This window comes from Mus caroli, unplaced genomic scaffold (genome assembly GCF_978045245.1).
Source record: "Mus caroli unplaced genomic scaffold, Mus_caroli_1 scaffold_7, whole genome shotgun sequence".
Lineage (NCBI taxonomy): Eukaryota > Metazoa > Chordata > Mammalia > Rodentia > Muridae > Mus > Mus caroli.
The window spans coordinates 67,460,759-67,532,847 of record NW_028227262.1 but is presented as its reverse complement, the minus strand read 5'-3'; the positions used below and the strand labels follow the sequence as shown (position 1 = coordinate 67,532,847).

General features: G+C 42.6%; 2 pseudogenes; one reads left to right on the top strand and one right to left on the bottom strand.

The window, feature by feature from the left end:
- Positions 1 to 35,845: 35,845 nt before the first annotated feature.
- Positions 35,846 to 35,963, top strand: LOC115031420 (small nucleolar RNA SNORA17; annotated as a pseudogene).
- Positions 35,964 to 71,483: 35,520 nt separating this feature from the next.
- The window catches only part of LOC110295668 (high mobility group protein B2 pseudogene), a 612-nt pseudogene continuing 6 nt past the window's right edge, over positions 71,484 to 72,089 (bottom strand).

Below are 72,089 nucleotides of genomic sequence, written 5' to 3'. Positions count from 1 at the left end.
TCAAAGCAATTCTAAAGTGCAAATATCACACATTTATAGCCATGTGCTCTGATAAAACTTCATGGGTATTTCAAACATTAGCACATTTTTCTGTCTCTGTAGCTAGAAGCAATGTCTGCATGTCCACTGTATAAGGTAAGAATTCTATATATTCAGCAGTATAGAAGTAACACATATATGAGAAAGTCTGGAATTTACAAACTGTTTCAAAGATAGAATTTATAATTATTTTCTTTGAAACAAGATTTTCATTGTTCTGTATATTAACTTTTCTGATATTGTGGTCAAATAGTATGGCCAAGGCAACTCATAGTAGGAAGAGTTTATCTGGGCTTATGATTCAGAGAGATAAGATTCTGTCATAGTAGAGAGGCAAGCTGAAGGAGCAGGCATGACAGCAGGAGCAGGAAGATGATGAGTCATGTCTTTAAGGAAAGCACAAAACAAAGAGAGGGAGAGGGAAATGGATGTAGGGTAAGGCTGTATACTCTCAAAGCCCACTCCCATGACATACTTCCTGGCATGAGGCCACACCCCTTAAATTACCTCCCCAACTGTTGTCACCAACTGGGAACCAGGTCTTCAAATCCCTCAGCCTGTGGGGGAACATTTCTCACTGAAACACCACAGTATCTCATAATATGCACTCAACTTTCAAGAAACCAAAAACAGGTTGGAGGGATGGCTGAGTAGTTAAGACCACTTGCTGCACTCTCAGAGGAGCCAGGTTCAGTTCCCAGCATCCTCATGGTGCTAAAGCCCTTCCTGGCCTCCTTGGAACCTACACGCACACGGTACATGGACACGCATGTAAACAAAACACTTATAACCCCAAAACTAAAACTAAACAATCACAACAAAAAGCTTCCCAAAATACTAACTCAGCTCATTGCTGTGACCAAATGCCTAACGAAAGTAAGCTAAGGGAGGAGGGATGCTTTTTATGCTCATGATTCCAGAAGTCTTAGTTTCTGCTTGCTGGGTTGGCCCCAGGCAAAGAACATCCCTGCTGCAGGAGCAGGTTGGGGGTGGGGGATGTTTCCTCATCTCAGAATGAACAGGGAGAGCCAGGACAAGACAGGCTGGGCAATGACACACCCACATTGGCCTGCTTTCTCCAGCTAAGTCCAGCCCCCAACGTTTCCAACACCGTTCAAAACAGTACCATGCATTTACAAGCAAGCCTTCAACATGTGAGTCAGTGGAGGACATCATGTTCAAAGCATCCCAGTTGCCCCTTGGGGACAAGCTGCTGCAGATGAAAACTACAAACCCAACATTTGGCGCTCTTGGGGAACTCTGCCTAGACACAACAGATTCTGTCATTCTTTCTGCAGGCTCCAATTAATAAGCTGGTGTTTTCCTATGCGTGATCTCTAATTATACCCTTTCACAAATCTAACTCAAACTGATTTCTCCTATATTAAGTACAAAATAGCTGCATTTTACTCTGCATTGCCATCAAAGCAAAGTCGAATCTATTTCCCAGATAAACCAAAGCTAAAGTTTATGGGACTGAGCTGACCAAGCGCACTTCTCCATGGCTCGAGGTGGAAAGGAGAAAAGACTATGCTCTCCTTGGGGCACATTTGAAAGCAAGAAGGAATACTTTCTGAAATATCAATGAGAAAATGTCCTAGGCAGAGAGTTAGGGACCAGGTGTCCAACAAGAAAAAGGAATTATTTAGTTACTGGAAATGGAGTGAGTGTGTGTGTGTGTGTGTGTGTGTGTGTGTGTGTGTGTGTATGTGTGTGTATGTGTGTGTGTATGTGTGTGTGTATGTGTGTGTGTATGTGTGTGTATGTGTGTGTATGTGTGTGTACATGTGTGTGTATGTGTGTATGTGTATGTGTGTGTATGTGTGTGTATGTGTATGTATGTGTGTGTTTGTATGTGTGTGTGTCGTGTATGTGTATGTGTGTATGTGTGTGTATGTGTGTGTGTGTGTATGTGTGTGTATGTGTGTGTATGTGTGTGTATATGTGTGTGTATGTGTGTGTATATGTGTGTGTATGTGTGTGTTTGTATGTATGTGTGTGTATGTGTGTGTGTGTATGTGTGTGTATGTGTGTGTATGTATGTATGTGTGTGTATGTGTGTGTCACAAGGACAAAAAAACAGTATAACCTGAGGTAGCCATTTTTTCTTGCCACACCCTTGAACTGTGTTCTGTCAGTTGGCCAGTGGCCTGAAAGCAATGGGGCAGACTGATCTCCGAGAAAATCTCTGAAGTGTAAGCCAAAACAATTTTCCTCCCTTCATCTGACTTTCTGTCATGGTGACAGAAAGTGAAGACTTCCATGCTCATTATGCAGGGAGTGCTCGCTAAGTGCTCCTAACTGTAAGTGCTCACAAGTGCTGAGTGTTCCTAAGAGGGAGCCAGTCTGGTTGTTGACATAAAATTAATGATCTACTGACCACAGAGAGGGCCATCTTCACCTCTGTAACCTCTGCCTGAATCCCCAAGCCTCCACTCTTGAGCCAGTGGGAAACATCAGTTTTCGTTGTAAATTTTTAAGTTTTACTATGACTTTTAAGAGGATTTATTTTTAGTCACATGTACATTTGTGTTTGCATATTGCACATATATGGGAGCTCCCATAGAGGCCAGGATGGCAGATCCGCTGGAGCTGGGATTGCAGGCAGTTGTGAGCTGCCCCATTTGTGTTATAGGAACCAAACTCAGATCTTCTGGGAGACCTGAGAGTGCTCTTAAAGCAGTGAGACATCTCTCCAGTCCCAATTCACTACTGCTTTAAAGACAGTTCTTCTCATAGCTCATCTTTAGCTTATTCTACTAACATTTATTAGATACCCGATAACATGGCCAGCACAGTATTAGACATAGGATATAATTTTACTACCCATAGGGAATACATCACCTCATGGAGGATAGAAGAAAACTTATAAGAACAGTTATACAAATTCATTCTGTGAAGAACATGGGTAAGTTGCAATGATGTGGAAAATAATGGAGAGCTGAAAAGGCTGGTTAGGCAAGCTGGGTGTTTAGGGAAGGACCTTAGTCCTCTAGTTTAAGATTGATCCTGCTATAACAGAGAAACTACATGATATCAGTGGCATAACACAATTAGAACAATTTCTCACTCACAAGGGTCCAAGTTATCCATCAGGTAGACAGCCTGCCACAGTGTGATGCAGGAGCTCAGGTTCCTTCTGCCTTGTGATTCACTCAGATCCTAGAACCTCAAAGTTGTTTGTCGTTGGCCAATGGAAAGAAGCAGGAAGGTCATGTGACAGCCCTCTTTCTCCCAAAGCCCCAGAACAAAGATAGTTGGGAAAAAACTATGTTTGACAGGCGTCCTCCCTCCTCCTGACAGTGATTTCACAGCCAAACAAGAGTGCAAACATTGGTGGAGATTTTGCCATGTCTACCACTGATTCTCTCTGAAAGATAAAAGTCAGATTGTGTGAGAAGCTATGCTAGAGGAGATGTCTAACCAAGAGGAACTGGACACAGGATAACTAACCTAAGACCAAGAGGAAACTGAAATGTCAGAAGCACAGAAAGAAGAAACTATAGTGGAAAAAAAGATTTGATGATAATGGAGAGATTGGAAGAAAACAAATTTGAGAATTATTGTAAAAATCACTAATGAGTTTGGGTATTGTTTGTTTTTTTTTTTTTATTACATATTTTCCTCAATTACATTTCCAATACTATCCCAAAAGTCCCCCATAGCGCCCCCCACTTCCCTACCCACCCATTCCCATTCTTTTGGCCCTGGCATTCCCCTATATTGGGGCATATAAAGTTTGCAAGTCCAATGGGCCTCTCTTTCCATTGATGGCCGACTAGGCCATCTTTCGATACATATGCAGCTAGAGACAAGAGCTCCAGGGTTCTGGTTAGTACATCATGTTGTTCCAACAATAGGGTTGCAGATCCCTTTAGCTCCTTGGGTACTTTCTCTAGCTTCTCCATTGGGAGCCCTGTGATACATCCAATAGCTGACTGTGAACATCCACTCCTGTGTTAGCTAGGCCCCGGCATCGTCTCACAAGAGACAGCTATATTTGGGTCCTTTCAGCAAAATCTTGCTAGTGTATGCAATGGTGTCAGCGTTTAGAAGCTGATTATGGGACGGATCCCTGGATACAGCAGTCTCTAAATGGTCCATCCTTTCATCACAGCTACGAACTTTGTCTCTGTAACTCCTTCCCTGGGTGTTTTGTTCCCAATTCTAAGAAGGTGCACAGTGTCCACACTTTGGTCTTCATTCTTCTTGAGTTTCATGCGTTTATCAAATTGTATCTTATATCTTGGGTATCCTAAGTTTTGGGCTAATATCCACTTATCAATGAATACATATTGTGTGAGTTCTTTTGTGATTGTGTTACTTCACTCAAGATGATGCCCTCCAGGTCCATCCATTTGGCTAGGAATTTCATAAATTCATTCTTTTTAATAGCTGAGTAGTACTCCATTGTGTAAATGTACCATAATTTCTGTATCCATTCCTCTGTTGAGGGACATCTGGGTTCTTTCCAGCTTCTGGCTATTATAAATAGGGCTGCTATGAACATAGTGGAGCATGTGTCCTTCTTACCGGTTGGGACATCTTCTGGATATATGCCCAGGAGAGGTATTGCTGGATCCTCCGGTAGTACTATGCCCAATTTTCTGAGGAACCGCCAGACTGATTTCCAGAGTGGTTGTACAAGCTTGCAATCCCACCAACAATGGAGGAGTGTTCCTCTTTCTCCACATCCTCGCCAGCATCTGCTGTCACCTGAATTTTTGATCTTAGCCATTCTGACTGGTGTGAGGTGGAATCTCAGGGTTGTTTTGATTTGCATTTCCCTGATGATTAAGGATGTTGAACATTTTTTCAGGTGCTTCTCTGCCATTCGGTATTCCTCAGGTGAGAATTCTTTGTTCAGTTCTGAGCCCCATTTTTTAATGGGGTTATTTGACTTTCTGGAGTCCACCTTCTTGAGTTCTTTATATATATTGGATATTAGTCCCTTATCTGATTTAGGATAGGTGAAGATCCTTTCCCAATCTGTTGGTGGTTTTTTAGTCTTATTGATGGTGTCTTTAGCCTTGCAGAAGCTTTGTAGTTTCATGAGGTCCCACTTGTCAATTCTCGATCTTACAGCACAAGCCATTACTGTTCTATTCAGGAATTTTTCCCCTGTGCCCATATCTTCAAGGCTTTTCCCCACTTTCTCCTCTATAAGTTTCAGTGTCTCTGGTTTTATGTGAAGTTCCTTGATCCACTTAGACTTGACCTTAGTACAAGGAGATAGGAATGGATCGATTCGCATTCTTCTACATGTTAACAACCAGTTGTGCCAGCACCATTTGTTGAAAATGCTGTCTTTCTTCCACTGGATGTTTTTAGCTCCCTTGTCGAAGATCAAGTGACCGTAGGTGTGTGGGTTCATTTCTGGGTCTTCAATTCTATTCCATTGGTCTATTTGTCTGTCACTATACCAGTACCATGCAGTTTTTATCACAATTGCTCTGTAGTAGAGCTTTAGGTCCGGCATGGTGATTCCACCAGAGGTTCTTTTATCCTTGAGAAGAGTTTTTGCTATCCTAGGTTTTTTGTTATTCCAGATGAATTTGCAGATTGCACTTTCTAATTCGTTGAAGAATTGATTTGGAATTTTGATGGGGATTGCATTGAATCTGTAGATTGCTTTTGGCAAGATAGCCATTTTTACAATGTTGATCCTGCCAATCCATGAGCATGGGAGATCTTTCCATCTTCTGAGATCTTCTATAATTTCTTTCTTCAGAGACTTGAAGTTTTTATTATACAGATCTTTCACTTCCTTAGTTAGAGTCACGCCAAGATATTTTATATTATTTGTGACTATTGAGAAGGGTGTTGTTTCCCAAATTTCTTTCTCAGCCTGTTTATTCTTTGTGTAGAGAAAGGCCATTGATTTGTTTGAGTTAATTTTATATCCAGCTACTTCACCGAAGCTGTTTATCAGGCTTAGGAGTTCTCTGGTGGAATTTTTAGGGTCACTTATATATACTATCATATCATCTGCAAAAAGTGATATTTTGACTTCATCTTTTCCAATTTGTATCCCTTTGATCTCCTTTTGTTGTCGAATTGCTCTGGCTAGGACTTCAAGTACAATGTTGAATAGGTATGGAGAAAGTGGACAGCCTTGTCTAGTCCCTGATTTTAGAGGGATTGCTTCAAGCTTCTGACCATTTACTTTGATGTTGGCTACTGGTTTGCTGTAGATTGCTTTTATCATGTTTAGGTATGGGCCTTGAATTCCTGATCTTTCCAAGACTTTTATCATGAATGGGTGTTGGATCTTGTCAAATGCTTTTTCCGCATCTAACGAGATGACCATGTGGTTTTTGTCTTTGAGTTTGTTTATATACTGGATTACGTTGATGGATTTCCGTATATTGAACCATCCCTGCATCCCTGGGATGAAACCTACTTGGTCAGGATGGATGATTGTTTTGATGTGTTCTTGGATTCGGTTAGCAAGAACTTTATTGAGGATTTTTGCATCAATATTCATAAGGGATATTGGTCTGAAGTTTTCTATCTTTGTTGGGTCTTTTTGTGGTTTAGGTATCAGAGTAATTGTGGCTTCATAGAATGAGTTGGGTAGAGTACCTTCTGTTTCTATTTTGTGGAATAGTTTGTGAAGAACTGGGATTAGATCTTCTTTGAAGGTCTGATAGAACTCTGCACTAAACCCATCTGGTCCTGGGCTTTTTTTAGTTGGGAGACTATAAATGACTGCTTCTATTTCTTTGGGGGATATAGGGCTGTTTAGATCATTAACCTGATCTTGATTCAACTTTGGTACCTGGTATCTGTCTAGGAACTTCTCCATTTCATCCAGGTTCTCCAGTTTTGTTGAGTATAGCCTTTGGTAGAAGGATCTGATGGTGTTTTGGATGTCTTCAGGATCTGTTGTTATGTCTCCTTTTTCATTTCTGATTTTGTTAATTAGGATGCTTTCCCTGTGCCCTCTAGTGAGTCTGGCTAAGGGTTTATCTATCTTGTTGATTTTCTCAAAGAACCAGCTCCTTGATTGGTTGATTCTTTGAATAGTTTTTCTTGTTTCCACTTGGTTGATTTCACCCCTGAGTTTGATTATTTCCTGCCATCTACTCCTCTTGGGTGAATTTGCTTCCTTTTGTTCTAGTGCTTTTAGGTGTGTTGTCAAGCTGCTAATGTGTGCTCTCTCTAGTTTCCTTTTGGAGGCACTCAGAGCTATGAGTTTTCCTCTTAGAAATGCTTTCATTGCGTCCCATAAGTTTGGGTATGTTGTGGCTTCATTTTCATTGAACTCTAAAAAGTCCTTAATTTCTTTCTTTATTCCTTCCTTGACCAAGGTATCATTGAGAAGAGTGTTGTTCAGTTTCCACGTGAAGGTTGGCTTTCTATTATTTATTTTGTTATTGAAGATCAGCCTTAGGCCATGGTGATCTGATAGGATGCATGGGACAATTTCAATATTTTTATATCTGTTGAGGCCTGCTTTGTGACCAATTATGTGGTCAATTTTGGAGAAGGTACCATGAGGTGCTGAGAAGAAGGTATATCCTTTTGTTTTAGGATAGAATGTTCTGTAGATATCTGCCAGATCCATTTGATTCATAATTTCTCTTAGTTTCACTGTGTCCCTGTTTAGTTTCTGTTTCCATGATCTGTCCATTGGTGAAAGTGGTGTGTTGAAGTCTCCCACTATTATTGTATGAGGTGCAATGTGTGCTTTGAGCTTTACTAAAGTTTCTTTAATGAATGTGGCTGCCTTTGTATTTGGAGCATAGATATTCAGGATTGATAGTTCCTCTTGGAGGATTTTACCTTTGATGAGTATGAAGTGTCCCTCCCTGTCTTTTTTAATGACTTTGGGTTGGAAGTCAATCTTATCAGATATTAGAATGGCTACTCCAGCTTGTTTCTTCATGCCATTTGCTTGGAAAATTGTTTTCCAGCCTTTCATTCTGAGGTAGTGTCTATCCTTTTCTCTGAGATGAGTTTCCTGTAAGCAGCAAAATGTTGGGTCTTGTTTGTGTAGCCAGTTTGTTAGTCTATGTCTTTTTATCGGGGAGTTGAGTCCATTGATATTAAGAGATATTAAGGAAAAGTAATTGTTGTTTCCTGTTATTTTTGTTGTTAAAGTTTGCATTTTGTTCTTGTGGCTGTCTTCTTTTAGGTTTGTTGAGGGATTACCTTCTTGTTGTTTCTAGGGCGTGGTTCCTGTCCTTGTATTGGTTTTTTTCTGTTATTATCCTTTGAAGGGCTGGATTCGTGGAGAGATAATGTGTGAATTTGGTTTTGTTGTGGAATACTTTGGTTTCTCCATCTATGTTAATTGAGAGTTTGGCTGGGTATAGTAGCCTGGGCTGGAATTTGTGTTCTTTTAGTGTCTGTATAACATCCGTCCAGGATCTTCTGGCTTTCATAGTCTCTGGTGAAAAATCTGGTGTAATTCTGATAGGCTTGCCTTTATATGTTACTTGGCCTTTTTCTCTTACTGCTTTTAGTATTCTATCTTTATTTAGAGCATTTGTTGCTCTGATTATTATGTGTCGGGAGGTATTTCTTTTCTGGTCCAGTCTATTTGGAGTTCTGTAGGCTTCTTGTATGTTCATGGGCATCTCTTTCTTTAGATTTGGGAAGTTTTCTTCTATAATTTTGTTGAAGATGTTTGCTGGTCCTTTGAGTTGAAAATCTTCATTCTCATCCACTCCTATTATCCGTAGGTTTGGTCTTCTCATTGCGTCCTGTATTTCTTGGATGTTTTGAGTTAGGATCTTTTTGCATTTTACATTTTCCTTGATTGTTGTGCCGATGTTCTCTATGGAATCTTCTGCACCTGAGATTCTCTCTTCCATCTCTTGTATTCTGTTGCTGATGCTCGTATCTATGGTTCCAGATTTCTTTCCTAGGGTTTCTATCTCCAGTGTTGCCTCATTTTGGGTTTTCTTTATTGTGTCTACTTCCCTTTTTAGGTCTAGTATGGTTTTGTTCATTTCCATCATCTGTTTGGATGTGTTTTCCTGTTTTTCTGTAAGGACTTCTACCTGTTTGATTATGTTATCGTGTTTTTCTTTAAGGATTTGTAACTCTTTAGCAGTGTTCTCCTGCAATTCTTTAAGGGATTTTTGTGCTTTCTCTTTATTGTCTTCTGCCTGTTTAGCAGTGTTCTCCTGCATTTCTTTAAGTGTGTTATTAAAGTCCTTCTTGAAGTTCTCTATCATCATCAGGAGATATGCTTTTAAATCCGTGTCTAGCTTTTCCGGTGTGTTGGGGTGCCCTGGACTGGGCGAAGTGGGGGTGCTGGGTTCTGATGATGGTGAGTGGTCTTGGTTTCTGTTAGTAAGATTATTACGTTTACCTTTCGCCATCTGGTAATCTCTGGGGTTAGTTGTTATCGTTGTCACTGTTTAAAGATTGGAGCAGAAGCTGTGTTCCACTCACCAGCAGTCTCTAAATCCTGCAGCGGGGGTCGTGGGTAGCTGATGGTACCCTGGTGCTGGTCCAGCCGGAAGAGGCCTGTGGTCCTACACAGGCCGTTTTTCTGCTTCCCTAACTAATGCAGTCTCTGGTCCCGCGTGCAATTGGATTGGAGCAGAAGCTGTGTTCCACTCTCCAGAAGTCTTAAGATCCTGTGGTGGGTGTTGTGGGTAGCTGGTGAGTGTCAGCCGACCCTGCGCCCCAGCTGCCCCGGTGCTTTTCTGACCGGAAGAGGGTTGTGGCCCTATGTAGGCCGGATTTCTCTCTCCCCAACCAGAGCAGTCTCAGGTCCCGCGTGATTGGACTGGAACAGAAGCTGTGTTCCACTCACCAGCAGTCCCAAAATCCTGCGGCGGGGGTCGTGGGTAGCTGGCGGGTGTCAGGCAACCCTGCGCTCCCGCTACCCCTGCGCTGATCCGGCCGGATGAGGCCTGTGGCCCTACTCAGGCCGGTTTCTGCTTCCCTAACTAATGCAGTCTCAGGTCCCGCGCAATTGGATTGGAGCAGAAGCTGTGTTCCACTCACCAGCAGTCCCAAAATCCTGCGGCGGGGGTCGTGGGTAGCTGGCGGGTGTCAGGCAACCCTGCGCTCCCGCTACCCTGGTGCTGATCCGGCTGGATGTGGCCTGTGGCCCTACTCAGGCCGGTTTCTGCTTCCCTAACTAATGCAGTCTCAGGTCCCGCGCAATTGGATTGGAGCAGAAGCTGTGTTCCACTCACCAGAAGTCTTAAGATCCTGTGGCGGGGGTCGTGGGTAGCTGTCGGGTGTCAGGCAACCCTGCGCTCCTGCTACCCCGGCGCTGATCCGGCCGGATGTGGCCTGTGGCCCTACTCAGGCCGGTTTCTGCTTCCCTAACTAATGCAGTCTCAGGTCCCGCGCAATTGGATTGGAGCAGAAGCTGTGTTCCACTCACCAGCAGTCCCAAAATCCTGCGGCGGGGTCGTGGGTAGCTGGCGGGTGTCAGGCAACCCTGCGCTCCCGCTACCCCGGCGCTGATCCGGCCGGATGAGGCCTGTGGCCCTACTCAGGCCGGTTTCTGCTTCCCTAACTAATGCAGTCTCAGGTCCCGCGCGAGTTTGGGTATTGTTATATTTATTTCCAAAAGCTTTGACAACTTAATAATATGGTCAAATTTGTGGGTAATATTACTATACATTTATATATAACATACATCTATGTATATTTCTAAATAGTTATTTAAATACATGGGAATCTAACTTTTTGACACTGTGATGTAACTTTATCTACAAATGTGTCAGAGCTGCTGCAATCACAGCTATTTTAGAACATGTGTGGCCCATGGGCCACAGATTGGACATTGCTATTTAGAAGTCATGAGAAGATTAGCAAGAGGTAAGAGACCAAAATTCAGAGAAAAAATGGGATGCTAATTTATTTTCTAAGCCAAAGGCTATTTTGTACTGAAGACTGAGATATCAGAGGAAACGGACTGAGCAGAGCCTGGAGACCCTAAGAAGCACCTGGTCATTTGCTGACCGATATATAGATATATATAAGATACTTATACATCATATATATATATATATATATATATATATATATATATATATATACATACACAGGAAACCCTGCTTGTGGGATGTAAGGTGGCAGGGCATGTCCTGAAGAGTTAGGATTCCAGTGACTAAAAAAAGTGGCTGTAAAGCAATTTGAAATTTATGAAAATGTTGAAAGGGTAAATAGTAACCTGGTGCCCATTTTAGGGAGGGGTCCTAGATGACTGGGGTTCCAAATGTTAATGTTAATAATGTATAGTGAGAAAGCAGACCTGAGATGCCTTCCATGGCTGTAGATAGGATGCAGATATCCAGAGCAGCCTTATTAAACCTTTCTATTGGGCTCAAGCTATAGAAAGCCTTCTCTTCATCCAGGCTGCTAGAATACTGCTATGGGCAAAAATTTAGGATGCCTTTTGGTCAAGAGACATATAGTTCTTTGGGGTTTAAGAGTTGGGTTTTGAAAAATTAAAATGCTAGGATTCTACAATCGAACCACCAAAAGAGAGAAAATGTTTTTGATGTGTAAGTGCACACGTGTCTAGTGGTTTACATGAAAAGTATGTGTGCGTGCATGTGGAGGTCAGAGGTCAAGGTCAACACTGAGTGCCTTCTTCAGATGCTCCTCACCTTATTTTTTTAAGACAGCATCTCTCACTGAACATAGAACTTGCTAGTTAGAACCCACCCATCTCTACCTGCCAGCACTGGGATTACAGATGTGCACAGTCTCTCCCAGATTTCTGTATGGGAGCTGGGTATGCAAACTCAGGTCTCATGCTTGTAGTGCAGGAACATTGCCAACTAAGCTAGCTCCCTGGCCCTGTAGTCCCAAATTTTAAGGGCTCCATGGATGAATTCAGTGTGTGGGACTCACAAATTACCTGAAGGATTATTACAGTTTTAGTGACCTCTTGTAGGGAAAAAAAAGGCCTCTAGTACATTCCAGAAGCCCACAGATAAGCATTCTTTAGTGTTCCCAGACATTTCTGATGTTTTAAATAAGCCAAGATTCCACGTGCTGAGTGCGTGCTGTTTTGCAAGACCCTGGAAGATTTAGTTCTACCTTAAAGGGAAAAGATAGAGACACCATGTCAAAGGCCTGCTTACCTGTGGTCAGGTGTGTGGCCATGGTGGGATCAAAAGATAACAGAGCTTCACCCAAGGAGGCAGCTGGCTGTGTAACATAGGAGCAATTCCACACACAGCACTGAGTATAATGACAGAAAAGGAGCCCAATGTAAAGATTTAGTCGTGCAGAAAGAAACATAATCATGATTTACAAAAGTATGGTTCACCAAGAAGTAAGAGCGGATAAGCTCTCTGTGGACATCCTGTTAGACTGGCTCACTGACATAGTATTAATGACGTGAGCACTTAAAGGAATTCCCTGGTAATTTTCATTAGCGCTTTTGAAGAGGATCAAAGCCATCCTTGTATGGACATGAGCACCCTCTGATTAAAAAGAATGTTAAATCTGCTTTTATTTCCCCCAGCTTTTTGGCTTACAAGGGCTTCAGTCTTTTTTTTTTTTTTTTTTTTTTTTTTTTTTTTTTTTTTTTGCAAGAACCTTTGTTGAGCTGTTTTGGGAACAGACTGGCTTGCCAAGTACAATTAGCAACTGTGGAGGGCTGTAAAACACACATTCCTCCTTGCAGTTTCCAAACTCCAAGCATAAAGCAACCACACTTACCAAAGAGAAGCGAAGACAGCCTCCTCCTCTGCCTTTCTGCATTCTAGACCTTTGCCCAGGAATTAGATGCAGCTGTGCTGTGAATGTCCCCTCCAAAAGTCACATAGAAATGGAACCATCTTCCTGGCAGTGATCAGAGATGGGTAATGCCGACCTGCGTGCGGGCTCTGCTCTCCTGAATCAGTCAATAACATTATCTTGAGAGTAGACCATTTACCATAGAATTGAACTAGTGAAATCCTGCACTGTGATAACTTGAGCCTGATTTTCTCTATGTGTCTATGGGTGGTCTTTTTGCCATGTTACGTACAGCATGTTGTGTTATCGTTTCCTGGAAAGATGTGAAGAAATACATCCTCACCTCCTCCACATAAAGTACTGACAACAGAGCAAAGGAATGCCTTGGTGAACCAAGGAGATTGGTAGATTACTTATGTGAGCATGGGTGAAGGGTTACTTACTTACAGGATACAGCTCCATTGCCCCAATGTGGATGAGGATCCCCCCATAGCTACTTAGATGGAGTGTTCCCTTCTACCCTCGGTGCTGTAGTGCTTCCCTAGACAATGTGTAGTTGAGTGGGATTTCATCCATCTGGGAAAGAATGGCTACAACTCTAGACAAGGTTCTAATGACCCACCCTAGCCTATTGTTAAAGCAGCAATAAAAGACCCTGTTAAGGGAAAACTCCTGGTCAAGAGAATAGAACCTCCAGCCTTAATGGATACCCAACATTTCAGATAGACAAGTTCAATGGCTTGGCTAAAGAACCACCCACTTAGGAAGGTAGGACCACCCCTAAAAGTGTAGGACTACTGTTAGCCAAGTTAAGGAGATATACAGGCAGAATAATTCATCCTTTAATGAGCTATTGCCCTTCCCAGAACTGCCCCACAATGCAGTCCCTACAAGTCTAGCTACCTTGAGATTGGCAGTGCCACCTTAGCAGAGTCTGCCTACTGTTCGGAGGCATGAGTCTGAGAAGCCCAGCTTTTCCTTTCCATAGTTCCTGCAAGAACCTAAGTATGGCTTTTCTGATATTTTTGGCTTCTTCACTCTTTCTCTGAAGCCCCCAGCATATGGCCCCATGCCCTCCATGCCAGACTCACTTAAGTAACATGGCCTCTTTACCTCCACTCCTCCGTTCTCTTCCTCTGGACAGTGGCTGAGAATCCCAGCTGGCCTGCTCTGGTGTGGTTCTCCTATAAATTCTAATAAAATTGTCCCAATGCATCTGTTTGAGTTGGCTCTTATTTTTTTATTTCTGAGACTAAGAATCCCAAGGGGGGATCTTGAGTTCCCCACTTTCTTCTAGGTCCCGATTGGCCTGAGCTTGTTAAAGGTCTGCTGTGGGTCATCCCAGCCACTCTGATTACAATGGCAATGGCTGCTACACTCAGGGGACAGCATTCCACAACCTGCAGCCACACAGAGGCCTTCACTAGATGCCAGTGCCATCCCCTTGGACTCACCAGAATTGCAAAACTAAAAATTGTTTTTCTTTACAAATTAACTCTATATGTGGTAGCTGTTACAGCAACAACAAACAGACAACCAGCACATTCTACATCCTTGCTGTGGTCCTGCCAGCACGCAGCAGGCCAGCGATGCTGGCAGGACACTAACTCCTCTGAGCTGCGCTATCCCTAGGCCAAAGGGAGGCGTTGAAACAGATGACCTCCACGCTGATCCTGTTCTAAGGATAAGCCTCCTGGACACAGTAATTGATTGGAAAACCTCATGTTGAGCAGACATAGCAACAGAAATCACTGTTTAGGATGTCCTTTGAAGACCCTAGCAGGATTGGAGGTTTCCTCTGTGTTTTGCCAGTGGCAGAGCCACAAGGCAAGCTTTGAGTTTCAACTCCAAGCCTCCACCTGCCGACTGACGCTATCAAATATTCAGAGTTCCAACCAACATTAGTGGAACCGTGTGCTCACATCAATGAGAGGAGCAATCACTGGGCTTCAGAGCCCTCCAGTGTGAGGTCAAAAGAGAGACTTGGTCTGTAAGTTAAAACTTACCTTTTGAGCAAGCAAAATTTGATTTAGGAATGAATTTTTTAAACCCCCAATTGTATTGTCTCCCCAGAGATACCGATGCTTTGTTTTAGAGAGAAAAATAAGATTATGAACATCCTTGCTTTAAGTAATCTCTCAAAATGATGATCTTGAAGAGTGTAAGACTGTCATTGTTTCTCTTCTCACTGTGTGGCCTGTGTTATCGGGAGATAATAAGTAGGGATTTGATGCAAGAAAAGAAAATGCAGAAACATTCTCAGGAATCATTTTTTTTTCCTTCCTGTCACCAAAGAGCATTTGTGACATTAGTCACACCCTAGCATGTGGCTTTCAATTGTCACTCCTGAAATTCATTGGCCTTGTCAGTTTCTAGTATAAATTAGTTTGATAATCAGCAAGATACCATCAATGCACAAAATGGCCCCAGTGGGACTCCTCTAGAGGAGTCCAGGAGATGGTTCAGAAGAGATTGCTGTACATGCATAAAGACCCAAGTTCAAATCCTCAGTAGCCACATCAAAAGCTGGCCAACTTCACATACCTGTAACCCCAATATGGGAGTGTGAAAGTGAATATAGGAGGACCATGGGTCATGCTAACCGATAGTCTAGTTCCAGGTTCAGTGAGAGGCCTTGTCTCAAGGGAATAAGGTAGAAACAACAAAGCAGGATGCTTGATGTCTTGCTCTGGCCTCTGCACACAAGCATGGACAGATATACCCATATGTATAAGCGACATATGCACGTACTCCAAACACATACAATACACACACAACAATAATAAAACTGCAGAGTACACCAAATGTCATATGAAAACCTGAGGCATGCAGAACATTCCTAAAGACACTAAATGATATCCCTAGTTTATCTGATTCTCCAAAAGAGAATATACTCAATCTCTGGCTTTTAAAGTATCTTGATGTCTCCCTTTGGGTACAGGAGCCATGGCAACTATCATTTACAAAGAGCATCTCCATTTAGGATAAATTTTAAATATCTTATTTGTTCAGCAAATGGTTATTGAGCACTGATGTCTTGCCTGGCACAGTGTGAGATACACAGCATAGCGTGTTAAAAGCCCACACCACCTATACCCTCAGGGACTCTATGTGCTAGCAGGGGAGTCTGATAGTGAATAAACAAACTCATATGATGTCATTGCCAACTGTGAACAGCATGATTTTTTTTTAAATGTTAAGAAGATCTGAAAAAATAAAATTAGAGGAGTCTCTGATGAGAAACACTCCTGAGAAAGCGTCCTCTAAGGCAAGACCTCTGAGTTTTCTATCACACAGTGTATGTGAGGGAGAGCATCACAGCGAGGCAGAAAGGCCAGGTGGGATTTCCCTCACTCTCAACCAGAAGGAATAAGCTGAAGCTAAGATTAACTCAGCCCGAGGAAGTGCAGCTGATCACTGCTCCATTAGTTACTATTTCCTTCATGGTGACCACCTCGCTGACAAGAAGCAACTTAAGGAAGGATACAGTCCATCACAGCAGGGAGCCACGCCAGTGAAGGCACGAGGCTGCCTCCTTGCCAGGGTCCAGAGAGTACCTGGGGAAGGTTGGAGCTGGGCTATAGCCTTCAAGACTCACTTCCTCCATCCAGGCCACCTCCTCCCAAAGGATCACCTTCCTCCCAAAACAGAACCAGCAGCTAGAGACCATGTCTCCCACTCCTATTCCAAGCTGTCTCTCAAAGGCAGCTGCAGCTCCAGGGCTCCAGTGAGAAAGAAGCCCATGGAAGCCACAGGACAGTCATCCTCAGTTATTTCACTGGGGACTCTATCACACTGCGTGCTTCGCCTCTGAAGGTGTTGTGATTTGAACGTGGAGTGTCCTGCTTTGTCTTGAATGTTTGAGCACTTGGTCCCCTGACAATGCTGTTTGGGGACCTTGTGGAACCTTTAGAAGATAGAGTCTCGTTGGAAGAAGAGAGTCCCTGGGGGATCAGCCTTGAAGATTTATATCATGGTCCTACTTGCTATTGACTCTCTGAGTCATGAGAGATGTACTGGATCAGCCAGTCTCCTGTGTCTGCCACCATGCCACCCCTGCCCACTGCTCTGTCTTCCCCACAATGATGCAATCCTATGAAACTGTAAGCCGAAATTACCCCTTAAGGTACTCTTGCCAGGGCGCAAATAACTAAGGCAGGAGAGATCAGGAAAAGAAAGAAAGAAAGAAAGAAAGAAAAGGGGAAGGGAAGGAAAGGAAAGGAAAAGGAAGGAAGAAAATCTCTCTCACATCAAGTAGAGCATCTCACAATGCCCGGGAAAACCATTGTTGCCATTATTCTGATGACTTGGCTCCCTCCAAACCTGCAGGCTTTGGAGCATGGCCAGTGGCAGGACACACGAGGTTCACTGCGCCAGGAGAATCGTATCGTAAATCTCGGTGCCATTTTGAGAACACTAAAAAGCAAACAACCCATAACATTATAGAGCAAGAAGATGAACAAATATCACCTTCCTCCTGGATATGAGGATAAAGTGCATTAGGTAAATAAAAGGCTGACCATCAAACATAAAGGACGCTGAGAAGTACTGATAGAAAGCCAGGGAGGAAAATTAAATCCACTCTTGACTGGGTAAACCAGGTTATGCGGTAATGATGAGGTTTCAGGCATACTAACCTCAAATATGCACCCTGTCATATTGAATATTTTAAGAGGAAGGAATTTGAGAGTCAGCATGTGTGGGAAGGTTTCTCTGACCTTCCCAGGTCCGAAGCTGGTCATCAAAGCCTCGTGTGAGAGGTGCCATCCTATATCCAAGAAAAGGACTATCTTTATCTCTAAGAAAAAGTGTTGTCAAAGGATCCTGAGAAAACAAGTATTGCTTTACTTACAGTGAGCACATGTATGTGTGCTTCTACATGTGTATATATGTGTGTGGTCAGGTGCACACATGTGGAGACCAGAGATCAATCCCTTAGGGCACAGAGAGCTTCTCATGTTTATTCTATCTTCCCCCACCATACACACACACACACACACACACACACACACACACACACACCGTATTTCCTTAGTAAGACAAAGGTTGGCCACCTTCCTGAAACATTTCTTCAACCCTTGGTTATGACTCTGTTCACTGTAGAATAAGACACTTACAGAGCTGTACCACTTCTGAGTACAGCCCAAGGGAATCTTAGTCACATTATCACAGAGATACTTGAACATTCATCTTTATTACTGTACTAGTCACAACAGCCAACTGTGGAATTAGTCTAGAAGCCCGACAGCAGATGAATGCCAGAGGCAGAAGTGGGTATGGGGATGGAAATTTGGTTTAGCAGTTAAGAACACACTTCCCTTGCAGAAGATGAGAAGTCAGTACCCGGAACCCATGTCAGGCAGCTCTCATAACCACCAGTAACTCTGTAGCCCAGAGGACCTGACTGCCTCTTCTGGCCTTTTCAGACACATGCATACATATGCTCACATGCACATACTCACCCTCCAGCACACATCCATACTCGTATTTAAAAATAAAATAAATATTTGAAGGGAGGTACATATATACCATGAAGTCTTAGTCAACCTTAGAAAAGAATGAAATTACAGCATTTGCAGGAAATGGATGGTACCCAGGATCTTGTTAAATGAAATAAGCTAAATCCAGAAAGACAAACATCAGATTTTCTCTATCTTAGATTTAAATGTAGATGTGAGGGGTGTAAGGAGTGTGGGGGTATGGGGGTGTGGGGTAGGTTTTTTGGGGGGTGAGGTGAACTATGAAAGAAAAGGAAGAGGTCTAAATGGAGAAGAGGCAGTAAGAGAGAGTAATGGAAGAGAATGAGAAAATATCCCATGATCGCTCAATGTGCAGAATCTAGATTTAACTATAACATTAGCCATTTAACAAGATTTGACTATGAAAATAGTGGAGCATGTGTCCTTCTTACCGGTTGGAACATCTTCTGGATATATACCCAGGAGAGGTATTGCGGGATCCTCCGGTAGTACTATATCCAATTTTTTGAAGAACCACCAAACTGATTTCCAGAGTGGTTGTACAAGTTTGCAATCCCACCAACAATGGAGGAGTGTTCCTCTTTCTCCACATCCTCGCCAGCATCTGCTGTCACCTGAATTTTTGATCTTAGCCATTCTGACTGGTGTGAGGTGGAATCTCAGGGTTGTTTTGATTTGCATTTCTCTGATGATTAAGGATGCTGAATATTTTTTCAGGACACATGCTCCACTATGTTCATAGCAGCCTTATTTATAATAGCCAGAAGCTAGAAAGAACCCAGATGCCCCTCAACAGAGAAATAGATACAGAAAATGTGGTACATTTACACAATGGAGTACTACTCAGCTATTAAAAAGAATGAATTTATGAAATTCCTAGCCAAATGGATGGACCTGGAGGGCATCATCCTGAGTGAGGTAACTCAATCACAAAAGAACTCACATGATATGTACTCACTGATAAGTGGATATTAGCCCAGAAACTTAGAATACCCAAGATTTAAGATACAATTTCCGAAACACATGAAGCTCAGGAAGAACGAAGACCAAGGTGTGGATACTTTGCCCCTTCTTGGAATTGGGAGCAAGGCACCCATGGAAGGAACTACAGAGACAAAGTTTGGAGCTGAGATGAAAGGATGCACCATCTAGAGACTGCCATACCCGAGGATCCATCCCATAATCAGCCTCCAAACACTGACACCATTGCATACACTAGCAAGATTTTGCTGAAAGGACCCTGATATATCTGTCTCTTGTGAGACTATGCTGGGGCCTAGCAAACACAGAAGTGGATGCTCACAGTCAGCTCTTGGATGGATCACAGGGCCCCCAATTGAGGAGCTGGAGGAAGTACCCAGGGAGCTGGGCGGATCTGCAACCCTATAGGTGGAACAACAATATAAACTAACCAGTACACCCACCCCCAAGAGCTCATGTCTCTAGCTGCATATGTATCAGAAGATGGCCTGGTCGGCCATCAGCGGAAAGAGAGACCCATAGGTTGTGCAGACTTTATATGCCTCAGTACAGGGCCATGCCAGGGCCAAGAGGTGGGAATGGGTGGTTGGGGGAGTGGGTGTGGGAGGGTGTGGGGGACTTTTGGGATAGCATTGGAAATGTAAATGAAATAAATACCTAATAATAATAACAATATTTGACTATATATGTGCATGTGACATGCTACAGAAGAGGGATTATTGAGGGAAATAAGAAACCAGTGAGGGGGGAAGAAGGATGTGGGAAAGTTGTGGGGGTAATATGAACAAGGTATCATGACATATTTGTATCCAACATCCATTATTTTGTGTACTAATTAAAATCCTCAACGTAGAAAAGAAGCTGATGTAGCCACAAGGTGAACTGAAGCACTGGAAGGCAACATTAAAACGCTTCTGAGGTAGATGGCCCAGGCCTGTCTCATGAGCTCATCAACTCTCAACCTCTGGATGTAGGTGGATGAGGTCAAATCCCAGACCTGTCTGGACTCTTAGTCAAGTTCTTTACACTCTTCATGTTTTGTAAAGCAGAGACAGCAGGAAAATCGCCTTCTCTTCTCTCACAGCTATGGCATACGGATAAGATGAGACAGCACACAGCATCTCTGAAACTATTTGCTGGCATAAACACAGGCTTGCCAGGTCTCCTATTACAGGAAACTCAGTTGACTGTTAGTCCCAACTATGAGCCCTCTGGAACCTCCCCTTGGTTTGTCCTGGGTCACGTTGTTGGTGGCATTGCATTCCGTGGACACCAGTACCATCCTTTAGGGGATGTTTCACCCTTGAGGCCTCCATTCCCCTACCGCTCTCTCAGCATTGCCCTGTAGCCTGGGATTCTTCCTTCCTGGTCCTCCATTATCCTGTGCCTGCTTCTCCCTCTTTGGGTGTTTCCCTAATAGATCTCTTTCTGACATCTACTTCCTGGAAGAGCTTAACTGGTACAGTCAAGTATGACTCTCCAAGTTAGTTGGCCATGGAATCATGGAATCTTTTATTCAGAAGTATTTTGTGAGACCACATTCCACTCTGGGAAATTTAAGAACATAGCCATTGCTTAGTATACCTAGAGGTCCAGGATTTTTTTTAACATGTCTATTTATTCTTTTATTTAACATTTGTGTTTATGTGTGCGCACGTGTGTATACAGCCCCATTTTTAAAATATTTGTTACAGGGAGAAGAAATGAAAACAGAAAGTTTTCAGGTTAATCCAAAATCAAATTACACACTAACCATCAAGCATAGCACATAAACTGGCTGTCTCTGAGACAGTAAATACAGTTCACTGGCATTTGGAGACATGGAGTAATCTATGAGGCTCTAAACTGTCTTTCTAACATAAGACAGTGACTTTTGTCCAGGACACTATCTGGAAGTCTGCCTGGCTCCCTTAAAGGGACATCCCCAATCAATTTCTTCTGGATGTTTTATGTTTTCGATTCCATGTTTTGCTGTCTATCTGTCTGTCTACCTGTCTTGCTATTTACTCTTTTACTTTGGCTTGCTATATAATTAAGAGACACTCTCATTCAAAGACAAAACATTAAGAAAGACTGAATTCATACCAGCTGAGAACCTGAACTGCCTTGCAGAGCCTGAGAAGAAAGTGGGGTGTGGGGAAGGCATGGATTGTGGGATGTCACTCCAGGCATCCAGTCATCCACTGGTCCATTGCCCCATCCCCTCACCAGTAAATAAAGACGGCACTCTTGCTCTGCACTGCCTTAGTTTTCTAGGTGCTAAGGAGAAAGCAATAAGAGTTAGGCATGGAATAGCCTCAGTGGTATGATAAAAGGCTGTAAGAGAGAAGCAGATGCTAAAGCAGCATTAAGGGGAAGAAAGCCCAGTTCTGCCCAACACAAGAGACTTTCAGAAGGACAGTAAAGCAGGGTACATCCCAGGCAGAGAGCACCTTGTGTGTCCAATGATTAGGAGTGGGAAGGAAAGCGCTGGCAGTGGCCGTAACAAAAAGAAATTGGTGTTAATGATGGACAGACTTTATAGATGGGTACAAGCATGGGACAGAACACTGGGACTACAGGTCAGCCAGCCGGGTGCTTGCCACACATATGTGAGCACCTGATTTTGATCCAAAGCAACAAATACAAAAGCCAGGTGTGGTAACACATGCTTGTTTCCCCATGACACTGGGAAAGTAGAGACAGGAGGACCACTGGGACTCCCTGGCTAGCCAATGTAGTCAGCTTGGAGAATTCCAGGCCACTGAGAGAACCTGTTACAGAAACCAAGGTGGACTGTGAGGGTGATATACTACCACAATACAATATGTACAGGTATGATAATGTCATAATGAAATCTATTGCTCTGCATATTATGTATATTGTTATTAATATATGCTAATAAATAATATGTGCTAATCTAAATGGTGACTGAGGAATGACACCAAAGGTTGCTTCTGACCTCTAAATGAGTGTGCACACATGTATACACACACACACACACACAGCTATGTGAGAGTCCTGTTTGGGCTGAGCCCCACCTCTGCATTAGGAGCACCACCGGAGGTCTCTGAACAGCAGGATTAGCCCAAACTAGTAGTTGCAAAGCCCTGATGGTTGCAGATAATGATGCAATCAATCAGCAGATATCTGCTACATGAGCCTGTTCACAGCAATATATGTGTGATATTGTTTTTCCCCTGGAATAAAATAACCCCATTGCATTAAAAATTATCACTATGACCCGCTTTGAAGCACATATGAGTAGTGGAAATACACATTTTCTTTTGTGACTTTATAATAAATAATAATAAAAAAGTACAACTTCAAAGAGAGCAAATAGTTCAGGGTAGGGGAGTTCTGAAATTTTCTCGCCAAGTCCCCAAGCTAAGTTTCTTTCTCTGAAAGAAGTGCAAACTCCAAATCTAAAGACTTAAGAACTTCAGGGCTCGTGTGTCATGTGACTGTTCCTCGCCCCCTTATTTTACTCCGCGCACGATATTCTTTAAGTCCTCATTTTTTAAGGACCCATGCATATTTTATGAATTGAGCCTAAATGTCTCATCATCACACATCCCAGAGACTCTCTGCCCAGGAACTGATCATTAGCGAATTCATTTTGTATGCTAGTGGTTGTCAAAGGCCGTTCTGAAGGTGTTACGTTGAGTTTTGACATTAATTGATGAACACTTAAGCTCGTCATAACTCTGCTGAGATTCGGAGCAGCAGAAATTAGAAAGATGAATCTCGGGAGATGAAAAGGAAATGTGACTCCGCAGTCATTACTGCTCAATGCCTGGGACTTCGTGACAGCCACACAGAATGCAGTAAAGGCTCCCAGCTGGTGTCACGCTGAAGGCTCCTGCGGGAGAAAAAAAAAAGAGTTATTCTCCCCCTTAGAGAGGAGCTGTTCACAGATAACAGTTGGTGGGGAGGGAGAGAGATTTTGTTCAGTGACATAGCCACTCACTGGTAAGGAGTATAGCTTCCAGCAAATAGTCCCTTACTCATGCTCCCTTAAAGAACCCCCACCAAACTCATTGGGTCACTAAAACAGGCTGGCATCAAAACAGGAGGTAGCCGGTCCAGAAGAGGAAGGAGAGAAGTAGAAATGGAGGAGACAAGAGAGGATAGTGAGAAGGAATGTGACCAAACTCCTTTACGCACACGTATCAAGAATGCACAGTGAGATGCTAGAGAAACGGGGGAGAGGTTCAGAGCACTTTTAGCTCTTGCAGAGGACCCAAGTTCAATTCCAGTGACTCCAAACTGCCTGTAACTCCAGCTCCAGGGAGATTTGACATATTTTCCTGGCCTCCATAGACACCTGCATTCACTTCACATGCCCCAACACAGACACACATGTGTACACATAATTAAAAATTAAGTAAAAAGATTATTTAAGAGAAAACAGAAAAAAAAAGTCAGATGAAATCCATTACCAAAAGCTATTAAATATACATCTTTGATATTCTGTGTATGTCAAGCAGAGCTGGCAAGATCATCAATCCAGTGTCACTGTCCTACATTCTGACACACATGAGAACTAAGCTTACCTTCTTCTGTTAACTGCTTAAAGATGCGCATCTCCAAGACAGGGAAAAACAATTTAGGTGGAAACCGTAGAGAGTTCTTATTTCTATTACTTCCAGAGGATTTGTAGAAATGGGAAGTGTCACTCTGAAGCCAAACAGACTGGAGTCGGGGTCGTCGTAGACTGCCATCAACTTTGACAAGCAAGTAGTAAGTGAAGACGCAGAACAGAGGAAGAAATAACACAGCTTTCTCTGGCAGCGATGGCACCAAAAATGCTACGGAGTTTTGCTCAACTATTTGTATTTGAAAGACTTTTCTGGGTGCTCTGGAAAGCTCCAGATTTTATAGAACATTCTAAAAAACAGGGGAAATTGTAAAAATAATAACTAAATAGGTTGGAGGTCCATTCGTATTTTAAAACTACATCTGAAAAAAAATGTCAACTCAGGTCCAAATTTCTCTGGAGTCATATGACATCCCTGGAATCAAATTCAGCCAACCCTGCTGTCTGCCTCTCTCCTTTTCTTTATGATTCAGAATCTCAACAGAGACTATTAAGATGGCTTGTGCGGCTTCCTTTAACCTACAGAGTTTACAACTGCTCAGAAGGTTTAAAGAAACATGGGGTGTTTGTGAAGACCTATCTCAGGGAAAGCAAGAAAGCAATTAGCTAAGCTTTTTGCAAACTGACTTCATTAAAATAATTAACAGCTACACCACCACGGGGCCTGACACGGTATTGGCCTCTATATACTTTCCTTTCTCATGACTATGGCAAACGGAAACGATATCATTATCTCTAATTTACAAATGAATACGCTTGGGGCTTGAAAATGTCCTTTGAATTTTCAAAGTCATTTAGCTCGTAAATCGTGTGCATGGGTTCGCATCTCAGGAAACGGGAACACAAGTGCCCAGTGTGCTATCTTCTTCCAGCTGGCTTACTCACCAAGGATGTGGGGAGAGCCCTTCCAGCTGAAGGCAGAAAGTAATTGTTCCCTTGCAGGTCAGTGGTTGGAATGTGCGTGATCCCTCTTGGCGCACATGTTTGAACACTTGGTCTCCAGCTGGTGACACAGTAAAGCTTGCCTGGGGGAAGAGGGTGCAAGAGTCAGACTGAAGTTTTGTGCTTTGCTCCTACTTCTTTTTCTTTAGTGTAGATGTAGTTCGGTTTTGGTTTTGATTTCTCATTGTTTTCTATGCAGGTTACATTTACCTAACTGAGGATCATATCCTCTCAGTAGGGATATCACTTTTCAAACTGTGTGCGATTCTAAACCTACATCTAGACCACAGTTCTTTTTAAACATTTTAGTGTTGGTGGCAGTAGAGATAGAACCCAGCCAAACTAGGCACATGTATTAATTATCACTGATCTATATCCAGCCCTATAAAATATCCACATTCTAAAGAATCTCCTCCAATATTTTTAGCGTTCCCATTGGTTGATGTCGTTGTCATTCAGTACAGGGCCAATCCTGTGTCTCTAGGTCATGTCACGCCCGTGTTCCTCACTGGACGTTCTCAACCCTCCCCGCACTTCCAGTGAGCTATTTGAATAACACAGCTGAGGTTTTCCTCCTCGTACACCCGTGCTGAACTCACGTTTTAAGTTTTTCTTCATCAGGAAGGAACCTGAGTGAGCCTGCATCTCTGACTGCGGGATCTCTCCACTGCACCCATAATGAATGAACAAGAAATTACCTTTCACATGAATGCCTTTGATATCCGTCGGTTTTGTTACTTCAGCACAACCCACCCCCTATCTACTGATTCATAAACGTGCAACTGCTCCTCTCAGAATTTGTGCTTTAATCTTTTTAATATCTCCTTGCATATTTTACTTTTTTCATTTATTTATTTATTTATTCATTTATTCGTTTTACATCCCGATCACAGCCCCCCCTCTCCTGCCAGTCCCCCCTCACACAGCCCCTCCTCATGCCCCCTGCCCTTCTCTGAGAAGGGGAAACCCCTCCACATCAACAGCCCCGGCTCCAGTTGTTAGGAGACCCAAATGAAGACCAAGCTGCACATCTGCTACATAGATGCAGGAGGCCTAGGTTCAGCCCATGCTTGCTCTTTGGTTGGTGGTTCATATATTTATAACAGACATAATTATTCTCTTTGGGGTTTTAAGACTGTCTCCGGTAACCTCCACCAAGTGCTGTGCCTTGGGTTTCTGATCCTCCCGCTATATTGTCCCAACTGTAGGGACTGAAGGTGAGTGTCCCCGTCAGCTGCTGTGTATTCTTTATAAGGACAATCCCGAAGTGGTCCAAAGAGTATGCATTTCTTCTCTAAGCAGTTAAATATTTTTACTAAATAGAAATAAGATTTTTAAAACAATGTGTTTCTCTTTGGTTATTTTTTACTTTTGGTTTTACATTTAAGTCTTTTTTCAAGCAGCATTTTCTCCAATTTTTTTCTGGGTCATGATAATTCCATTCTACATAGTCAAAGAAAAATAAAATTTCCTCTCACTCTTGGACTTCTCAAATATCCCAGACTGGCTTCAACTGGATGGTCTTCCTGCATCTACTTCCCAAGTGCTGAAATTGCAAGTGTGCTCCACTACAGGTGGCCAAAGCAAATCAAAAAGTAAGCCTTGAAAAAAAGAAACAGATATAGTAGATAACATATAAAGATATTGTGATCCCATTCAATGTTAACAAGTACTAAAATTTAATCCTAAGTGTATCAGTCAGTACTTTTCTCGTATAGAAATAATTTAAGTGAATGGACATTTTGTATAATATGTTTAAACTCATTTACCTCAAAAAATTATGAGTGTTTGTCTTAAATTTGTTTTGTGTTTTATCATGTGAATACACTAAATAAGAATAATTCTTGCTTTACTAATTTAAAGACTTAAAGTTGGTTCCATCATTTGGCTACTAAAAGTAACAGTGTAATTGGCCTTTTTCCTCTCACAGCTCTGAAAACATCAATAAATATCTCCAAAGGCCAGTTTCAAACGCTGTGCATATTATTTTCTCAGATATTACATTTTCCTCCAGAAATGCTGAGTCAACTTACATATTCCAGAACCCATCTTATGACATTCTTTCCAATTCTGATTTTTAATTACTATTTCACTTTATGTGTGTGGGTGTTTTACCTGCATGTATGTGTGTATACCACCAAAGTGCCCACAAGGCCAGACGATGGCTTCAGATGATCTCCTGAAATTAGAGTTACTGACAGTTGTAAGCCACAATGTGGGTACCGGGAGTCAAATCTGGGTCCTTAGTGAAAACAGTCAGTGCTCTTAACCACTGAGCCATCTCTCCAGTCTCTAGATGTTCTAGTTTTAATCTTAAAGACAGCAGGGCCTGGTTATAAGTTTATCCATCTTCCATAACATATTTGTTGAGAGTCATGCTTTATAAACCACCAATTTGTTCATTCTATCATATTTTGTTTGGTTGGTTTTTTCAAGACAGGGTTTCTCTGTATAGCCCTGGCTGTCCTGGAACTCACTTGTAGACCAGGCTGGCCTCGAACTCAGAAATCTGCCTGCCTCTGCCTCCCAAGTGCTGGGATTAAAGGCGTGTGCCACCACTGTCCGGCTTCATTCTATCATTTTTAATCCAAATGTTTCTTCATTGTGAGTGAGCCCTGCCCTTTGAAACCATGTCCATCCCGGGCATCAAAGTCACCTCCTCATTTAATCATTTCTCTTCTAGCTTTTTGTTTTAAAAACACACACACACAAATTATGTGGTCATGTTTGTTACTCTCTTTGTCTAACTAGTTTATTTTACCACTACTCCTCCCCCATCTTTACGTTCTTCTGCTATTTCCCTTTGCCTGAAGAAGAGCAGAATAACAGCTGCCACTCCTCTGACTTCTCCTGTCTCAACATCAGCCTGACATCTTGGTCCTACCCTCTTGTTTCTAGAATCGCCACAAAGAACCCAGAACTAACATAAGAGCTAAGTGGGTGGCTCATGCTACGGGATGAAACTAAGAATCACGGTTGCTATGGAGAAGATCCATCTTTTTCTTGGTTTACTGAAAACCATGAAGCTGATTTTCTGTAGTCCCTCACTAAGTAGATGAGAAGAAATTTCTTCTCTCTGCCACCTCCAGACTTGTGGTATTCAGGTCCTGGAGAAGGTTTGTAGAACTATCATGTCACTGGAGAGCCAGGGCTCACTGCAGGGTAGGTGGGATGGAGTACTGAGCAAACTACATCAGTTTTGGGTGAGCATCAGGTGGTCTGCAGCCCAAGTTCTTATTGATTGGTTGGTCCTCAGCAGACGGTGAAAAGGACATAACTTGATTATTGATGGTTTTTTTAAAGCCTTCTTGGCCTCCAAAATGCATGCTCATCTGACTCTGATTCTTCCTTGTGGTGGTTAATATTGACCGCCAACTTAACGTCCTGCCATGTAGGTGTGGGGGGTTCTAAATCAGGTTGACTCAATTAGGAAGGTCCATCGTAATGGTGGACCACTCTTATGGGCTGACTTCGTGACTCAACCAAAAAGAGAAAAGAAGCTGGAAGCCAGCATTCATCTCCCTCTGCCTCCTGCTCCTGGATCCAATATGGTCAGCTGCCTTCCATCTATCTATGCTGTCTTGAACGCCCTGCCATCGTGTACTGTACCCTTGGTCAATGAGACACAATGACCTCTTTAAGCTGCCTGTGTAAAGAATTTTGTCATGGCAATGAAAACCATAATGAGTGCACACCCTTTGTCTCCTTTCCCTGTCTGAAGTATCTTTCCCCTAGTGTGGGTATAAGAAAAGCAAAGGTTTAAATACTTCATGATATACAATAAACCAACCCTATCTCGCACAATCCACAGACAGCCAACACATGCAGAGGGTTGACTGTACTTTCCAAGAGATTACTTCAATGAATGCAAAACCCATAAAGCAGGGGCCTCTTAACTTTTGATGAACCTGGTTCTATTAACAAAACGTTTGAGTACATACCACTAGTACTTCTTTAAAATTGCTAAATTATATGTTTCTCTACACAGTAATTGTTTTGATTTGCTTGATTTTATGAGTAGGGAGTGTTCTTTGGTTTGAACATTGGCATGTTAGGAGCAGGGAGAAAAGGACAAGGAAAGAGGAAGGAAAAAGGCAAAGAAGGCAAAGTAGGTCAGAGGGAAAGAAGATGTGTAATGGTGTGTCAACAACTGAATCCTGAGTAGTAGAGGCATGACAGTGGTGAGTAATATGGCAGATGTCTACTTACAACCTAAATGCGCAAAATATGTAAGCATTTCTTTAGTGTTGCCTAAACCATGTTTTGGCCAAATTTGACATAATATCCCATGAAACATTTCTTCAAACTCAGGAACTGTTACAAGTATCTTGAAAGTCAAATGAGGGCTTTGACAGCTTTCTCTCATTGATACCTCCTATCATGGTCCCCTAGCATCCCACGTGTTCAAGGCCTGGACACTGGTATGTATCCCTGTTCCAAAGCATTAAGAGGTGGAGCCAGAGGCTGAAGAGACAGCTCAATGGTCAAAAGTACATATTCCCTTGCAGACGAGCTGAGTTCAGGTCCCAGCTCCCATATTGGATGACCCATAACTGTTTGTAACTCTAGATTGAGGAGGATCTGATCACTCTAGCCTCTACACTGACAGGTACACACACAGAGCCACAAACACAGAAACACAAGATAATAATAAATAATGAGGAGGAGAAGAGGAGGAGGAGGGGAAGGAGGGGGAGGGGGAGGAAGGAGAAGTATGACCAAGAGAAGAAGAGGAAGGTAAATCATGAAGGTGTGCCCATAAGGAGGGTAGTAGAACCCCAGCCCTTCCTCTTCTCCCTTCCAGCTGCCACAAGGTGAGTAGTGTCACATATCTCACTCTCTGTCATGGTGGACAACTTTACTACAGACTTAAAAATGACAGAACCCACTGAGCATGGACCAAAATCTCTGAGCTTTAAGTCAAAGCAAACTTCTTTTATATTATTTCGGGTACAATGTCTGGTGTGGCTTCTGTGTGGCTTACATTAAATCATAGCAAGAACTGTCACTGGGAGCCCTGGTCATAGTATAGACGCTGTGGTGGCCCTTCCCACAGCTGAATTTTACAGTGTGTGATTTCACTCTTTGAAGAAGGAGGACCCTGGCTCCTCCTCCCTGACTGACTTTATTCTGTCTTTTGTCTTGCTTTTAATTTATTCCAGAAACATTATTATGACTCACATTCATCATCGCAGAATGCCTGGTTCCTATGCATTTTTGGTCTCCTGATCTCGTCCCAGTAACATATCTCATGTCTAATTAGTTTGGGATATTTCAATAGCGGATGATAGTCTGGCTCAGACTAATTATGGCTGTTAATGCGAGATAATGACAGAGTGGTAATAAAAAGACCGCGTCCCTTTTCATATCTGGAGTTTACTATAAGCTCCTCTGGAGCTCAAAGAGGATCATGTTTTCATTGCTCATCCCTGTGACTAAAGGAAATGTCAGAAATCACATTTCAGGACACCATTAATATATCTTTGCCCAGCTGGCTGTGTGGGCTTTCAGATTGCAAATCTAATCTGCTCTGCAAGCATCTCTACCTAAGTCTTGGCTTTATCCCCAGATTAAATACTGAATCCCATTTTACTGTCTAATTTCTTTGGATGGACCAGCAGCAGTATTGCAAAATACAGACTTTTTTTTTTTAGTTGAGGACTTCAGAAGACATGGGTGCCTGTTGTTGTTTATAGTAAGTTAGGTAGGGAATTTTTTAAAATTAATATCTACCCAACGTTCATAGATATTTCCAAGGCTATGGGAGGGGAAACTTAAGCAGTAAGTGGATTAAGAAGGAGCAAAGAGATTGGATATTGTTTTTGTTGCTATTGTTTCATTTTTTAACGTGTGGGTGTGTGTGTGTGTACTTGTGCATGTGTGTGCACATGTGTGCACGTGTCTGAAGGCCAGAAGTCCACACTGGATGTTCTCTATCTTAGGTTTGGTTTGTTTGTTTGTTTGTTTGTTTGTTTGTTTGTTTGTTTGTTTGAGAGAGTCTCTCATTGGACTAAGAACGTACCAGTGGCTAGATTGGTTAGTCAGCAGCTCTGGAAGTCTGCCTCTGCTCCTGCAGCACTGGAAACACAAACTCAGCCTCTCAGGCTTTCAGAACGAGCATGCTAATAACGGCGCCATCTCCTCGGCACTAAGATTGGGAATTCTTTATTGTTCAACTTAAAACCAAAAAGATCCACAAAACGAATCACTAAGAATATCTAAGCCCAGAAACAAGGAGAGTAAGATGGCCAACTTGTCTGGGAAATGCCAACTGTAGCAACAGAAGAGACCGATTAGAGAGGAGCAAAGGTCACTGTCCACCCAGACTACACTGTGTCCCCACAGAACGAAACAGCCTTAGCATATACTTCTCAATCTGTAGATGATATGCAAATGGGAACGGATGCCAAGGTCTAAAATAGTCTGTTGTTATGGTTTCTTATGAGAAATAAAGACTGAGAAATGAGAACTGAATTTAGCAGACTAAAAATGGAAAATCACCAAGACTTTAAATAAGTAAGATCCAGGCTCCACTACCACACATCACTCATGTAGCTCTGGAAGAAAGAACAAAGACCCTGAGAATATAGTGTAGAGGATGATTAAAAGCTATACCCCCAGGACTGAGAAGAAATCTCCATGGGTAAACTGAGTTCCAATCCCCAGCACCCTGTATAAAAACTAGACACAAATGCATGTACCTGTAATCTGTGCATTGGGAGACCAAGAGACAGGAAGGCATGTGGCTCTTTCAGATCACTGGCCAGCCAGCCTATCCTTAATGACAAGCTTCCCGTTCAAGAAAACATACTGCCTCCAAAACTGAGGAAGACACCTAGCATCCTTCTCTGGTCTCTGCATGCATATGACATAGGTACACATACCTGTACATGCATGTGCATGCAACACAGAAAGAAGGGTAGGGAAGCAGCTGAGCTTCATAAGTGTAGAGCCTCAGTATTTAAAAGATACATCCAATTTAAGCCATCTGGGGCCAAACATTGAGAATCTATCTCAAAATAACTAAATAAATAGGGGAATTACTAAGTGAAACCCTAGTCAGTGTCCCCACGTTTTTAAAAGCAAGTACCACTTTTCTACTTCTTCTAATTCTAAATCCAGGCCTGTGACTCTCCACCTGAGCTTTAAACCTAACTCTAATCATAGGCTAAAAAAATACAAAAGAAAATTTCAAGTTACTATTGAGGTCCTGTTCTTAAGAGCACGCTCCCTAGTTAAATAATCACAGGAACAAGAAAACTTGACTGACTGACAACTAGTCTGGTGGGTTTTGAGAAGTTAACAGTACTTACTAGCTAAGCTTTCTATTGTAGTTACTATTCTGTTGCCATGAAAAAAAAAATGACCAAGGCAACTTATAGAAGAAGCATTTAACTGGGGACTTGATCACAGCTTCAGAGAGTTGGTCCATTCTCATCACAGTAGAGAACATGGTGGAAGGCAAACAGGCATTGCACTGCAGCAGGAGCTGAGAGCTCACATCTGATCCAAACGTGGCAGGCAGAGAAAGATTTAGCATGGCACAGGGTTTTGAAACCTCAAAAACCTACACCCAGGGGTATACTTCCTCCTACAAGACCAAATCTACTCTAACAAGGCCACACCTCCTACTCCTTCCTAAACAGTTCCACTGAGGACCAACCATCCAAACATATAAGCCTATGAGGGTCATTCATATTCAAACCACCACATTGTCATTCTTTGTCTCTATGTACATATGTATATGTATGCTTGGATTGGGATGGGATGGAGCCACACCAGTGGCAAATGTCAGGTGTCATCTTCACCTCTCGTTTTTAATTATTATTATTATATCTGTGTGTGCATGTATGCATGTGTGCCTGCAAGTGTGGTGCGTGTGTGTGTGTGTGTGTGTGTGTGTTCATGTGTGGCCTTGTGGGAGTAATTTTCTCCTTATTCTATGTGGGTCCTAAGGATCAAGGCTTGTCACAAACACTTTACCCATTGAGCCATGTCACCAGCCCTCCACCTTATTGTTTGAAACAGGCCCTTCTTGCTGATTCTAGAACTTACTGATTCAGCTACACTGGCTGCCCAACAAGCCCCTTTGATCCTCCTGTCTCTGCCCTCCCAGCAAGAGGAATTGAACTTCGGTCCTTATGCTTGCCTGATAATCACTTTACTAACTGATCTATCTCCCCAGCCCACTGAGCTTTCTTGTGGGAGGGAGCTAGGGGGTTACATCACAGATTAAAATAAAAGCAAAGCAAAGTCAGCTTGCCATCCTGCAGGGTGTCCATGACTACTGACCAATAGTCTTGGACAGCAGCTGAATGCTTAACTCTGTGTCTTGCTGACCATTTACTCTCTGCTTCTCCATCAAACATATGCTCAGGGCAGCAGAACCACAGCTCAAAGACACCATGTTGAAGTCAGTCAATATTTCCACTTCCCTTCTCCTAAAACCAGAGGTGTGCAGCGTGTTCTCTTCCTTCGTATTTCTTGAGTCACAGAAATTGTGTAGATTCTGTCTAAAAGGGAAGGTATATCCAAAATTTGTATATCTACAGAGACTTCGTTTCTCAATCCCACCACATCCTCATCTGGACAATTACGCTTATAAAGTGTGACCCACACAGTTGGTAACAGGGTCAGCATGAATGAGAAGAGGGAGATTAACTCTCCTGGGTTAGGGTCAAAGGACATCTATGGAGCTTTATCTGTGAGCTAATAAACAGCACCTGCCTTTGCTCTCGTTCCATGTGGCTTGTGTGATGGAGAAAGTTTGAATGAAGTTCAAGGAAGGATACAGTGCAGTTTGGGTTGGAAACTTCACAAGTCTTTCTATGATAGGTGTGGGCTCTCCTTTCCATCTCCAAGGGGAATAATTACACGATTTCTACTTTCTGCTCACCTGCCTCCCCCTGTCAGATTTGGCATCTCTATTGCAAGATAATTGCCTCCTGGAATATTCAATTAGCTTTTAATTAAATATTGCTCATTAATATAACTGCAAGACAATAAAACATATGTCATTTGATTAGCCAAAAATTCAAATATAAATTACATTCATTTTTATGCCAACATGCACTTTACCTAATGACACATTTGTCACCCTGCTATAAAAAGATTGTGTGTGATCTTATTTTCTTTTAAAGATGTTTTTTAATAAGCCTACAAGCCAAGTTTTAAAATTAACCTGACAGTGCCTATTCTTTTCCTTATCTTTATAATCACTGTTTAAAAAACGAAAGTTAAACACAACAGAACTTCTTCATAACAGCAAGTATTTGGATGTCAGCTTGCTCTTCAATCGTATTTTCTTAAACTTTATTATAAAAACTTGCAAATTAAAACCATCATGCACTGAAATTAATTGGGCTCAAATTCGATACATATCAATGGCTTTCCAAAGAGTTAGAACAGTCACTCTGAAGCCTGAAGCCGTAGATCTTCACATTGGATTTTACACATTCACTGACAAAAGTAGTTTATGCATGCACTCAGTTTTAGATAGTTATTTTGTGTAGAAATTCTGTTGTTATCATATGTATTAGGAGACAGCTACTTTGTAACATATTGTTCTGACTAGGAATACATAGAGCTAGAGAAACCTTTGAAAATACACAAGTAACAATGTGTTGATGTATTCAAGCCCAGTTCTCTTTTCAGGAGAAACTTTTCCTTTTTCTTGAGTTTTTACAAACTAAAATTATAGCACATATGGCCATAGTTAATCCTGTTGGGTTGTTTTTTTTTTAATTTACAGTTGTATTGTAACCTTTTCATATCATTTGCTATTTGGCAAATTTTAAAATCTAAAACACTATGTATTACATTTAAGACACTATATTTTACACTATCATTTCCTTTATGGTATGAGGATATTAGGTTTTCCCCTCAGCTTATTTACCAATACAGGTAAAAGGGGAACATATTTATGCAGAGTTCTTGACCACATCTCTAATTACTGCCTTCAGGCATATTTGTAGGAAAAGAATTGCTGCATGAGAAGCTCAGAGAAAATACTTGTAGTCTCCCATGTCTGTATCCTCACAGAGCAGAACAAGACTGCCACAAGTAATCTGGGGTCTTTAAAGACCCTGAGCATGAGGCTCCATGGTGGATCGGGGTAATTACTATGGCCAAGCTCCAGTCCCCTGAGGGTTCAGCGAACCACACCCATCTGGGCTCACTCAGCCCTGGATGTAAAATCACTAGGGCATCCCCTGGTGTACTGCCAACACACACATCCCAAAGAGCTGTGGCTGCTGCATAAAGCCTCTGCATCTATATGTAAGTTGGGCAGATGAGCCCTAACCTTCAGGGTTGCCCACACATTCTGAATAAAATGCAAAGCCACTGGGTGGAACAACATGACCTTCTGCAAGCTAACTTCCTTTCTTCTCTAACTTCATCTCAGTTGTTCTCAACCTGCTGCTCAAACACAACCTCACTATATGCACAACAGCCACCTTTGTGTTCCGTGAAAATGCCAGATAGATGCTGGCTTCCCACCTGTGAACTCTGTGTTCTGTCCTCTAGGTAGAGGCCTATGGAGGAGAGTCTGAGCACTCTCTAAGCAGAGGCCTGTGAAGGAAATTCTGCGCACTCTCTCAGAATCTTTGCTCAAACATCATCTTCCCAGTGATGTCTTTCCACAAACATGGATGATTCTGACTTCTTCCCTGGTATGTCACCACACCTAAAACAGATTCCGGGTGTCCAAGAGGCAGGATTTGGTGCTAGGCGCTGTCTGTGGACCAGCTCCCCAAATCAAGAGGAAAACAAACCCAAATTTTCTACAACTCCCAGTATCCATGATGTGGGCAGTCTTAACGTGGCCAGTTTCCACCCACATGTCTGATCTGGGAGCTGATTTTTCACAAGCACCCTCACTCTCCTGAACCACTGAGATTCATCTCCAGCTATGTGTTAGAAGACATATAAATGGTATAGAATATGAAATTCTAAATGAAAGGAAGTAGCCTTTTAGATAGACAACTGTAGGAACCAGCTCCCCTCAAACCCTCAGTGATGGGAACATTAAAGGATGTTTTAGAGGAAGAATCCACAGAGGCTTCAGAGAGGAGAGAGATCATGGCAGTGCAGAAATTAATAAAGCGCTTTGTCAAACATGACTAATGGTCCAACATAAAACTGCAAAATACCTGCCCCTAAAAGCATTGCAGGTGTGGCTGTTGTGGTTAGTAGGTGGCAGGGAAGAGAGATGCTATGTCTAAACTCAGTATTCTGACCTATGAACATCAAATTAGTGACCTAACATTTCCTGAAAACAGACAGGCTGAGATGACCATCACTCCCAGCGCCAGACAGTCACAGTTGGGCTCCCAGGACAGGGAGCAAACTGAAGACTAGAAGAACCCCACCTGAGACTGTGGCCTTGGGCAGGAGACAAATGACCCTGGCAAGGGGCCACTTGGGCTGGCCAGGCTAGAAGTAAGCCCATGACAACCACCAGGCCAGTTCCATGGAGTTTGAACAGGGAGCTAGCCTGAAATGACCACCAGTCCGGTGTCACACTGGCCTGGGGGAGCAGACCATGGCCAAGATGACCCCTGCCCAATGCCGTAATGCACAAGTGGGGCATAGCACTCCTGAGGTCTCTCCAGACACTCAGAGACCCCAGGCACCACTAAGAGGAACAAGTCAGTGGTGGAGAAATGAAAGAGAAAGAGAAACAGAAGGATGAGGGCACAATGAAGAGAGGCAAAGCTGGAGAGTAAAGGGTAGGAAGGTACAGCCTGATGTGAGTGGCTGGTGAGGCCACCTGGGACCATGGAGGGGTCCTGGCCTGTGCTGCCACCAGGAGCCTTATCTATATCAATGGCCCTGCAGCAGCAGAGCTGTTACCATTAAAAGCCAGGTGGATGTCCCTGGTCTGGCCTGTCACCGTGGACATGGTGATATCTGAGAGCTGTGCAGAATTGGCCCCACACCTCACCTGAGCATCTTGGGGGAGCTGGCCCTGGGGACATGAGAACAGGAAAGCTGAACCCAGCCTTCTCTAGCTACAGTAGTCAGGAAAGCAGACCCCGCACATTGTAGGAGTTGTGGTTGAGCCAGCCCCAGGGATATGAGTGTGGGAGAGTTGGCTCTACCACTTGTCTCTCGTGCAATGTTGTATTCATAGGAGAGATGCCCTCCTCCCCTGCTGTCCCTCACTATCTGCAGCAGGCATGAGCCCTGGCCCTGGAGACATGAGAATAACAGAGACGGCCCTGCCCCTCACCAGCTGCCTGGGGAGAGTAGCCCTGCACCTCACCTGAGCAGCACAATAGCGCTGCTGACCCTGGGGGCAGCAGGGACACAGGAAAGCCAGCCATGAGGATGTAAACATAAAAAAGCTGGCCCAGCTCCTTCTCTGCTGTGAAGTGACATGGTGGAGGGAGAGAAGCCCCACTCAGCACCCCTTGCCACCTACAGAAGACAGAAGAACTGTCCCTGAGTTCATCAGAGCAGGGGAACTGGCCCTGTCCCTCATCTGTGCAGCCCTCGAGGAAATATTAAACAAACACTCTACCCCTTAGCTATTTTCCCAGGCCCAAGTTAAATGTTTTAATGCTTAAAAATATGACTCTACAGCTCCAGAAAACAGAAAGAAGAAGGTTACCCTGCCAGAAGGTGATATTATCCTTGTCCTATTTAAAAAGTGGTTAGTGTCTCCATTTCTTCCCTGTTATTGTGAGTAAAAGTAAGCAAACAAAATACTTTGACAAGGTGGCTGAAGAGAGGCTCAGAGAGCATACGGCTTTTGCAGTGAACCCAAGTTCAGTCCCAACACTCACAGTCACCTGTAAGGGCAGTGCCAGAGAATGATGGATGATGTCCTCTTCTGGTCTCCATAGGCACCTGTACTCATGTGTATACATACATACATACATACATATACACACACAAACACACACACACACACACGCACATAATTTTAAAATATTTTAAACTTTTTAAAATAATAAAATTAAAAAAAAAAATCTGACAAAAACAACTAGAAGGAGAAAGGTTTATTTTGGCCATAACTCCAGGTCACCGTTCATCATGGTGAGACCTTAGCAATGAACTGTAGGCTAGCATTAAGTCTACTCTCACCAATTTGTGCAGCCAGGATCTCTGCTCACAATTAACATGGCTCTTCTCACAGCAGCTGAAGCGAACACAGATCGTCCCCCACAGTCACACTTCCCTAGGTGCTTTGAGCGCCCGACAAATCGACAAGTAACAAGCACGGAGAGATATGAAGAAAGTCTAAGAATAGCCACTGAAAGTCTAAAGCTTACAATCCCTGGCTTCCAAACACCCACAGTAAAAAACGGGAAGAGTGCGGAACGTGAGACTTTCCAACACACAAGGGTAACAAAGCAAGGGGAAGGAACCATCACAATAAAGCAGGAGAGCCTGGTGTGGTAGTGTGATCTCACGATCTCACTACTGGGGAGACGGAGGTAGGAAGGTTTCAGGCCAGCCTGGCCTACCTACAAAATGAGGCTTTGTTTCAAAGAGGAAGTATGGGAATAATTTAGAATGCATGCAGGAAGGTCAAATGTTTCTCTTAAACACAAGTTTTGTCTACAAAACGTGCCTACATGAGAACAAGGCATGGAAGAGGGAAAGCTATATGGGCTCTGTGTGGGGAAGGTTACAAATGGGTGCTAGGGAGATAGCTTAAGGGCTAAGAGAACATGCTATGCAAGAACTGGGTTCAAATCCTCAAAATCTGTGCAAAATCCCATGTGGCCCCTGCAACCCCAACACTGGTGGATGAGAGGCAAGAGGATCCAAGGTTTCCTGGGCTCCTAGCTTCGATCCAATAAGAGATTCTTTCAAGAGAACAAGGCAGAGAGTGCCAGAGTAGTTCACCTCACCTTCTCTTGCCTCTGTGCACTGGCATAAACACGAACACACATAAATCCATGTACCCATACACCACACATTCTCACTTACACCCCAAAATAACTGTTAACATGACAAATTGAACATATGAATTTATTTATGATCTATTTCAAAATCCCTATGAAAATAGCAGTTTAAATGTACAAAAATAAAGATGACAAAAGAGACGGTAGTTATGACATTTCACAAAGGAACTCGCACAATATGTACTCACTGATAAGTGGATATTAGCCCAGAAACTTAGGATACCCAAGATATAAGATACAATTTGCTAAACACATGAAATTCAAGAAGAACAAAGACCAAAGTGTGGACACTTTGCCCCTTCTTAGAATTGGGAACAAAACACCCATGGAAGGAGTCACAGAGACAAAATTTGGAGCTGTGACGAAAGGATGGACCATCTAGTGATTTCCATATGCAGGGATCCATCCCATAATCAGCTTCCAAACGCTAACACCATTGCATACTAGCAAGATTTTGCTGAAAGGACCCAGATATAGCTGTCTCTTGTGAGACTATGCCGGGGCCTAGCAAACACAGAAGTGGATGATCACAGTCAGCTATTGGATGGATCTCACGGCCCCCAATGGAGGAGCTAGAGAAATTACCCAAGGAGCTAAAGGGATCTGCAACCCTATAGGTGGAACAACATTATGAACTAACCAGCTCTTGTCTCTAGCTGCATATGTATCAAAAGATGGCCTAGTCGGCCATCTCTAGAAAGAGAGGCCCATTGGACTTGCAAACTTTATATGCCCCAGTACAGGGGAACCCCAGGGTCAAAAAGGGGGAGTGGGTGGGTAGGGGATTCGGGGGTGGGTATGGGGGACTTTTGAGATAGCATTGAAAATGTAAATGAGGAAAATACCTAATAAAAAAATAAATTAAAAAAAACTGCACCGAAAGTGGATTCTTGGTAATTGACTTAAGTGGTAGAGAAGAAGACAGAAAAGAAACAGGCCTTATCCCAGTGGCTCAGAGGCTTGGGGTAGGTGAGACTGGGGATCTCTGGTATGGGCAAAATCATGAAAACTTAGTAAAATCAGAAAGATTTGTAGAAAGTGCTTAAGAAACCTTCCCCGGTCACTCAGCGTGGTTATTTTGAAGGTTTTATGAGCAAACTAAGGAAAGCACACAGAGAGCTGCCAGGGGTAAGAACTCGACTCCGCGGTTTGCCGCGACTCCACAGTGGGAGGGAAGCTAGTCTGTAAGTCTAGTATGGTTTGGGGCTTCCTTTTTCTTATGTGAAGGGCTGGGAAGATGTCGTGGTCGGTAAAGTGCTTGCCACGTAAGCACGAAGGCCTGGGTTTGGATCCCTAGCATGGCAGCCCTTGTCTGTGATCCACGGCTGGAGCATTAGAGAAAGCCGCCTCTCTCCTTTCTACCCTGGAGCTCTCTGATGAAGCAGCCTAGCCAAATCATTAAGGGGGCCTGTCTGAAAACTAAGCTGGAAGGCCATTGGGGAAGATACCCAGTGCTGCTCTGTGAGCTCTCTGCGTAGGCATACCTACAACACACACACACACGCATGCACACACATGCACACACACACACACTGGAGTATAAATATAAACATACTATGGAGATAGAGATTAATAGCAAGAGTCATCTGTAAGAATTTAAACTTGTTTCACATGGGTAGAGGGTAGAGGGTAGAAGGTAGGGTTGCCTGTAAAAGTGACTTTTATTTTCCTGTAGTAATTGTGGTGTCCAAGGCTTGCTGCCTTCATCTGCTAACCTGGGCCTAGTCCTGAAGGTTTCTATCCTCCAAACAATCTACTCTAGACCCAGAATGTTTTCTGTCTCTGAGGATGAACCTAGCATCTCCCTCAGCCTCTCCTGAATTGCTCTGCTTGGCCTCATGCTAACTTTGGCAATATGTTATAAATTCCTGGCTCCTTCTTAGTCTCTGGCTCATTCTGTCTTCACTTGTGTCTAGCTCGTTCTCTTTTCAACCTGTCTTTGTGAAACTGCCCCCTTCCTTTCTCTCTCTCTCTCTCTCTCTCTCTCTCTCTCTCTCTCTCTCTCTCTCTCTCTCTCTCTCTCTCTCTCTCTCTGCTGCTCTCTAAAGTAGCTTCCCTTTCCTCTCTCTCCTCCTGAGAGTTGAGCATATCCTATCTCTGACTCCTGATGTCAAATCTTTTTCTAATTCGGCACTTTGTCTGCACCTCAATTAGACATCACTTTCTTTCCACAAACTACCTTTATCTTCATTGGTTGTGATCAAAGGTGTGTACTAGGGGCGTGTCTGTATTCCAGCCAGAAAAATTAAAGATGTATGTTAAGGGCTGACCCACACCACAACTAGAAACAGAATTTTTTCAGTAAATAACACAATCTTTGAGTTTACAACAGTCTTAATAAGAAGTCTCATAGAATACTTGATTCCATGATTTTAATAAAAATTAAAACATAGAGAAACTAAAAGGCAGGGAGAGTGGCAGTTCCACTGAGGAGTAACCAGGAGAGTTGGCTCAGCAGTGCAAGGAGCTTCTGCTCACACTGTCACACCAGAAAGCCTGTCCGGCGTTCCATCTTCATGGTTCTCAGTAAACAACCTGGATGATCTCCTGTTTCAGTAACTGCATCACTGACACCCAGAGTCAGCACAGACCCTGGAGGCTTAGGGCTCTGCCTCACGAACTAGCCCCAATCTCGGATGAAATTCCTAAGTTCAGTCACCATTGTGTAGCTTTTCATGAGGAAATATGAACATAAGTCTATTCACCTCAGATCTGGCTCTGACAGCAAACCAAAGACTCTCCCCAGGTCCAACTCAGAGAAACCCTGAGTTCACTGAGGTTACTTCCAGGAGCATGGGTCAGGGGTTCTCACTGTAATGTGATTCAAAAGCCGCTCCATTGCCAACATTCCCACCTGGGCCTGTGGGCAACTCCAAGGCTGCATCCCTGCAACTCCTTGTCCAGTTTGTAGATAGCTACATAGAAAAGTCTCCGAGGCAAGGGTTACTTATGTCATAACCTTGGGGAAGGGCACTAGAAACCAAGCCTTCTCGATGCATCAGCTTCCTGGGTCTTCTGGGTCTCCTCTGTCCCACATCTGCAAGGAGAAAATGTTTCAATTTGGGGAAAATCATTAATGCAACCACACCTATCTGAGTATCCAGGTATCAAGTCAGGGGGCCCCAAAACTCCCTCTTTGGTTTCCAGAATTTGCTAGAAAAGCTGAGAAAACTTAAGAAAATACTTTCCTCGCTTTTTATGAAGATTACAACTCAGAAAGAGCCATGTGGACAAACCCGTTTGTATCTAACACATTGTACTACATAGATTCCCATCCCCATCTAGTCAAACAACTTCAGGTAATGGAAGAAGAAAGGCTGTCCCTTCTATTTAACGAGAACTTAAAACTCTGAACAAGGCAAGAATAACATACAAAAAATTGTGTAGGTGAATTTCAACACATAGATGGAAGAACTTAAAATAAAACCTTGTATGAATTACATAAGGAAAAAGCTCAAGGTCGAGAATGTCCAAGAAAAGCAGGTGTGGGGGCACACGCCTGGAATCTGGCACTGGGGGAGTTGTGGGGAGTGTTTAAGGCAAAGGGGTCACAAGTTCAAGACCAGCCTTGGACACACTACTGGACTGTCTCAAAAGATAGGGGGCAAAATAAAGAAACAAATCGAAATAGTATCCATGGGAAAGGGAGAGATGTTTTCTCCAGCTCTCTTTCAGAGACTCTTTTCAGTGATGTAGCTGCTGGCAAGAGGCTCATGCCCTCGGTCATGCTTCTGTGACCCTCATGAGACTCACTGGATCGTAGAGGGCTCGTCAAAGCAAAAGGGACTAATTAGCCAGTTAGGAAGAAAGGGCTCAGAAGGAGTGAAGGCATGGGAGAGTGGTAAGGGCAAATATGACCAAAACACTCTATGAAACATGCGTGAAAATGCCAGAATGGGACCTAGTATTATATATAATTAATATCTTCTAATAAAAATATTTTCCAGCAATATCCAAGATAATTTGAAAGAAATGAGAGATCGTAACTTGCTCTATCAAATTTTAAAGCTTATTTCAGGGAGAGTAACTGGGGTGAAAATTATCAAAATATATCATATATATCGTATGAAATTTTGGAGGGATACAAAGGTTAAGTTTTAGAAGCTCATTGAAGGGTGTGGGGATGGGATTGAGAGACACTGGTGCAAGAAGAGGCCAGCAACAGGCTGAACAGATGCTGCAGACACTCAGGCAACATCACTCATCCAAGCAGCAAGCATCGGCCCATCACTTTGATAGTGAAAAAGCCTTGCCTGCCCACCTTTTTAACTAGATCTCATTCCTGATTGATTCCTACTCAAAAATAGATGCTAAATTGTCTAAGAGGTAAATATGGAAAACAGAGCTTTAAAATCGTGTGAGAAAATATTACTTTGTTGAAGACTCTCTTAAGGGGTATATTTAAAAAAAAATTGAGGCAAGTTTTGATAATTTGCCCAGGCTGTTTTGGACCTGTAGTCCTGGAAGACCCTAGACTCTTTGGAATTACAAGTATGACCACCATCACTTGTCCAGCTTAGACAAGTGTGGTGTGTTTGGCTTTCAAGAATGGGTGTATGGTATACACATATGGATACATGTCCGCCTGACAGCTGGCAGTCTGCCTCTATTGATCTCTGCCTCTTTTTTTGAAACAGAGTTGTGCATTGAGCCTGGAGTTAGGTCCTTGTATCACCGGCTAGTCGGTGAGCTTCAAGGCTCTATCCTGTGAGCAGGGTGAATGCAGACATATGCCATCCTGTTCAGCTTTAGATGTGAGTGCTGGAAAAAATGCAAACCTCTGTCCTCCTGTTTGCTCAGCATTTCACTAGCTGTCCCATCTCCCCAGCTCTGTTAAAAAAATATATTCTTAAACAAAAGGCTAAAAGCCACAAGCAAACCAGTTCAAGTAAATATTGATAAATGTTACTGCCCTGAAATGCAAAGCATAAACCATCACATAAAAGTTAAAAATACCTCCAGCCTGGAAGAAGATATCTGTGGTGATAAAGATAACAAAAACATAGATGTGGGAAATATAAAATACCAAAAAATTGGCTTTGAAAAAAAATCTAGCAGAAATATCAAAAATAATATAAAGAGGGGGGAAAATCACATTCCAGGACCAGAAAGATGGATTATTGGGTTTCGAATTCTTGCTGCACAATTTTGATGAGCAGAAATCAGAGCTCAGCACCTGACCTAACAAGCTGGGTATTCCAGGCATGCCTGTAATTGCATATGGGCAGAGACAGGAGGATCACTCTGGACGGTTGGTTTCCAGCCTGGCTGGGAAAGCAAGAGCCCCAGTCTGAGAGAGACCCTGCCCCAGAGGCAGTGGGTGCTAGAGAAGGACCATCCTCTAGACTCCACAATCACACAGAACCACATGCTGGCACATACATGTGAGATTAGACTCACACAGACACAGAAACAGACAGATGATAACTAACTAATTTTTAAATTATACATGAGGAAATAAGAATGGCTGTTAAGCCTATGAGTCAGCTTTTGCTCTTCTCAGTCACGGGACACGTACAAATGACAATAGTACATCCACATGTCAGACTGGTGGGAATTTCCGTTAGTGACTCCAGGCATCAGTGAGAATATGGACCAACAGCTTAAACACTGCAGGCGGGACAGCGGGTTTGAACAAGCACTTTGGAAGGTGATTTATTGGCATCCGTGAAGCTGAGCGTGAGTACAGCCACCACCCAGCAGAGGCACTTCTAGATAAACACCCTCATTTGTTAAGCAGGCCAGTTTAGCTCTCTTCTGCTATCCTCTCTGGGCTCTTCTAGAAAAGGCAAAGGGAACGTCAGCTTCTTAAATCAAAACTACACCCTGTTGGCCCTTTTAGGAAAGGCAAAGAAAACCCCAGGTTGTTAAATCTAAAGTACATTGAGGTAGGTCACAGTATTTCTTATATAAATGGAAAAACAACTTCCCCGGAATTGTGTCATTGACTTACAGGAGAAGTAATTGTGTCTTAAAATAGCATTGCAACAGTCATTTACTAACATTGTAACAACCATTTTCTAACCAAACACAAATTTCATTGTAGTAGGAACATACTGTTAGGGCCAGCAAGGTGGCTCAGTGGGTAAAGACACTAGCAACCAAATCTAATGACTTAAATTCAGTTCCCGGGACCTCCTACAAGGTATGCTGCTGTGCATGTACACACACACACACACACACACACACACACACACACACACACACACACACAATGTGAAAATAAAAGGAAAGCCATATTGTCGATAAAATCAATAAATGTATAAGTCACCTTTGAGTTCTTCTATATTTATAAAAGTGTCCCAAATCCTTAATAGGGTCTGCAAGATCATATCTCTCCAGCCTCATGTTAGCCCACTGTCCTGCAGCTCTCTCCGTTCCTGCCTTAAGGAGCATCACCTAACTCTCTGTCCTGCAAACTCTCCTGGGCAGCTTTCTTCTGCTGGACAGCTCTCCCTCAGCCTCTGTCCTGCTAATTCTCCCTCTGTTGGACAGCTCTCCCTCAGCCTCTGTCCTGCTAATTCTCCCTCTGCTGGACAGCTCTCCCTCAGCCTCTGTCTTGGCTAACTTATCACCCACTTGCAAGTAGCATTTCCTGGCAAACCGTAAGTACTTGATAAATACATTTGTCCCATACAGACTGCTGAAATCCTCGGACGAGCTGTCCTTTTGGCCTCCTTGACTTCGGGAGTTGAATGTACTAGGATGACATGCAGAAGCTGGCTACAAACAAGTCACTGCACACACTCCCAAGGGGACTGGCAATGGGAAGGCAGAGAGCTCTGGCTGCTATCAAGATGCCAGTAGGAACAGGCGTGGGATCAATATTGTGTGCCACCTCTGAACAAATGTTCATCACCCAAAAGCATGAGATGAATGGGAACATGTGTGCTGCCAAGGCGAGAGAGGCACAGGGTGCTCCTCTTAAAACAGGAGTCCTTTGCTTAGCTCTGCAGCCAATAGCAAATGCCATATATATTAAAAAAAAAAAGATACACAAGCAAAAAACAAAGCAGACATCATTTGGATCATCTTTAGAGACTTGTTTGCCAGGTGCTAACATGGCACAGTCAGAATGTCTGGGCAAAGTGCCTAAGAGGCTGAGACAGTCTCACGCCTCTGAGACCAGCTCACCTTTACGTTCCGTTCCTCACTGACCGCTTTGCCAAGAGCCGAGTCCTGATGCTCAGGACAATGTCACTGTGTGTGCTTGTCAGCCTGCTGCTCCTGGCAAACTGCAAAGGGCTTGCGCCAGAGAACATTTTGGGCTGCTTCTCTGTGCTTTGCTCCACGGCTCTTTAGAAGCCAGGATCTAAGGACCCAGCTGGGTTTACGGTGACAGGTAAAAGATAAGCCGTTCCAGTGGACCAGACCCGTGTCCCCTGGGTGGCTGGGACAAGCTTCAGTGATCTGTATGTTTCACTGTGGCGTGTCAGGCCTCCTCAAAGAAGGCTTCATGCAGCCTGGGCATCAAGAACTGACACCTCCAGAGATAACTGATTTTGGATGAGGCTGGCTACATGGAAATTTGGTACATGTGCCTGCAGACAAAATATATGATGTATAAATTGGTCATTGTTCCATTCTGAAAGCAGAAGCCTGCTTGAGCTACTTAATACTGATTGCCAACTACACAGGATCTAGAATCACCTAGAAGAAAACACTGGACAGGTCCGTGGGGGGAATTTTCTAGATTATGTTAACTGAGGTAGGAAGACCCACACTACATGCAGACAACACCATCGCATGAGCTCAGATCCCTGACTGCATAAAAAGACACCAGCATTCACCACCTGCTTGCTGCCGGCAAATGCAGTGTGGTCTTGTACCTTGCCATTCTCACCCACCGTCATGCCTTCCCCACATGATAGACTGTAGCCTGAACCAGGAACCAAAACAAATCCTTCCTGGCTCAGGTCACTTCTTGTAGGTATTTTGTCACAGCGATGAGAAGAGTAACTAACATACATCTCAGCCTGTGACCAGAACCTTAGGACATGATAGAATGTTTGGAAGACTTCAGTCCTGCAGCATGATTAGCATCCACCCATAGGTCCAGCACATTAAAAGCAATGGCATACCCATTACTGTGTGCCCCAGATCGGAATTGCAGCACATATTAGAAAGGGTAGGTCTGAAGGACAGGTACCAGGGGTATCTCGTTATTTGAATGTATCTATTTCAAAAATCTTCCAGACTCAAACCCTGGATGGGACTTCATTCAGTGCTTCTTGACACTGCTCACAAAGAAGTCTTGTTAGAGTCTGTGGCCGGCTCCACCACTGAGCATCTGGGACAGACCCGCTATAAAGATCAGAACCAGGCTGGAGGTCCGAGTTGTTTTAAAGAAGCAGGCAAGAACTGAAGCGCGATGCTACTGATTTCTTTATTACCAGGCTTCAGCTTCCATGGAAAAAAAAACCTGCTGCCTGCCATTTCCAAGTGCAGTGGAGTTAAACAGGTCTAGAAATGGATTCAGCAAAATGAGAAAGTTCTTACAGAGCAAAGAAGTCCAAAGGCAGGGTCAATGGTGCCCCCATGTGGGCAAATGATGTAAAGACAACAAACTGCCTAGAATGACCCAGCTGAGAATACATTCTTTAGTAGAGAAGAGATGAGATTCACTCCTACCCCTCCACAGACCAAGACACCTAGGAAGCCAAATGCTACAAGAAGTGCTGTGTACAAAGGACAACGATTCATTTTATCATATAACATGCAAATCCACATTTACTTCAATTTTGTAACCATTGTAATATATATACTGCACTAATAACACACACACACATACACACACACACACTGCTCATGCAAGTAACCCTAATTATACTCTGTTGGTCACAAAAAAAGCAAAAGAAACAAAAGACCATGAAAATAGGAGGGGACTCGGGAAGAAGAGTTTCAGCAGATGTGGGAAGGGAGTAAAGAGAGTGAGAGGATTTTATCTCTCGCGCACACACACACACACACACATTTGTGTGTGAGTGTATATATGTGTGTGAAATGATCAAAGAATAAGACTTTTTAATCAAATGAACATGCTGGTCACTCACAGATGCGCATTCACACCCATCAGCAGGTTCTCCCTCCACCGTGCCCATCTTGTCACGATCCAGGAATCAGGGAAATGCTCATCTTCCTTGCCACTGAAGGTGCCTGTTGCCATTTCTAGAAAGCAAGTAGATTTACACAATGTTGCCTTAGTGTAGCCTTTCCACCAATCAGAACTATAGCGACCAAGGTCTGCATTGTTGTGCATTAGCTGTTTTGCTCAATAGCATTCTCCCTACTAAAACATTCACTCGTTCACACACCGATGATGTTTCTATTGTTTTCCGTTGTCTAAAGTGAAGCTGCCATTAATGGTCCTGTAAAATGCTTGGGTAAATGCAGCCATATTGTATGCTCACTTTTTAAGTAAAACATATGTTTACCTTTTTTTTTTCGAAGTATCTAGGCTGATAAGACTAAGCAGGTGAACCCCTGCTATGGAAGGCTGAGCACCTGTGTTCTACTCCCTAGGGCCCACATAGAGGGAGAGGGAGAGAACTGACTCCACGAGATTGTTCTCTAACCTCCACATGCACACATATCCACATCATGCACACATATCCACATCATGCACACACATGCACATCATGCACATACATGCACATCGTGCATGCACATGCACATCATGCACACACGCACATCATGCACACACACATCGTGCATACACATACACATGATGCATACACATACACATGATGCATACACATACACATCGTGCACACACATGCACATCATGCACACACACATCGTGCATACACATACACATGATGCATACACATACACATGATGCATACACATACACATCGTGCACACACATGCACATCATGCACACACATACACATCGTGCATACACATACACATGATGCATACACATACACATCGTGCATACACATACACATCATGCACACACATGCACATCCTGCACACACACATCGTGCATACACATACACATGATGCATACACATCATGCATACACATCATGCACACACATGCACATCATGCACACACACATCGTGCATACACATACACATGATGCATACACATACACATCGTGTACACACATGCACATCGTGCACACACATACTCATCGTGCATAAACATACACATGATGCATACACATACACATCATGCACACACATACACACACACACACACATCACACACACACACACATCATGCACACACGCACATCATGCACACACAATGGTAGTAATTTTTAATCATTTTACTTGCTTGCTTTAAGCGTCTGGGTGTGAGTGTGTGGGGCATGCACACCATGGTACGTATGGAGGGCAGAGGACAGGTTTCAGTCATTGGCTCTCTCCTTCCATCATGTACCAAACTCTGCCCCTCAGACTCCGAGGTGGTACTCACTGAGCCACCTCAGCACCATTTTCCCTTTGAGACAGGGTTTCATTGTATAGCCCAGGCTAGCCTGGAGCTCACCTTGCAGACCAGGCTGGCCTTGAATTCACAGAGATCCACCTGCCTCTGCCTCCCAAGTACTTAGATGAAAGACATGTGCCGCCATCTTGGTTTTATCATTATTGTTATTGTCATTAAAATATCTAAACTAGAAGACTTTTCTACAAAACCAAACAACTTATTTTTTAAAACACAAACAGAAGAAAATATAACATCTAATTATTGAAAAACCTACATTTTCTGTCACTTCGCAAGACAAAGGTAAACTTTAAAAAGCAAAGGTCGTTGGACTCCACGCCTCACTATATCTCTCCTGGATACCCCTTAATTTCACTGAGCCCAAAGGCAAAACCATCCCCAGGGAAGGCTGACAATTCCTCAAGCCCACTGATTTGGCTTTGTTCTGTCTGGGCAGCGACAGTGCCTGAGCCTTGAGGACACCCCACCAGACCTTTGCTCTATGCCCTGAAAATGGAGTACTTCACTTGCAGCCCAAGTGAGGGGGCTCTCTGGAAAGAAGCAAGATTGGGAAGGAAGAGAGAGAAGCCTGACCTCCCACAGATCTAGAGTCTCAGTCTGTTCTCAGCCACTCATTAGCCCATGGCATACAGTGGGGCATGGATCTGAGTATGCACAGGACAGAGGTCAACTCCAGGTGGTCTCCACCTGGTTTTTTAAGTTAAGGTTTCTCTCCGGCCTGGGACTTGCTAAGTAGTCTACACTAGCTGGCCAGTGGCCTTTTAGGGATCCATTTGCCTCTGCACCCCCAGTGATGGGATGACAAGTGCACACCCCACACTCAGCTTTTCATATTGGCATGGGGACTCCGACTCCAGTCCTTGTGCCCCTTCTCAACAGAGCCATCCCCCCAGGTCCCACTGTTCCATTCTCTACCCAGTCTCTTGTCTCTGCTAAGCTTGTTCTCGCTCCTGCCCTAATTCCTTCCTCCTGTCCTCTCTGCTGTCTGGGAACCTCTCCAAATCTCTCTTCCCTCCTCTCTTTTTCCAAACAGGCTGAGCAGCTGCTGATGTCATCATAAAACCTGCCCTTGTCCCGTCTAAATTTCCACAGCCATGACCACACCAAATTGATGCCTTTCTCTCCTACGTATTACTACCAAAGCCTTGCTACAAAGAATCTCATAGCCCCATGTGTCTGGGTCATTTCAGTCTGTGGGATACAGCAGTAGACTTCATGTTTGGAGCTGATCAACTAGAAACATGTTCATTAAAATAAAAATAAAGAGGACATGAAGGCGGGGGGGTGGCCATGAGATGGGAGGCATTGAGGGAACAGTTGGAGAAAAGTTATAATGTATGGGCATGATTAATATACATTGTATAAATGTATGAAACACACAGAATAAAGATATATTATTTAAAAAAAATAAAACGAACCTATTTATCCTAAGATGGATATTCTCTCCCACTCTTCCCCACATGCCTTCTGTGTATAACATTACCTCCTACTTCAAGAGGAAGCATTAAAATAGAGCCCATGACAAAACAATCCTCTCTCCTTCTTGATGGCCGTCCAGCTAAAGTATTTATATTAATGTTGTCTCATAATAACTCTCGCTCTCTCACCTCATCAACTGTACTTGAACTTCCTGCTTCTGTTTGTCCCCTGTTTGATTAGTGTGTGGTCCTGGGGATAAAACCTGAGCCTGACTAGCATCCCAGCAAAGAGTTATATCTCCAGCCCTAGGTTTTCTTGAAGCCTGGTCTCAACATGGCTGTGAAACTCTAACCTGGAACTTGCTATGTGGCTCAAGTTGGCTATGGGTTTACAGTCCTCCTGCCTCTTGTCTCCTGATAGAATTACAGACATGAGACACTCTGCTAAATATTTTTCATATAAAATAATAGTACTCTGGCCTCGTGGGCTTGGTTCGTATTAAACTATTACTTATAGAGTTGCTATCTCTATGTTTGAGACATCCACTGTATTTGGTTGTTTCATTGCTGATGAAAACCATGACCAAGAACAGCTTTTACTTTGGCTTGTGGTTCCAGAGGGTTTGTCTTCGTGTGCTTTCTGTTGCTGTGATCAAATGCCATGACCAAAAGAAAATGCGGAGGAAAGAGCTTATTTTCTCTTACAGTTTGTAGTTTATCACACAGCAAAGTCAGGGCAGGGAACTGGAAGCAGGAACTGATGCAGAGGCTGTGGAAGAGTGCTATTTACTGGCTTTCTCCTCATAGCTTGCTCAGCCTGCTTTCTTATAACCACTCAGGACCACCAGCCCAAGGACAGCACCTTCCACATTAATCACTAATTAAGGAAATGGCCCACAGACTTGCCTATAACCCAATCTTATGGAGGCATTTTCTCAATTGCTGGTCCTGCTTCCTAAATGACTCTAGTTTGTGTCAGGCTGGCAGAAAACAAGACGGCACATGGTCAGAGTCCATAACAGCGAGGACGACATGGTGGCAAGTGGCAGAAAGAGAGAGCTGGCAGGTCACATCTTTCATCTACACATAGGAAACGGAGAGTGATCTAGAAGTGAGGCAAATCTATCAAAGCTCGAAGCAGCCCACCCCCGGTGAAGTGCTTCCTCCATCAAGACTCCACCTCCTAAAGCGTCCATGACCTTCCCAAACGGGCACCAACTAAAGATCAAATATTCAAATACCCGAACCTACAGAGGGAGGGAGCTTTCTCACTCAAATCACTATGTCTATATACCAGATAATTTGCACAAACTACAATTATTTTTAGTATATTTACAAATGGCTGCAAACCATTTCCACAATTGCATTCATCACCACCACCACCCCCACACAAATTATGTATCCATTAACTCAGCCCTCTTCCCTTTCCTTATAACCCTTGAAAACCACCCACTATCTAACTATCTTCTTAGATTTGTCTGCTTTGTACATTCATTTACACAGAGCATGTACTCCATATTCTTCTGTGACTGGCTTCTTTCACTTACCATACTGTTCTGAGGTTCGGCTCATAAGATTTACAGAACAATAAATTAGTCTTGGTGGAGCACTTCCAGCTCTTCCTTTAGTAGGATGTCATAGATGCCTACTCAAGCCTATCTGTTCTAATCTCATTCTGTGGCTGCAAGAAAGCACACTGGCCAAAAGCAGCCTACAGAGGAAAGGACTGACTTGTCTGGCACTTTCATTCTCTGTCCATTGTTGGGGACACTCAGGGCAAGAGCTCAGACAGGAACTTGAAGTCAGAAACCATGAAGATTGCTGCTTGCTGCTTGCTGCCTCTCTCACTGGCTTAAGCTCGGCCAGGTTTCCTTATACATCCCAGGCCAACCTGCCTAGGAATGGCATTGCTCAGAGTGGGCTGGACCCTGCTACATGAGTTATTTATTAAGATAATCTCTCAGAGACACACCTACAGGCCTACTTAGTGAAGGCAGAGGCTCCCTTTTTTGGATAATTCTAACTGGAGTTAAGTTGATAGTTAATATTAATTGGGATACTATCAACTTCCTTCACATTCCTACCTCTAGAGCAAATTTATTTAAAAGCTAGTCTACTGCTTCATGTTACTTCATAGACACTAGCGTAATGTTGAATCAAGAACAGCTTTGAACTTCTAACAATACACTGACTCCCAGAGATGTGCCCTCAAACTCCCATGAAACCACATGAAATAAACAAATGAAAACGTTGACATGCACATCCCTCCACCCCACAGACTACCACACTGTGCACCACCATTGAACCACTTGTGATGAGGGAGAACACATGTCACTCAGAACTACAGAATGTCATTGCAGAAAGACATCGGCACACACTGGGTCTGTCTTGGGTGATTGACAGCTATCAGCGGGGCTTTGCTGTGGAGCTGGTGTTGTCAAGAAGCAGAAGTAGTTCTATCGATGAGTATCTTAATAAGTCTCATCTTGGAGAAGAGTGAATCAAAGCTAACACTGTAGCCAAAGGGGAGCAGCAATTGCTCCTGCTAGTTGGGATAAGGGAACAGCAAGCCATACTGTGCTTTGGACAGTTTTGATGAGCATGAGTATAGAATGGGCTTGGTTTCAGTCTTGAACCATTGTAGCCACCTTGTATGAATGATCTTGTATGATTCCGGTGATTGGTGGACTCATTGGCATTTGGCAGATGACATTAGCCTAGCAAGAAGGCCAGATCAGCCTTGAGCAATAGGTTGACGCCTAGCAGTGTGCCCTATCTGGGCACGAGAAAGCACTTTTCACTTTCCAAGTCTTTCTCTATCCAAAGGAAGCTGAGAAGTCAGCAAGATGACTCAGCCGGTAAAGCTGCCTGCCACCAACCCTGATGACCTGAATTCTCTCTCTGGAACCTACATGATGGAAGAGAAATGACTCCTGCACACTGTATCCTGACCTTCACATGCATGCCAGGGCACATGCCAGACTTACATACATAAAAGTTAAATACGTATTCTAAAACAAAATAATTACTGGGCTGGAGGGATGATTCTGTGGTTATGAGCACTTACTGCTCTTGCAGAGGACCAAAATTTGGATCTCAACCCCTACCTCAGGCAGCTCACAGTTGCCTGCAACTCCAGCTCCAGAGGATATAGTACCCTTTTCTGAACTCCAAAGCCACCAACCCTCACATGCACAACACACACACACATGGTAGGAAGAGAGATATACTTAGGCAAATCTTTTTAAAGAATATGTACAGGTTTATCAGCCAACTCAAAGCAAAAACAAAAAAAAAAACAATATAGCACAGAAAATATTATTCCCTCACCTTTATAATGTCTCAAGACAAGAGTGTAGAAAATAAAATTCATATAATGAAACTTGTCCCCAGATCCACCTGGGTCTATTTTAGGCAGTCAGGTAGATTTTAATTATAACTCAGTCATAGACTCCTGCAGTTGCCCTACAGCATATAAGCACATCAAAATGAGGCTGTTGTAGCATAAGTTTTTCCTTGGCTTGTTAAGAATAACTCAGACACTATGTGACTATCCATGGTAGCTACAGCATATGAATTTAAACTGGTTTATCAGGCATCTAGAGAATAATTTATTATAATTGGTAAGTTTTTCTAGGTTTAAAAATAAGCCTTTGACATCATTTTCCTGTCTTTAAGTCTGCCACTGTGTGTGTGTTTGTGTATGCGTGCACGCAAGCATGAATGCATGCATTTGCTTGCTTCTTTATTATAGTTGCAATAGCCCCTGTAATATGCATGAAGAGGAAATTAATTTTTCCAACAGGGAATTTTTAGTTTCTGGGCATTCATTTCAAGGAGATACAATATGTTGATACTTTTTAAGATTTACTTTAATTATATGTATCCATGTATATCTATACATATGTGAACATGAGCTCTGGTACCCACACAGGCCAGAGGAGGGCATCAGATGCCCTGATCTGTAGTTACAGGAGTTTGTGAGACAGTTAAAGCGGTTGCTGTGAACTGATCTGGAGCCTCTGCAAGAACATCATGTGCTCTTAACTGTTGAGCCGCCTCCCCAGTCCCTCTGTCTGAAAAATTCTAAAAACCAAAAAACCCTCTAACAATTAACCTGAATATTACTGTGAAATGAGGATGAGGCAGAGAAGTACAAGCTGATGTTCGAAAACAAATAGTACTCTTGTAGGGACAGATGGTGGACCCAGCTATACCGATCCTGGGCATATACCCTATGTAGAGGAGAGACTGAAGGCAAGGCCATCCAAAGACTGCCCCACCTAGAGATGCATCCTATCTGCAGACACCAAACCCAGACACTATTGCTGATGCCAAGAAGTGCTTGCTGTATAGCTGTCTCCTGAGAGGCTCTACCAGAGCCTGACCAATACAGATGCACATGCTCGCAGCCAACCATCAGACCCAGACCACGGGCACCCCAGTGGAGGAGTTAGGGGAAGGACTGAAGGAGCTGAAGAGCAGTAATATAAATAGGAAGAACAATAATATCAACCAACCACACACACACAACACACACACACACACACACACACACACACACACACCGCCAGAGCTCCCAGGGACAAAACCACCCACCAAAGAGAACATAAAGAGGAACCCATGGCTCCAGCTGCATATGTAGCAGAGGACTGCCTTATCTGGCATCAATGGGAGGAGAGGCCCTTGGTCCTGTGGAGGCTTGATTCCCCACAATGTCTGAGCACAGGGGAATGCTAGGGCAGTGAGGTGGAAGTGGGTGTGTGGGTGGGAAGCACCCTCAAGGGGAGGGGGAGGGGGATAGGGGATTTGCAGAGGGGAAACCTGGAAGGAGGATAACATTTAAATGTAAATAAATAAAATAACCAATAAAAAAAAAGTGTAGTCTTTTATAGAGTTAATTTTGAGACACTGTCAGGTACCCCAGGTGGGTCTCAAACTCACTGTGTAACCAGGAATTGTCTTGAACTCCTGATCCTACTTCTACCTCCCATGTCCTAGGCTTTCAGGCCCATGCCTCCAGGCCTTGACAGAAGCCTAAGTATCCTTTAGTGTAGCAGAGAAGGCAGGTTCCTTTGAGGGCCCTAAATAGTTCTTGTAAAGCCAGTGGGTGTGACTACATCTCTCTCTTGTGGATTGTCCAGGTTAAATTCTTCCTCATGAAAGACAAGCTCTGTTGTAATGACTCAAGGAAAAGCCAAAAGGTCAAGACTCACTTTTTTTTCTAAGTAATTGACAGGAGGGAATTTTAAAAGGTCTTATACATGCACAATTTGGTGGAAGGTATTCAGTTTTTTGCTTTTGTTGGCATTTAGTCATTGGACAGAACAGGTTTCATTATGACTTTTTATGCATGTATAAAAATGTATTTTGAATGTATTTAACCTCCAAAATATCCTTTCTTATTTGCCCAACTTCCATTGACCCTTTCCCAGTCCCAACCAGGCTCCCCTTCCCCCTGTGTATCTCACCAAGCCTGACCAAAGCTGCCTAGAGGAAGGAATGAACGCACTTGACCAGCAGCTACATCACTGAAGAAAATGGTTCTTACTCCCCTAGCACCAATTAATTCTATTTATACCTTCAGGAAGGAATGTGGCCCAGTAATCTCCTCCCCCAATGACAGAATGTTAAGTGCCCAGTCTTTGTACAGATATTGTGCTAATATTCACAGTAGCTGAGAATGTGCCATCGCGGCTGCCATGCTGCGCTGGATAGATAGATGGATAGATAGATAGATAGATAGATAGATAGATAGATAGATAGATAGATAGATAGATAGATAGAAACAAAAACTAACACATCAGAATTGCACAAAACAAGCAAACATGAGAAAAAGAGCCCAAGAAAAGACACACAAAAGAGTCCCACTCATTCACACACTAAGGAATCCCATAAAAACACTTGAAGCCATAGTATAAAGGACAATGCAGACCCATGCAGACGCTGTGTATGCTGCCACAGTCTCTGTGAGTTCATATGTGCACTGATCCTATAGGTTTAAAGGATCTTATTTTCCTGGGGTTTCACCCCCCCTTGGCTCTTAAAACTCATTCTGCCTCCTCTTTTGCAAGGTTCCCTGAGCCCCAAGGGGAAGGATTTGATAGAGATATCAAGCTTAGGGTTGGGTATCCATGATCTCTCTCTCTCTCTCTCTCTCTCTCTCTCTCTCTCTCTCTCTCTCTCTCTCTCTCTCTCTCTCTCTCTCTCTCTCTCTCTCTCTCTCTCTCCATCATGTCTGGCTGTGGGTCTCCGTATTTGTTCCTGTCTACTGTAGCAGGAAGCTTCTCTGCTGGTTAACTCACTGTCCTATGAAACTAGAATGTCATTAGAAGTCATTTTATTTTTAGAGCAGCATTACTTGGTTTTCCTCTAGGTTTCATGGCTATCTAGCTTCAGGTTCTTGGTCATTCAAGTAGTGTCCAGCATGGGTTCCATCTCATGTAGTTGGCCTCAAATCAAATCATACATTGGTTGGTTCCTCCTACAAGGTTTGTGGCATCATTGCCCTAGCACATCTGGCAGGCAGGACACCGTTGTAGATGAAAGGTTTTGTGGCTGGGTTAGTGTTCATGTCTCTTTTGGGTAGTGTACAGAGTACCTTTCTGTACCAAAGACACTAACTAGAACACAAGGATAAAGACACTAGCTCAATTTCTCCATGTTGAGTTAGTCAATGGGTGTTGTCTTCCCCAATGGAGACCTGTCATCAGTTTGTAGAGAACAGACTCTTGCCAAAAGCCTGAGTTGTTTGGGGAAACTCTTTAGTCATCAATGCAATTAGATGTAACTCAACCCTGGTACTGAAAGCTTTGGTGACAAGAGATGTCTGTTTCCCCTGCTATTTGGCAATTTCATTTAGATCACCTTCATATATATGTATATTTTAGGAAGCTTTTATTGTATTAAGTTTGCATATGACCCCTCAAATGGCCATTAATTTGAGCTGTTTCTTCCTGTATTCCCATCCTTGCCCCCTCTCAGCTCCACTTCCCTTTTGATCCCCCTGTTCCAACACCCCCACCATAACCGTCTATCCTATTTCTCGTTCCTAGGGATATCTATCTGTTCCCCCCTAGTCCCTTGTTCTATTCCTAATCTCTGTGATTCTGCAGATTGGACCTTCGTTATCATTGACTTAATAGCTAATATTCACAAAAAAAGTAAATAAATATTTGTCTTTCTGGGTCTGGGATACTTCACACAGAATGATATTGGCTAGTTCCAACCACTTAACTCCAAATTTTGTTATTTCATGTTTTTCAAACAGCTGCATAATATTCTAGTGTGTAAATGTACCACGTTTTCTTTATCCATTCTTCTGCTGAGGGGAATCTAGATTATTCCCAATTCCTGGCTACTACGAATAGAACAGCAATGGACACAGCTGAGCAAGTGAAGTGTCCCTGCGATAGGATGAAGAATCCTTAAGGGTGTGTGCAAAGAAAAGAAGTAGACCTGCATCTTGAGGTAGGTTGAGTCTCATCTTTCTGAGAAACTGCCACATTGACTTCATAGTGGCTGTACAATTTTGTACTCCCACAGCAATGGGTAAATGTCCGCCCCCCCCCCCCCCCAGTTCCACATCCTAACCAGCATCACCTGTCACTTGTTTTATTGACCTTAGCAATTCTGAGAGGTGTAAGACGAAATATCAAAGTAGTTTTGGTTTTAAATTTTATGGTGACTTAAGGGTGTTAAACATTTAAGTCAGTATCTCTCAACCTGTGGATTACAATCCCTTTCAAGGTCAAATGACCTTTTCACAATGATCACCTAAGACTATCGGCATATTAAATTTATAAAGTTCCTAACAGTAGAAAATTACAGTTATGAAGTAGCAGCAACAATAATTTTATGGTTGGTGTTCTCCACAACCTGAGGAGCTGTGTGAAGGAGTTGCAGTATTAGGAAGGTTGAGAGTCACTGCCTTAAGTGTTTTCCAGCCATTTGCGTTTCTTCTTTTGAAAATTCTTTACTTAGATCTGTATCCCAGATTTAATTGGGTTGTTTTACTTTTCTAGTTTTTTTTAGTTCTTTACTCTAATATTTTGAGTATTATTCCTCCTTTAAATGTGTAGTTGGTGAGAAATCATTTCACATTCCGTAGGCTGCCACTTTTTCTGAATGTTAGTGACCTTTGCATGCAGAAGATTTTCAGTTTCATGAGGCCACTTTTATCTTAGTGCCTGTACCAATGGTATTCTATTCATAAAGACTTTTCCTGTGCAATCATGTTCAAGGGCATTCCCCACTTTCTCTTTTATCAGATTCAGTGTTTTTATGTTGAGGTCATTGATCCACTTGGACTTGGGTTTTGTGAACAGTGTTAAATCTGGACCGATTTGGATTCTTCTATATTCAGCCATCCAGTTTGACTAGCACCACTTACTGAGGATGCTGCCTTTTCTTCCCACTGTGTTTTTTGGCTTCTTTATCAAAAATCAGTGGTCCAAAAGTGTGTGGGTTTACATCTGGGTCTTCAATTTGATTTCATTAATCAACTTGTCAGCTTTTATGACAATATCATGGAGGTCACTATATGCAGGTACTATAAGTCTGTGGTACACTTGAAGTCAAGCGATAGCTCCAGCAGTTATGTTATTGTTCTGATTGGTTTAGCTATCCTGCATTTTAATGTGTGTATGTTTCTAGATGAAACTGAAAGTTGTCCTCAATTGAGCATCTCTTGTAGCCAAGCAATGCTTCAAGAGGAGGGATTGGGTTGTATTCAACTGAGTTGTGGGTTATGGGGGGGGGGGGAAGGCATGCTAAGAGAAAAGGTTGTTCCTCAAAAACTGAAAGCTGGGCCCCATTGTTGAGAACAACACCCACACAACTTATTGAACGAGGAGAAGTGAAGCTGATGTCTACATGGAGCCTTCACCCTTAGGTTCTACCCTATTTAAAACAAGCAAACCAAGGCCAAGAGCAAAACAACTGTCAACAAAGGATACCAGATAATAAAGCTTAAAATGATAGAATTCGGGCTGGCTAGATGGCTCAAGAAGAAAAGCAGCTTATCGCCAAGCCTGATGAGCTAAATTCAGTCCCCAGAACCAACATGGTGGAAGGAGAAACCCAGCTCCCACGAGCTGTCCTCTGCCATCAACGTGGGTTTCTTGGCACATATCCATGCATGCACACTTACATGTACACATAAATACACAAAAAATGCATTCATTAATTAATGTCATGAAAACTAATCTTTTAAATGATGGGATTAGATCAGCACCAATTTTCAATGTCTATGGATGAGCATTAACCAATTCCCGAAAGTTGTCCTGTACCATTCAAGCACTGTGGTGTATGCACCCATACAAAGCACACAGACATTTATCCAAATGACTAAAACTAAGACAAGTGACAATGAGAGATGAGAATAAGGACTATGGAAGCAGTGCACTGCTGACTGTGTGGCTGTGGGTGACTACCACTTCAAATGCTGTCATTTCCACCAATATTTGGCATACCCTCTGGTACGGTATTTTCACATCTAGGTTTATATTCAACGGAATTGTGTGCAGAAAACCCAAGAGAAAGGCACTGGAATATTATAAAATATTTGTTTAAGATATAAAATTTGTTTACAATATAAAATAAAATTGTATAAAATCTGTATAATATAATTTATACAATACATTTCTTGAATATAAAATACATATAAAATAAAGTTTGTTTATAATATAAAATAAAACCAAGACTGCCAATGTTGACAGCCTTGGGATAGACAAACTTGGCATAGTCACACAATGAGATGGCGCTCAGCAGCAACAATGGACGGCAGTTATACAGAACAATGTGGAGTCAACACAAGCATGTAAGGCGAAACCAAAAATGGTTCCATTTCTGTAACATTCGAAAACAGACAAAAGTACACCGTAGTATCGAAGGTACACACTTAGGTAGTAAAAATATGGTCAGAAAATAAGGAAGAAAATAGGAAGTGATTACTATAAAATCCAGAACGTTTGATGTGGGAGCAGGGAGCTCGAAATAAGTCCAGGCTGGGTGCTAACAGCTCTGTTTCATGGCCTGGACAGTCGTCATAGATGGATCTGCTCTGTGGCAAGTGTTTGACTGTGTACTTTGGTTTTGTTCATTTCCCCATGTGAATGTCATTTTTCATGGTAAGAAAAATAAAATCTCTCAGATGGTGTTCCCCAATGGACATACTGTAAAAGCCCTGAGTTTCTTAGAAAAATGTTTCTTTATAACAAGAGGAAAACTCTAGAACTCAGTGACAGAATTCAAAACGAAAGTCATTCACCATCACCCTGGACTTAGTATTATTAGCATACATTGTTCCTCTCACCAAATCACCATGCTAACGGTTATGGTTTAACCATAACCATGCTGACAGGTTGTGGTTAATTAGCACTTTACAGTTAATTTCACACAAATCCTTGCAAGAAATCACCCTGAGGATATCTTGAGAGCTGGAGAGATGGCTCATGGTTAAGCCTGCTTGCTCTTCTTGCAGAGGACCCCAAGTTCAGTGTCCACAGCATTGGGCAGGTCACAACTGTCTCTAACTCCAATTTCAGGAGAGTCAAGGTCCTCCTCTGGCCTTCATGGGCATTGCAGAAGACCCTCGAAACACCCACTTACGGTGGCTTTAGGGCAGCTCACAACCACCAACACACTTAAAAATGAATCTTTAAAGCAGAGATGCAAGATAGTTAATCAAAAGCAAGGGGTTGCCTGGGGATGTGGCATTTGCCCCTGCTCTTCGGGCTTCACTCTCCCCTCCTTAAGGTTGCATGTGATGTATTACTTGCTGTGCTGGCTCTAACTCTGAGATTTGGCCCTCTTCCCCTCCATTTCTGATTACTCATTAGTAACTCGAGGATACAGGCCACCTTCCCAGGTTTCTGTGAGGCTGAGTATCTCCTGAGATGACAGATGCTAAGTATCACAGTATATGGCTGTGTGTGCAATAAATTTGCTGCAATTTTGTTCACTGCTACCAAGAATCGGTAACTTTAATAACTAACTCCCATTGAGAAGTGAAATCAAGATAATTATCTGTCCCTGTGATAAGTAATCTGGGTTCTGACGCCCTCTCGAGTCCCTGTGTAACCGATCTTGGCAGGAAGCACACTTTCCTGCTGAGTGCGCTCAGTTATGTTGGAACTGAACAAAGACTTAAGTCACTCCTTAATTCATTTTGGAAGGAAATCTGTGCACCATATAATCAGGGTGAAATGGGGAGGGGGGGTCACTAACCAAAGGCCATCATGTCTCAACTATGTAAGACAACTAAAGCTCAGAACTCACCTGCAGCCCATGGGTCCCAAGAGGTCATAGGCCGCAGAGGATAGCTACAAATGTGGCCCAACACAAACTCACAAATGTACAGAAAACACCATGATGGGAGACTTCTGTATAAGAGGGGTACTTGACTATATTCTCAAGCATAAACTTCATAGATACATGACCTACCAAGCCCCACATACATGTGGTAGAAGGAGAAAACTCATTCCCACATGTTGTCCTGACCCCCTCCATATGTGCATACACACACACACACACACACACACACACACACACACACACACATTTTTTAAAAAATAAAAATGTTAAAAAGGAAAAAAACATAATCAATGACTCCTAAGAAAGAAGTACTGCCCAGGATGCATAGCCGTGATCTTTCTGTAAGGAGTACGTTTCTCACTAGAGGGAGCTCAGCAACCATGGTCCTGAGCTAACTACAAACGCTGAACAGAAAGCCCTCCTGGGAAGGAGATTGCAGGTGGGACTCTATTTTCCTATTGTTAATCTCTGCAGTTCCGAATAACCCAAGTCTAACAGTGACCACTCCTGCCAGTCTCCTCTCTCTAACCAATGGCTTCTTCGCCCTTCCCCTAGATGGGATTTCAGTCATTTTTTTTCTTGAAGTAACCTAAGATTTATCTTGTTTATCTGCTTCTCTTCAAGACTGCATTTGCTTCTTTGCCCCTAGAGCTGTGTCTTGAATGGGAACAAGTCTTCAATTACATCCAATGATCTAAGAAGTAACAGTTGGATGGTGACCTTGTTGCAGAAACTGGAGAACACTACCACTCTTTGTGACTAAGTTACAGAATTCAGATTTCATCAAAACTTCCATTATCTCCACTGTGCATTACAAAGAGCATGTCCTCAGCTCAGTAACTTTTTAAAAAAGTATTCCTGTGAGCATCTCCAACCCTGAGTCTTCCTATGCCCTGGATTTAGGAGTGGGCAGCTGTCAAGGGTTCTACTAGGTCCCAGCAAGTCTCTGGCACTGACTATAGAAAGACACACATCCCACCCCGGAGAGTTTACAGACTGAGTGGTACAATATCTATGCCAGCCTCACCTCACTTAGTTTAAAATTTGTCTGATCAGGAAACTGACTCCAGAGCTCATTTGTCTCATAAGGGGCAGTGCTAAACTTTCCTGTCTATGCCTCTCTACATAACTATTTTGGCTTATTATTAATGGTTGGCTTGCAGGAACTTGGCTCCTAGTGCCACACTAAGGGGGGGGGGCATGCTTCCATGGCAATGTCAAAAAACAAATAAAAATTAAGTCAGTCACCACAGTCCATTGTTATCTGCGGAGAGGTTGAAAATCATTTCAGGTGCCTTCATTTTTGATAGTTTGTGAAGATGAACAGCTTGGCTTGCTGCCACAAGTGTCTGAAATGAAAGGGCAATCTACCCTAGAGAATCAAGAGTGTTCCAAACCCCATGTCCTGCCGGAAGTGATTATAATACAGCTATTTGTGTCATTGTGATTCTTAAGGACTGTGCTTTAAAATTATTACCTCAAGGACTGCTGCAATCTAAAATATATACATAGTTTTAAAATTACAAGATGCTGAGGTAAATAGTCAAAATAACATTTATTGTGGGTAATGGGCAAGTGCTTGCTGACTATGTGTGAGGCCCTGAATATGAGACATACTACGTCTTGAACAGAAAATAAAACAATTTAGTTGTTAGAACACCTTCAAGCTCTTTTCTATTTTCTTTTTTCTTTTTAGTAGTGGTGACAGAACACTACTGGTGACAGAACCTAGGGCTTCACAAAAGCTAGCACACACTCCTAGCAGTGAGCTAAACCTCAGGCCTAATTACAGCTTTATTGATGCTTCGGTGGGCCAACCCATTACATTCAAGACATCTTCCTCTTCTGTTGGCTCCATTTCCAGTTGTCTTTCTCAAACAATTAACTGGAAATCTAAGGACCAAATAATAAAATATCTCTTATAATTCTGAAAAGCTCAAAATAAAATGCCTAGCCAGTAACAGGGTCTGACTGTTGCTAGACAGCTATTAAAGCCTGTAGTGTTAGCTGAGGACGAGGCTCAGGGGTAGCGCACCTGCAGAGACCTGGGTTCAATCCCCTGCACTACCCCACAAACCTCTCTGCACCAAACAATGAAGGGTCAGTTACTGTTGACATTTAGCAAAAAATGACTGCATACAAAGCAAATGCTAAACTGGGGAACTTTATAAATACCTTTCATTTATTACTTGACAACTTCATGCATGTACACAGAGTATCTGGAAGGTATCCACCCAAGCTTTCTCCGCCTAGCCACCCTACTCCTAGCACATCCCCCCACTGCTTTCATCTCCTCTCTTGTTTTGTTTTGTTTTGTTTTGTTTTGTTTTGTTTTGTTTTGCTTTGCTTTGCTTTGCTTTGCTTTGCTTTGCTTTGCTTTGCTTTGCTTTGCTTTGTTTGAAGTGAAAGGAGGACGTGGTCTGTTAGCATCCAGAGGGGAGAAGGAAGCGAATGGGAGGTAGACTTGCTCTAAATACATTCCTTGAAAGCATGTATAAAATTGTCAAAAATAAATAAATACAAAACCCCTCAGAGAGGCAAAAACGAGACTGGCCCTCTCCCCCAGGCCTAGAGGTAACTCAGTGCTTATGCACACTTGCTGCTCAACAAGCAAAAGGAGCACAGCATAGAGGGCAGAACCCAGTGGGGTGGAGACCAGAGGCTCTCTGAGGCTTGCTGGCTTCTAGCTTAGCAGATAAAAACCTGAGTTTCAAGTTTGAGAAGAGATCTTCCCACAAACAAATAGGCAAAGCGTAATAGAGGACACCCAGTGTCTTGGTGTTATCTTGGTGGATCTGCACACACATGTACATAGTTTCACTTTACATTCACACACACACACACACACACACACACACACACACACACACAAATACACAGAGAGAAAGAAGGGGGGGAGTGTTCCACTTACCTCTACTGTCTAACAGTGCTGGCAGGTGTTAAATCACTATCAGTGCCTGCTCCTCTTTTTATTTTACTTTTTAATATACATTATTTTATTACAAATTAAAAAAACAAAAACAAAAAATGTAACATCCTAAAAAACTTGTTTTTACTGATAATAAAAATTCCTATGAATTTTTTTGCTACCCTAAGACAATAAAGAAACCATTAAGGGTCCACTCCAGGACCGGAGTTCCTTGTCCTCGGAGTCTCTGGACCCCCTCAAGGACCTCTACAAGATCCCCCAGGGGATTCTAAGACCCCTGGTGAGTGGAACACAACTTCTGCCAGGAGTCAGGTTCGAACACCAGATATCTGGGCACCTTCCCTGCAAGAGGAGAGCTTGCCTGCAGAGAGTACTCTGACCACTGAAACTAAGGAGAGAGCTATTCTCCCAAGTATGCTGATAGAGGCTAACATAATCACCTGAGGAACAAGCTCTAACCAGAGACAACTATAACAACTAGCTCCAGAGATCACCAGATGGCGAAAGGCAAACATAAGAATCCTACTAACAGAAATCAAGACCACTCACCATCATCAGAATGCAACACTCCGACCCCCCCTAGTCCTGGGCATCCCAACACACCCAAAAAGCTAGACCTGGATTTAAAAGCATATCTCATGATGATGGTAGAGGACATCAAGAAGGACTTTAATAACTCACTTAAAGAAATACAGGAGAAACAGCTAAACAGGAAGAAGACCTTAAAGAGGAAACACAAAAATCCCTTAAAGAATTGGAGGAAAGCACGACCAAACAGGTGATGGAAATGAAAAAAACCATCGAAGACCTAAAAAGGAAAGTAGACACAATAAAGAAAACCCAAAGTGAGGCAACACTGGAGATAAAAACCCTAGGAAAGAAATCTGGAACCATAGATGTGAACATCAGCAACAGAATACAAGAGATAGAAAAGAGAATCTCAGGTGCAGAAGATTCCATAGAGAACATCGGCACAACAATTAAAGAAAATACAAAACGCAAAAAGATCCTAACTCAAAACATCCAGGAAATCCAGGACACAATGAGAAGACCAAACCTACGGATAATAGGAGTAGATGAGAATGAAGATTTTCAACTTAAAGGGCCAGCAAATATCTTCAACAAAATTATAGAAGAAAATTTCCAAACCTAAAGAAAGAGATGCCCATGAACATACAAGAAGCCTACAGAACTCCAAATAGGCTGGACCAGAAAAGAAATTCCTCCCGACACATAATAATCAGAACAACAAGTGCACTAAATAAAGAGAGAATATTAAAAGCAGTAAGGGAGAAAGGTCAAGTAACGTATAAAGGCAGGCCTATCAGAATTACACCAGACTTTTCACCAGAGACTATGAAATCCAGAAGAGCCTGGACAGATGTTATACAGACACTAAGAGAACACAAATGCCAGCCCAGGCTACTATACCCAGCCAAAATCTCAATTACCATAGATGGAGAAACGAAAGTATTCCATGACAAAACCAAATTCACACATTATCTTTCCACGAATCCAGCCCTTCAAAGGATAATAACAGAAAAAAACCAATACAAGGACGGAAATCATGCCCTAGAAAAGCAAGAAAGTAATCCCTCAACAAACCAAAAAGAAGACAGCCACAAGAACAGAATGCCAACTCTAACAACAAAAATAAAAGGAAGCAACAATTACTTTTCCTTAATATCTCTTAATATCAAAGGACTCAATTCCCCAATAAAAAGACATAGACTAACAGACTGGCTACACAAACAGGACCCAACATTCTGCTGCTTACAGGAAACCCATCTCAGGAAAAAAGACAGACACTACCTCAGAGTGAAAGGCTGGAAAACAATTTTCCAAGCAAATGGTCTGAAGAAACAAGCTGGAGTAGCCATTCTAATATCGAATAAAATCGACTTCCAACCCAAAGTTATCAAAAAAAGACAAGGAGGAACACTTCATACTCATCAAAGGTTAAAATCCTCCAAGAGGAACTCTCAATTCTGAATATCTACGCTCCAAATGCAAGGGCAGCCACATTCATTAAAGACACTTTAGTAAAGCTCAAAGCACACATTGCACCTCACACAATAATAGTGGGAGACTTCAACACACCACTTTCATCAATGGACAGATCATGGAAACAGAAACTAAACAGGGACACAGTGAAACTAAGAGAAGTTATGAAACAAATGGACTTAACAGATATCTAAAGAACATTTTATCCTAAAACAAAAGGATATACCTTCTTCTCAGCACCTCACAGGACCTTCTCCAAAATTGACCATATAATTGGTCACCAAACAGGCCTCAACAGATACAAAAATATTGAAATTGTCCTATGCATCCTATCAGACCACCATGGACTAACGCTGATCTTCAATAACAACATAAATAATGGAAAGACAACATTCACGTGGAAACTGAACAACACTCTTCTCAATGATACCTCGGTCAAGGAAGGAATAAAGAAAGAAATTAAAGACTTTTTACAGTTTAATGAAAATGAAGCCACAACATACCCAAACCTATGGGACACATGAAAGCATTTCAAAGAGGGAAACCCATAGCTCTGAGTGCCTCCAAAAAGAAACTAGAGAGAGTACACACTAGTAGCTTGACAACACACCTAAAAGCTCTAGAAAAAAAGGAAGCAAATTCACCCAAGAGGAGTAGATAGCAGGAAATAATCAAACTCAGGGGCAAAATCAACCAAGTGGAAACAAGAAGAACTATTCAAAGAATCAACCAAATGAGGAGCTGGTTCTTTGAGAAAATCAACAAGATAGATAAACCTCACTAGAGGGCACAGGGACAGCATCCTAATTAACAAAATCAGGAATGAAAAGATCCTGAAGAAATCCAAAACACCATCAGATCCTTCTACGAAAGGCTATACTCAACAAAACTGGAAAACCTGGATGAAATGAACAAATTCTAGACAGATACCAGGTACCAAAGTTAAATCAGGATCAAGTTAACGATCTAAACAGTCCCATAACCCCTAAAGAAATAGAAGCAGTCATTAATAGTCTCCCAGACAAAAAAAGCCTAGGACCAGATGGGTTTAGTGCAGAGTTCTATCAGACCCTCAAAGAAGATCTAATTCCAGTTCTACACAAACTATTCCACAAAATAGAAGATAATCTACCCAACACATTCTATGAAGCCACAATTACTCTGATACCTAAAACACAGAAAGATCAAACAAAGATAGGGAACTTCAGACCAATTTCCCTTATGAATATTGATGCAAAAATACACAATAAAATTCTCGATAACCTAATCCAAGAACGCATTAAAACAATCATCTATTCTGACCAAGTAGGTTTTATTCCAGGGATGCAGGGATGGTTTAATATACAGAAATCCATCAACATAATCCATTATATAAACAAATTCAAATACAAAAACCACATGATCATCTCCTTAGATGTGGAAAAAGCATTCCACAAAATCCAACACCCATTCAGGATAAAAGACTTGGAAAGATCAGGAATTCAAGGCCCATACCTAAACATGATAAAAGCAATCTACAGCAAACCAGTAGCCAACATCAAAGTAAATGGTGAGAAGCTGGAAGCAATCCCACTAAAATCAGGGACTACACAAGGCTGCCCACTTTCTCCCTACCTATTCAACATTGTACTTGAAGTCCTAGCCAGAGCAATTAGACAAAAAAAGGAGATCAAGAGGATAGAAATTGGAAAAGATGAAGTCAAAATATCACTTTTTGCAGATGATATGATAGTATATATAAGTGACCCTAAAAATTCCACCAGAGAATTCCTAAGCCTGATAAACAGCTTCAGTGATGTAGCTGGATATAAAATTAACTCAAACAAGTCAATGGCATTTCTGTACACAAAGGATAAACAGGCTGAGAAAGAAATTAGGGAAACAACACCCTTCTCAATAGTCACAAATAATATAAAATACCTTGGCGTGACTCTAACTAAGGAAGTGAAAGGTCTCTATGATAAGAACTTCAAATCTCTGAAGAAAGAAATTAAAGAAGATCTCAGAAGATGGAAAGATCTCCCATGCTCATGGATTGGAAGGATCAATATAGTAAAAATGGCTATCTTGCCAAAAGCAACCTACAGATTCAATGCAATCCCCATCAAAATTCCAACTCAATTCTTCAACGAATTAGAAACAGCAATCGGCAGATTCATCTGGAATAACAAAAAACCTAGGATAGCAAAAACTCTTCTCAAGGATAAAAGAAAGTCTGGTGGAATCACCATGCATGATCTAAAGCTTTACTACAGAGCAATTGTGATTAAAAAAAAAAAAAAAAACTGCATGGTACTGGTATAGTGACAGACAAGTAGACCAATGGAACAGAATTGAAGACCCAGAGATGAACCCACACACCTTTGGTCACTTGATCCTTGACAAGGGAGCTAAGACCATCCAGTGGAAGAAAGACAGCATTTTCAACAAATGGTGCTGGCACAACTGGAGGTTATCATGTAGAAGATTGCGAATTGATCCATTTCTATCTCCTTGTACTAAGGTCAAATCTAAGTGGATTAAGGAACTCCACATAAAACCAGAGACACTGAAACTTATAGAGGAGAAAGTGGGGAAAAGCCTCGAAGATATGGGTACAGGGGGGAAATTCCTGAATAGAACAGCAATGGCTTATGCTGTAGGATTGAGAATCGATAAATGGGACCTCATAAAATTGCAAAGCTTCTGCAAGGCAAAAGACACCGTTAATAAGACAAAGAGACCACCAACAGATTGGGAAAGGATCTTTACCTATCCCAAATCGGACAGGGGACTAATACCCAATATATATAAAGAACTCAAGAAGATGGACTCCAGAAAATCAAATAAACCCATTAAAAATGGGGCTCAGAACTGAACAAAGAATTCTCACCTGAGGAATACCGAATGGCAGAGAAGCACCTGAAAAAATGTTCAACATCCTTAATCATCAGGGAAATGCAAATCAAAACAACCCTGAGATTCCACCTCACACCAGTCAGAATGGCTAAGATGAAAAATTCAGGTGACAGCAGATGCTGGCGAGGATGTGGAGAAAGAGGAACACTCCTCCATTGTTGGTTGGTTGCAAGCTTGTACAACCACTCTGGAAATCAGTTTGGCCGTTCCTCAGAAAATTGGACATAGTACTACTGGAGGATCCAGCAATACCTCTCCTGAGCATATATCCCGAAGATGTCCCAACCGGTAAGAAGGATACATGCTCCACTATGTTCATAGCAGCCTTATTTATAATAGCCAGAAGCTGGAAAGAACCCAGATGCCCCTTGTATTAGTTAGGGTTTTACTGCTGTGAACAGACACTATGACCAAGGCAAGTCTTATAAAAATACAATATTTAATTGGGGCTGGCTTACAGGTTCAGAGGTTCAGTCCATTATCATCAAGGTGGGAGCATGGCAGTATCCAGGCAGGCATGGCACAGGAGGAGCTGAGAGTTCTATGTCTTCATCCAAAGGCTGCTAGTGGAAGACTGACTTCCAGGCTACTAGGGTGAGGATCTTATACCCACACCCACAGTGACACACCCATTCCAACTAGGTCACACCTATTCCAACAAGGCCACACCTTCAGATGGTGCCACTTCCTGGTCCAAGGATATACAAACCATCACACCCCTCAACAGAGGAATGGATACAAAAAATGTGGTACATTTACACAATGGAGTACTACTCAGCTATTAAAAAGAATGAATTTATGAAATTCCTAGGCAAATGGATGGACCTGGAGGGCATCATCCTGAGTGAGGTAACACAATCACAAAAGAACTCAAATTATATGTACTCACTGCTAAGTGGATATTAGCCCAGAAACTTAGTATACCTGAGATATAAGATACAATTTGCAAAACACATGAAACTGAAGAAGAATGAAGACCAAAGTGTGGACACTTTGCCCCTTCTTAGAATCGGGAACAAAACACCCATGGAAGGAGTTACAGAGACAAATTTTGGAGCTGAGACAAAAGGATGCATCTAGAGATGCCATATCCAACGATCCATCCCATAATTAGCCTCCAAACGATGACACCATTGCATACACTAGCAAGATTTTGCTGAAAGGACCCTGATATAGCTGTCTCTTGTGATACTAGGCCGGGGTCTAGCAAACACATAAGTGGATGCTCACAGTCAGCTATTGGATGGATCATAGGGCCCCCAGTGGAGGAGCTAGAGAAAGTATCCAAGGAGCTAAAGAGATCTGCAACCCTGTAGGTGCAACAACATTATGAACTAACCAGTACCCCGGAGCTCTTGTCTCTAGCTGCATATGTATCAAAAGATGGCCTAGTTGGCCATCACTGGAAAGAGAGGCCCATTGGACACGCAAACTTTATATGCCCCAAAACAGGGAAACACCATGGCCAAAAATTGGGAATGGGCGGGTAGGGGAGTGGGGGGGGAAGGGTATGGGGGACTTTTGGGATAGCATTGGAAATGTAATTGAGGAAAATACGTTAAAAAATTATTTTAAAAAAAAAAGAGAAGGAAAACTCCAGCCTAAAAAAAAAAAAAAAAGAAAGAAACCATTAAATATTTACAAACATTCAACATCAAAAGCTTTAAATCTAATTGTACGTTGTAGCCCCTACACTTTTTAAAAAATTATTTTCTCTACAAAGAAATTCATCAGCTATGCAAAAATCTGTACAGTTTTTATACTGAAGCTAATATTGAGCTGCACTTGAATTTCACATTCTTAGCAAAATAATTGCCTGAGCACATATACTCTACACTTTAGGACAACCATTTATTCTTCATCCTCATCTTCCCCCTCTTCATCTTCCTCCTCTTCCTCTTCATATTCATCTTCTGGTTCATTCTTCTTTGAGCCTGTTGGCCTACCAGAACCCTTCTTTCCTGCTTCACTTTTGCCCTTGGCACGGAATGTAGCAATATCCTTTCCATACTTCTCCTTTGGTTTAGCTGCTTTCTGCTCACATGGTTGTTTATCTTTAGCAGATTGTTCAGACCACATCTCACCCAGTTTCTTCACAGTATCTCCAATAGATAGGCCAGGGTGTTCAATTTTGATCTCTGGGTGATTTTCAGAGCAAAACAAGAAGAAGGCAGATGGCAGTCTCTTCGGAGCATTTGGATCTTTTTTCTTTCCTTTCTTATCACCTTTGGGAGGAACATAGTTCTTCACCTCCCTGTCATAAAGTGCTTTGCCGCTCTTGGCCAAATCTTCAAACTTCGACTTTTCCTTTGCAGACATAGTGTTCCATCTCTCGGATCATTTCTTGGAGAAATTGGTGAAGTTGGCCGATGAGTCTGGATGCTTCTTCTTGAGCTCCTCACGGCAAGTCTGCATGAAGAAGGCATGTGAGGACATTTTGCCCCGCGGCTTGTTGGG